The 64511-nt window shown below is 42.1% G+C and overlaps 1 protein-coding gene across 2 annotated transcripts; it reads right to left on the reverse strand.

The window, feature by feature from the left end:
• Positions 1–29418: 29418 nt before the first annotated feature.
• Positions 29419–46190, reverse strand: LOC106600517 (ran-binding protein 3). Of its 2 annotated transcripts, none has more exons than XM_014191938.3 (16): positions 45952–46190; positions 44096–44151; positions 43914–43947; positions 40613–40699; positions 40394–40471; positions 40099–40164; positions 39194–39393; positions 38772–38867; positions 38539–38627; positions 38227–38302; positions 36533–36632; positions 36334–36455; positions 36036–36156; positions 34317–34459; positions 33372–33552; positions 29419–33028 (listed from the first exon to the last, which is right to left on the reverse strand). In XM_014191938.3, the coding sequence occupies exons 1-16, from the start codon at positions 45971–45973 to the stop codon at positions 32985–32987; spliced, it is 1515 nt and encodes a 504-aa protein (XP_014047413.1). In that variant the 5' UTR covers positions 45974–46190; the 3' UTR covers positions 29419–32984. The 2 variants fall into 2 exon arrangements, with proteins under 2 accessions (XP_014047413.1, XP_014047414.1); XM_014191939.3 differs by having other exon boundaries at positions 39194–39381; positions 45952–46188.
• Positions 46191–64511: the final 18321 nt, after the last annotated feature.

Genomic DNA, 64511 nt, shown 5'->3' on the forward strand with positions numbered 1-64511 from the left:
GATTTCATTAAAGTTTAATATGTATAGTAATTTAATTTGAATTTGGCGCTCTGCAATTTCACCGGATGTTGTCGACGGGTTCCGCTAGTGGAACGTCTAGCCGTAACAGGTTTAAGGGCAACAAATTCAAGGTATTGTAGTGGCCATCACAAAGCCCTGACCTCAATCCCATAGAAATTTTGTGGGCAGAAAAACTGAAATAGCGTGTGCGAGCAAGGAGGCCTATACAAACCTGACTCAGTTACACCAGCTCTGTCTGGAGGAATGGGCCAAAATTCCCCCAACTTATTGTGGTAGGATTGTGGAAGGCTACCCGAAAAGTTTGATCCAAGTTTAACAATTTAAAGGCAATGCTACCAATTACTAATTGAGTGTATGTAAACTTCTGACCCACTGGGAATGTGATGAAAGAAATAAAAGCTGAAATAAATCATTCTCTCTCCTATTTTTCTGACATTTCACATTCTTAAAAGAAAGTGTTGATCCTAACTGACCTAAGACAGAGAATTTTTCTAGGATTAAATGTCAGGAATTGTGAAAAACTGAGTTTAAATGTATTTGGCTAAGGTGTATGTAAACTTCCGACTTCAACTGTAACTCCATCTTAAGTTTGTCTTTAGGGACTGATTGCATCACTGAGGACTCTGAAGACAGTGTGGTATTGTTTAACTCATTTGATAGTTAATAGAAGTCTACCTTTAATAATGATTTTTTTAAAAAGCTACAGCTTTAGTTGCCTACCTGGATGAAAAATGTTCGAAACACGTTCGCCGACACCCAGCAGGTGATTGCACCGTGTATTCTGTCCTTAGGGATGTGCTTACCAAGAGCAGATTGTTGCAGACGAGAAAGAGCTGTTTGGTCCATTGGCCCAGCCATTTCTTCCTCCACAGGTAGCCACAGATGCGTGACTCGGGAGTGGGCCGCAGACAGGGCTGGGAGGCACTTCTTTGGATGTAGGGGGCCCGGTCTTTCACAAACTCCTCATCTTCCTCCCCGTATGACTCGTAGTGACTGCTGTCTGAGTCACCTTTGTCTGGAGGACACGCAAGCATGAACACACACACACACACACGCACACACACACACACCCAGGGGATGCATTTCTGTATTATTTTTGTTGTTGTTGATACTACTGTAAAAAGTGAGACATGCAGGGTTTTTATTTAGAGTAAAATAGATAGTATACAACTGTGGAAGTTCAAAGGTTTGAATGAAATATAGCACAATTATACACTGGGTGGTTCGAGCCCTGAATGATGATTGGCTGACAACCGTGGTATACCAGGGGTATGACAAAACATTTGTTTTTACTGCTCTAATTACGTTGGTAACCAGTTTATAATAGCAATAAGGCACCTCGGGGGTTTGTGGTATATGGTCAATATACCACGACTAAGGGCTGTATCCAGGCACTCCGCCCTTAGCCGTGGTATATTGGCCATATAAATATAACACGACTGGAATTTTCAAGTAAATTATTTGACTGTAGAATCAGCACAAAGTCACATGTATCCCATTGTGAAAGTAACTCAAGTTGCTGGCAATGGCTCTTGACAGAGAGAGAAAGACAGAGGGAGAGAGAGAGGGAGAGACTGATGTATTTAATGACTTGTTGAGCATACCTGTGGGGTGATTGACTGAAACAAAGGGCTCAGCCTCTTCGTAGCAGTACTCATCTAAACCTTCTGGCGGATGAAGGGGTACAGCCGGCCCCTGGCTCTGAGGGGGAACACAGGAAGTGGTCATCAGAGGGGGCATTCAAGTTTCAAGTTTTATTATCACATGCAAAAGTACAGTTAAATATCTTTCTTGCAAGTTATTTCCCAACACTGCAGTAATCAATATAAGTAGTACTATAAAATACAGTTAGGTAGAACAAAAACACCTGAGAAAAATAAACTGGGCACTGTGTAAGCCCAGTGCCCAGTCCCCACTGACAATTAGAACAGGGACAACACAGAGATGCCCCCTCTTCACCGACTGTGGCTCAGTCAGTCTGCCCTACTGTGCGTGTATTTCACCAACAAAGTCGGCTTTTTACTCTCTCACCACGGCTGCATCTGAAATGGCATCCTATTCCCTATATAGTGCACTACTTCTGACTAGGAATGCCATTTTGGACTCAGACCATGTCTCCAGTTAGACACACAGAATTGCAATGGCCTTACAAACATCTGAGCTGACTTTACTTCCACAATGTCGATCTTTGGTAATGCCATCTTAATGAGACTAGACATACTTCCGTTCTTGTTACAACATGTACTACTTGAGTCAGCTGAAAAAAATCAGTCAATCCTGATCCGGTTTTGCGCATCAATCGTTGAGTCCATCCTCACCGCCTCCATCAACGTCTGGTTTGTATCTGCCCGCTGCAAGGGTAAACTGCAATGCATTGTACAGTCTGCAGAGAAGTCTTGTACGACTCCAGGGCAAGGAAGCGAGTAGGAAAGATTATCGCCGACCCCTCCCATCTCGGTCACCCCCTCCTCTAAAAATTCACCTCTGACAGGTGGTTCAGGTCACTCATGACCAAAACCTCCCTCCACCTGAAAAGTTTCTTCACCCAGGCTATGACCATCACCAACCGACCATCTGTCCCACAGAGACTAAAGGACTATGCACTCTATGACGCATCAAGCATCTCTGAACTGTACACAAAATAACTGCACTATACTGTATTGCACTCTGTCCATCTCTCTGCATTTAGATATATTCATACTGATAATGTAAATGTGTACATACACTGTATATCAACCGTATACCCACTGTAAAACAACCGTATACCCACTACATTGGTATAGCTGCTCATTCTCTTGTACTGTATCTTCATGCTCACTTTACTTAGTTGTATGTAAATGTAGTTTTAACTTCATTGTCTGTACGTCTCTAAATGTTGTCTATCACTAGCAGCACCATATCACAGAGTAAAATTCTGAGTATGTGTAAATGTTCTTGGCGGATAAAGGTAATTTAGATTCATAGTAGTACTACGGAACTGGATGAGAGTCTTGAGTGGGTTAGCTGGAGAATTATTGGCTGAGTTTCAGATGGTAAACAGAGCAGCCTCCTATGTGGTCTTCAAAAGTGCTCCTTCTCTTGGGGTTCTGTACATACTTATTGTGTGTGTCCATTGACTCTGGCCATTGGACTTCCTCCTCCCTTCCTCTGTGTGGGTGTTCTATCACTCTATCACACAGACAGATGTAATTGTGGCATTAACATCCACTTCCTCTGCCTTGGCTCCATCTCCACCAATGGCATCATTGATGAAGATGGAGATGGCCTTTCGCAAAAACAGAGCATTTCCTCTCTTGCTGAAACTGCCCCTCTTTCCCCTCAACCGTTCATTCCCACTTTGATCCTCAGCATAAACCTTGATTACGAATCCCCATGCTGGGATTCTCTCTGGCCCTGACAAAAGGCTGGAGGAGGATGGAAGAACAGAGTTCCACACAGCAGAGAAGAGGCTTAGTTTACAATGGTTGCAGTTGATCATCTCTGAAGTTGAATAGTTAGGCTACCCCCCTTTATGTTGTTTATTTTGGGTCTCTCCCCCTGGCCATTTGAAAAGGCCTCTATTCGAGGCAGGAGCTTGCCCTCTGACCTCTTGCACTCCTCAACACTCGGCGAGACATGTGGTTGGACCTCCCCAAACCTCAGCAGGGCCTCTCATTAGCGGCCCACATCACAGACCCCCTGCCCTCCTCCCCCTCGCTGCCCCAATGGCCCTCAGTTACTAGTGCTGCACGGCCCAGCGCTTTTCCTTGTCATTATGGTCACATGCTCTTGCGAAGGCCCTGAAAATAAATTCTGTCACTGAATCTTCACCTCCTTGCTGTAACTTTCTCTCCCAGTCATCTGAAGAAGAGCACAGGCCACTTACTCTGTAGCCCACCTGAATGTACTCCCAACCTTCCAAAATGTCTGCTGCATCACATAATTAAAACAGTTCAAAGTTGGTTGGGTAACAAGTGCTGCAGATATTTTTTGTGACACAATAACAAAGTCGGCTCTGAATTTAGAAAGCAAACCTATTCTTACATCACTCAGGTATGTTTCCCTTTTAGTTGGAACATTTTTTAATGCAGGCCAAAGTAGTCCTGTGTATGTTCGCCTCACATTATTGTGTGATAAAAGCACACTAACTTGGACTTGAGGCTGCTATTTTAAACATCAGGACTCCAACAACAAGACACCCCTTTCACAATTAAGTCCCAACACAGTTGAACATTTTGCTTACAGTACTACATGGTGTCTCCTGTCAATGGACACAACCCAAATGTAAGATATTCAATTGATTTCATAGGCACTGGGAACAAAGATCACGAAACCAAAGATACCCATCATCAGCTATAATGAATCACATATATGCAAAATATCCTGGCAAAAGCCTAGTTAGCCTATTAAGCCACCAACCTTTGTAATCCCAGACTCCCTGCGCATCTGTCCACAAGAGATTACAAACTCATGACAATTCTTATTGAATTTGATGCAGCTGAGAAGAAACTAAACACTAAATTGGTTAATTTAGTGGAAACTTGCCCATTTATGACAAGCATGGTAACAAGTATTTGTTTCTACAGCTCTATAATTACAGACTGCAATTACCACCAGTTAGTTACATGTTGTTATTACAGTGTAACTATGAGTTGCTACAATTAACTACAATACGTCTTAGTGTGTAATTACACATGTAATTACACTGTAATAAGAACCCCTAAAAATAAAGTGTTGCCCAAATTGGTTAAGAATTTAATCTATGGGGTTTAACATTGTTCAATACAGGGTGTAAGTGGAGGAATGCACACTAAATGACCTGAACTAAAGTTATCAACAACTATGGCAAGTGTTGTGATAAGCACTAACCCCTTTCCATAGCCATTCGGGAGATGCAGAGGATGAGGGTTCCTTGGCTGAGTCCGGGTCTGGTCCTGACTGGAAAAGGCCATCTGGCGGTAAAGGTCACAGCTAGGTTACAAGTTAAATGTCAGAGGTTACAGGAAAAAACACCTGTATAACCTCCACCTCAATACATCAGTTTCAAAATGCACATGATACTGATGCGAGAAAAGCAGTCATGTACCTGTGCCTGACAGCTGGGTTTCCCTGAGATCGTTGCTTGGGGCCCCTGATGGACAGCTCATGAACATGTACTCAGCATCCTCAACTGGAACACAAGAATACAGACAAACAAAATGTCTCAATTAATTATTCAAGATGTTTCCAAATTGTGTCAGGATCCTGAATTCCAGCTATTCAAGATTAGATTTTACAGTTTGGAAATTGTTTGGACCATATACTGAACAACAGTATGGTGCATAGATTCTTCCTTATTAACCTTGTGTAGCACCATGTGCTAAATCATCCACATATATTTGTTCTTCAGGCAAACATTGGCCTCAGTCTCTTAAAATGCTAAAAAATACATGTGCCTAAATGGCACCCCGTACCATTTATAGTGCTCTACTTTTGACCAGGGCCCATGGAGGTTGGATGATGCACTCAGGCAGATTCATCTCCTGGACAGAGATGAGAGGATCGGTCCCAGACACACTTCCCTTGAATCTGCATGAGAGCTGGAGAAGAATCCTCCTGGTCCAGCTCCAAGATGCGTGCTCCATCCATGGCCCAGATTTTCCTTCCACGCCAATACAGTGGCCAGCAGGATAACAGGGACACAGAAGGACTTTACAAGGACAGGGGACTCTTCTACAAAGTGCAGTAGAATGTTGATCCCGAATGTTGATTCCAAGTATGTCTCCCGACTATTCTGTCAGCATCAACTCAGTCATTCTGAAAGTTTTTCTTCTAATGACAGAAACGCAGACAGCGACGCGGCACTATGTTGTCATTACAGCCACTTCCAGATACAGCAGTGTGCAGTTATTCAATGGTCAGATGCATGATGACTGAATTTTCATTGGCATCAGAGGTGGTAAAGGTGGCAAGAGTGGTAACAACAGTAGAGTAAGTAGTTAGTAGATAAGTAAGTATACCTACACTACAGTAGCCATGGTAAACACATTGTTTTCAAAATATCCTTCAAGAGAGGCATAATAAGCACAAACTGCACAAACTGTGCAGAATTGCAAGAAATGCATTTTAAATTTGTCAAAATAATTCCAGAGGGAGGACCACCGGGCCCCCCGTCTACTGTTTGTCCCTCCCACCAATATCTACATCACAATTTTGCTCTTTTACCATAGTATGTAGATGGGGGGCCCGGGGGTCTTCCCTCTGGAATTGTTTTGATCCATTTAAATTGCATTTCCTGCAATTCTGCACAGTTTGACATTACTTATTATGCCTCTTTTGAAGGATATTTTGAAAACACAATATAAAGTAGAAGGATAGGTGGAAGGATAAGTTGTCACCATCATTAAGCCCCTATGGCCGATGTCCCTGCACCCGTGGAAATATAATGAGAATAATCAAAAAAAATATCCATAAAATTCGGTCACATCTGCGGTGAAAGGTGACAGAGCTAGAGCGGTGTTTTCACGCCCTGACCATAGAGAGCCCTTGGTTCTCTATGGTGTAGTAGGTCAGGGTGTGACTAGGGGGTGTTCCAGTTCAATATTTCTATGTTGGTGTTTTGTATGGTTCCCAATTAGAGGCAGCTGGTAATCGTTGCCTCTAATTGGGGATCATATTTAGATAGCCATTTTTCCCACCTATGTTTGTGGGATATTGTTGGTATTGGTGCTTGTGTCACCACGTAGTCACGGTGTGTTGCTTGTTTATTATTTTGCTTAAAGACTTTTCACATAAATATGTGGAACTCAACAAATGCTGCGCCTTGGTCCGTCTCTTACAACAACCGTGACAGGTGTTTGTCAGACCATGAGACATTCCGAAAATCGGTCTTCTCACAAAATCATCTGTAGCATCCGAACGGCTTGGCCTACAAACTATTAAGGGACATCGACCCTTTATGGAAAGATGAAACTCTCACGAACATGATTGTGTTCTTTCTCTAAGACCCCACAATCGTCTTGGGACTTGTCTTAAGTTGGTCTAGCCAATCTGCCAACTTCTGTCTGTAGCATCCTAACAGTTTGGGCTATACCCTATGCACAAAGGTGAGACTATCACAAACACTTAAATGTTGGTTGATTTTCTCAAGGACAGTCTCACAAGACTCGTGTCTGTTATTCAATGTGTTTGTATGGGCTAATAGCAGTCATTTTTTATATATTTTTGAGAAACTTCGATACTTACAATTCAAAATCAAGTAGCTAAATGATCCTTGGTATGACCTTCTTAAAACAATTCCATATAGCTTAGTAGTACCCACCCACAGCCCCGGTTTAGACGGGGCTTAGACTCATGGGTTAATGAAAGTGTTCCAAGTCAAATATTAAGTATACACAAACGATGAAGACTTATTGTAATGATGCAGACATGTGTATGTATTTATATTAACCTGTTGGGGATAGGGGGCAGTATTTTCACGGCCGGATAAAAAACGTACCCGATTTAATCTGGTTACTACTCCTGCCCAGAAACGAGAATATGCATATAATTAGTAGATTTGGATAGAAAACACTCTAAAGTTTCTAAAACTGTTTGAATGGTGTTTGTGAGTATAACAGAACTCATATGGCAGGCCAAAACCTGAGAAGATTCTATACAGGAAGTGCCCTGTCTGACAATTAATTCTCCTTCTAGGGCATCTCTATCAAAAATACTGCATCTCTGCTGTAACGTGACATTTTCTAAGGCTTCCATTGGCTCTAGGAAGGCGCCAGAAAGTGGAATGAGAGCTCTCCAGTCTCTGGGCGAAAAACAGCAGGGGTTTTTGTGAGTGGTCCTTCTGAGAACAATGACACTGAGGCGCGCTTGCACGAGACGACTCCATTTTTTTATTTCAGTGTTTGAATGAACACAACGTCGCCCGGTTGGAATATTATCGCTATTTTACAAGAAAAAAAGCATAAAAGTTTATTTTCAACAGCGTTTGACATGCTTCGAAGTACGGTAATGGAATATTTTGAATTTTTTTGTCACGAAATGCGCCGGCACTTCACCCTTCGGATAGTGACTTGAACGCACAGACAAAACGGAGCTATTTGGATATAACTATGGATTATTTCGAAACAAAACAACATTTGTTGTTGAAGTAGAAGTCCTGGGAGTGCATTCTGATGAAGAACAGCAAAGGTAATCCAGTTGGTTGGTGTCAAACTTGGTTGGTGTCAGCTAATTAGCTAGCCGTGATGGCCGGGCTATCTACTCAGAATATTGCAAAATGTGCTTTCACCGAAAAGCTATTTTAAAATCTGACACCGCGATTGCATAAAGGAGTTCTGTATCTATAATTCTTAAAATAATTGTTATGTTTTTTGTGAACGTTTATCATGAGTAATTTAGTAAATTCACCGGAGGTTTGCGGTGGGTATGCTAGTTCTGAACATCACATGCTAATGTAAAAAGCTATTTTTTGATATAAATATGAACTTGATTGAACAAAACATGCATGTGTTGTATAACATAATGTCTTGGAGTGTCATCTGACGAAGATCATCAAAGGTTAGTGCTGCATTTAGCTGTGGTTTTGGTTTTTGTGACATAGATGATTGCTTTGAAAATGGCTGTGTGATTATTTTTGGGAGGGTACTCTCATGACATAATCTAATGTTTTGCTTTCGTTGTAAAGCCTTTTTGAAATCGGACAATGTGGTTAGATAAAGGAGAGTCTTGTCTTTAAAATGTTGTAAAATAGTCATATGTTTGAGAAATTGAAGTTTTTGCATTTTTGAGGTATTTGTAATTCGCGCCACGCTATACCATTGGATATTGGTGAGGCGTTCCGCTAGCGGAACATCTGTCCCAAACAGGTTTAAGAAGACTATATATACACTACTGGTCTAAAGTTTTCAAACACCTACTCATTCAAGGGGTTTTCTTTATTTTTACTGTTTTCTACATTGTAAAATAGTAGTGACGACATCAAAACTATGAAATAACACATATGGAATCATGTAGTAACCAAAAAAGTGTAAAACAAATCAAAATATATTTTATATTTGAGATTCTTCAAATAGCCACCATTTGCCTTGATGAGAGCTTTGCACACTCTTGGCAATCTCTCAACCAGCTTCATGAGGTAGTCACCTGGAATGCATTTCAATTTTAACAGGTGTGCCTTAACCTGTTATGGCTAGGGGGCAGTATTTTCACGGACGGATAAAAAACGTACCCGATTTAATCTGATTAGTACTCCTGCCCAGAAACTAGAATATGCATATAATTATTAGCTTTGGATAGAAAACACTCCAAAGTTTCTAAAACTGTTTGAATGGTGTCTGTGAGTATAACAGAATTCATTTGGCAGGCCAAAACCTGAGAAGATTCTGTACAGGAAGTACCCTGTCTGACCATTACTTGGCCTTGTTGATTATCTCTATCTATTACAGGGGATCTCTGCTCTTACGTGACACTTTCTACGGCTCACATGGACTCTCAGAAGGCGGCAAAAAGTTGAATTGTGGCTTTGCAGGCTCTGGCTGAAACAAAGTAGCGCGTTTGGATAGTGGCTGGTTACAGTACTGTGAGACTCAGGCTCGTGCCCGCGTCGACCGAAAGCTTTGTTTTCTTTCCTCTGTTTAGCTAAACGGAGATTCCCGGTCGGAATATTATCGCTTTTTTACGAGAAAAATGGCATAAAAATGGATTTTAAACAGCGGTTGACATGCTTCGAAGTATGGTAATGGAATATTTAGAAATCCTTTGTCACGAATTGCGCCATGCTCGTAACCCTGATTTACCATTTCGGATAGTGTCTTGGAACGCATGAACAAAACGCCGCAATTTGGATATAACGATGGATTATTTTGGACCAAACCAACATTTGTTATTGAAGTAGCAGTCCTGGGAGTGCATTCTGACGAAGACAACAAAGGTAATGAAACTTTTGTAATAGTAAATCTGACTTTGATCAGGGCTAAACTTGGTCGGTGTCTAAATGGCTAGCCGTGATGGCTGGGCTATCTACTGAGAATATTGCAAAATGTGCTTTCACCGAAAAGCTATTTTAAAATCGGACATATCGAGTGCATAGAGGAGTTCTGTATCTATAATTCTTAAAATAATTGTTATGTTTTTTGTGAACGTTTATCGTGAGTAATTTAATAAATTCACCGGATGTTTGCGGGGGTATGCTAGTTCTGAACGTCACATGCTAATGTAAAAAGCTGGTTTTTGATATAAATATGAACTTGATTGAACAAAACATGCATGCATTGTATAACATAATGTCCTAGGGTTGTCATCTGATGAAGATCATCAAAGGTTAGTGCTGCATTTAGCTGTGGTTTAGTTTTTTGTGACATTATATGCTAGCTTGAAAAATGGGTGTCTGATTATTTCTGGCTGGGTACTCTGCTGACATAATCTAATGTTTTGCTTTCGTTGTAAAGCCTTTTTGAAATCGGACAGTGTGGTTAGATTAACCTGTTGGGTCTAGGGGGCAGCATTTGCACGTCTGGATAAAAAAAATGTACCCGATTTAATCTGGTTACTAATCCTACCCAGTAACTAGAATATGCATATACTTATTATATATGGATAGAAAACACTCTAAAGTTTCCAAAACTGTTTGAATGGTGTCTGTGAGTATAACAGAACTCATTTGGCAGGCAAAACCCTGAGACATTTTCTGACAGGAAGTGGATACCTGATGTGTTGTATTGACTTTAAACCTATCCCATTGAAAAACACAGGGGTTTAGGAATATTTTGGCACTTCCTATTGCTTCCACTAGATGTCACCAGCCTTTACAAAGTGTTTTGAGTCTTCTGGAGGGAGATCTGACCGAACAAGAGCCATGGAACGATGATGTCCCATTAGACACCTGGCGCGCGAGTTCATGTTGGGTACCCTCGTTCCAATACGTTATAAAAGAGTATGCATTCGTCCACCTTGAATATTATTCATGTTCTGGTTAAAAAAGGCCCTAATGATTTATGCTATACAACGTTTGACATGTTTGAACGAACGGAAATATATTTTTTCCCCTCGTTCATGACGAGAAGTCCGGCTGGCTTACATCATGTGCTAACGAGACGGAGATTTTTGGACATAAATGATGAGCTTTTTTGAACAAAACTACATTCGTTATGGACCTGTGATACCTGGAAGTGACATCTGATGAAGAGAATCAAAGGTAATGGATTATTTACATAGTATTTTCGATTTTAGATCTCCCCAACATGACGTCTAGTCTGTATCGCAACGCGTATTTTTCTGGGCGCAGTGCTCAGATTATTGCAAAGTGTGATTTCCCAGTAAGGTTATTTTTAAATCTGGCAAGTTGATTGCGTTCAAGAGATGTAAATCTATAATTCTTTAAATGACAATATAATATTTTACCAATGTTTTCTAATTTTAATTATTTAATTTGTTACGCTGACTTGACTGCCGGTTATTGGAGGGAAACGATTTCCTCAACATCAATGCCATAGTAAAACGCTGTTTTTGGATATAAATATGAACTTGATAGAACTAAAAATGCATGCATTGTCTAACATAATGTCCTAGGAGTGTCATCTGATGGAGATTGTAAAAGGTTAGTGCATCATTTTAGCTGGTTTTATGGTTTTGGTGACCCTGTCTTTGACTTGACAAAACATTACACACAACTCTTGTAAATGTACTGTCCTAACATACTCTAAATTTATGCTTTCGCCGTAAAACCTTTTTGAAATCGTAAAACGTGGTTAGATTAAGGAGATGTTTATCTTTCAAATGGTGTAAAATAGTTGTATTTTTGAAAAATTTGAATTTTGACATTTATTTGGATTCAAATTTGCCGCTCTTGAAATGCACCTGCTGTTGATGGAGTGCACCACGGGTGGCACGCTAGCGTCCCACCTAGCCCCAAGAGGTTAACGAGTGTCTTGTCTTTAAAATGCTGTAAAATAGTCATATGTTTGAAAAATGGAAGTTTTCGGATTTTAGAGGAATTTGTATTTCGCGCCACGCCCATCATTGGATATTGGAGCAGGTGTTCCGCTAGCGGAACGTCTAGATGTAAGAGGTTAAGTTAATTTGTGTAATTTCTTTCCTTAATGCGTTTGAGACAATCAGTTGTGTTGTGACAAGGTAGGGGTGGTATACAGAAGATAGCCCTATTTGGTAAAAGACCAAGTGCATATTATGTCAAGAACAGCTCAAATAAGCAAAGAGAAATGACAGTCAATAATTACTTTAAGACAGGAAGGTCAGTCAATATGAAACATTTCAAGAACTTTGAACGTTTCTTCAAGTGCAGTCGCATAAACCATCAAGCGCTATGATGAAACTGGCTCTCACGAGGACCGCCAGAGGAATGGAAGACCCAGAGTTACCTCTGCTGCAGAGGAAAGTTCATTATAGTTACCAGCCTCAGAAATTGCAGCCCAAATAAATGCTTCACAGAGTTCAAGTAACAGACATATCTCAACATCAACTGTTCAGAGGAGACTGAGTGAATCAGGCCTTCATGGTCAAATTTCTGCAAAGAAACATCTACTAAAGGACACCAATAATAAGAAGAGACTTGCTTGGCCCAAGAAACACGAGGAATGGACATTAAACCGGTGGAAATCTGTCCTTTGTTCTGATGAGTCCAAGTTTGAGATTTTTGGTTCCAACCACTGTGTCTTTGTGAGACCCAGAGTATGTGAACAGATGATATCTGCATGTGTGGTTCCCACAGTGAGGCATGGAGGAGGAGGTGTGATGGTGTGGGGTGCTTTGCAAGTCAAGGCACACTTAACCAGCATGGCTACCAATGCATTCTGCAGCAATACGCCATCCCATCTGGTTTGCGCTTAGTGGGACTATCATTTGTTTTTCAACAGGACAATGACCTAACACTCTTCCAGGCTGTGTAAGGGCTATTTGACCAAGAAGGAGAGTGCTGCATCATATGAGCTGGCCTCCACAATCACCCAACATAGTCCCAGTTGAGATAGTTTTGGATGAGTTGGACCGCAGAGTGAAGGAAAGCAGCCAACAAGTGCTCAGCATATGTAGGAACTCCTTCAAGACTGTTGGAAAAGCATTCCAGGTGAAGCTGGTTGAAAGAATGTCAAGAGTGTGCAAAGCTGTCATCATCATGGCTTCTTTGAAGAATCTAAGATCTAAAATATATTTTGATTTGTTTCACACTTTTTTAGTTACTGCATGATTCCAAATGTGTTCTCATAGTTTTTATATCTTCACTATTATTTTACAATATAGAAAATAGTAAAAATAAAGAAAAACCCTTGAATGAGTAGGTGTGTCCAAACCTTTGGTACTGTAAATGAGCTCTCCACAATGGATTTCAATAGAAAACTAGCAAAAATAGACAAGATATGAGAACTTTTTTCCCCGCTCTATCTGGGAGGCTAAACCACGATAAAGAATGCCTATCTATCAGGTCTGAAGGTAAGACCCAGATGCAGACTGTGTCGAAGTAACAATGTTTATTACAGCAACAAGGGCAGGCAAACGGCAGGTCAAGGCAGGCAGGGGTCGATAATCCAGAGTAGTGTGACAAAGGTACAGGACGGCAGGCAGGCTCAGGGACAGGCAGAGTGGTCAGGTAGGCGAGCTGAGAGACTGGACAGGCAAGGGTCAAAACCAGGAGGGCAAGAAAAGAGTGACTGGGGAAAAGCAGGAGCTGAGACAAAACCGCTGGTTGATTTGACAAACAAGACAAACTGCCAACAGACAACCAGAGAACACAGGTATAAATACACAGGGGATAATGGGAAAGATGGGTGACACCTGGAGGGGGGTGGAGACATTCACAAAGACAGGTGAAACAGATCAGGGTGTGACACCTATCTATATAATCAATATAATCTGGGTGGGTTGAGATTATTAAATTTAAAAGCACTGAACCTCTGTCTAAAAGCTTCACTTATTCGAAAGTTTTACTTGAACCTTAAATGGTTCTCAAGTAGAGTACTAAGAAAAGGTTATCCATTGTTAAAACTTGTACTTTTTATGCCTTTGTGCAGATTGCCATGTCTCATTTTCAGTTAACCTGTTAGGGCTAGGGGGCAGTATTGACACGGCCGGATAAAAAACGTACCCGATTTAATCTGGTTACTACTCCTGCCCAGTAACTAGAATATGCATATAATTATTGGCTTTGGATAGAAAACACCCTAAAGTTTCTAAAACTGTTTGAATGGTGTCTGTGAGTATAACAGAACTCATATGGCAGGCCAAAACCTGAGAAGATTCCATGCAGGAAGTGGCCTGTCTGACAAATTGTGTTTCATCTTGGCTCTTTTTATTGAAGACTGAGGATCTTTGCAATAACGTGACACTTCCTACGGCTCCCATAGGCTCTCAGAGCCCGGGAAAAAGCTGAACGATATCGAGGCAGCCTCTGGCTGAAACACATTATCGCTTTTGGCAAGTTGCCGATCAGAGTACTATGGGCTTATGCGCGTGCCCGAGTCGACCGAATGCTTTATTTTCTTTCGTCTGTTTACCTAAACGCAGATTCCCGGTCGGAATATTATCGCTTTTTTATGAGAAAAATGGCATAAAAATTGATTTTAAACAGCGGTTGACATGCTTCGAAGTACGGTAATGGAATATTTAGAATTTTTTGTCACGAATTGCGCCATGCTCGTCACCCTTATTTACCCTTTCGGATAGTGTCTTGAACGCACGAACAAAACGCCGCTGTTTGGATATAACTATGGATTATTTTGAACCAAACCAACATTTTTTATTGAAGTAGAAGTCCTGGGAGTGCATTCTGACGAAGACAGCAAAGGTAATAACATTTTTCTTATAGTAAATCTGACTTTGATGAGTGCTAAACTTGCTGGGTGTCTAAATAGCTAGCCTTGTGATGCCGGGCTATCTACTGAGAATATTGCAAAATGTGCTTTCACCGAAAAGCTATTTTAAAATCGGACATATCGAGTGCATAGAGGAGTTCTGTATCTATAATTCTTAAAATAATTGTTATGCTTTTTGTGAACGTTTATCGTGAGTAATTTAGTAAATTCACCGGCAGTGTTCGGTGGGAATGCTAGTCACATGCTAGTCACATGCTAATGTAAAAAGCTGGTTTTTGATATAAATATGAACTTGATTGAACAAAACATGCAAGTATTGTATAACCTCTCTGGGCTAGGCGGGACGAATTCGTCCCACCTACGTAACAGCCACTGGCAGCCTGTGGCGCGATTTTCAAAACCTTAAAAATCCTATTACTTCAATTTCTCAAACATATGACTATTTTACAGCTATTTAAAGACAAGACTCTCGTTAATCTAACCACACTGTCCGATTTCAAAAAGGCTTTACAACGAAAGCAAAACATTAGATTATGTCAGCAGAGTACCAAGCCAGAAATAATCAGACACCCATTTTTCAAGCCAGCATATAATGTCACCAAAACCCAGAAGACAGCTAAATGCAGCACTCACCTTTGATGATCTTCATCAGATGACAACCCTAGGACATTATGTTATACAATACATGCATGTTTTGTTCAATCAAGTTCATATTTATATCAAAAACCAGCTTTTTACATTAGCATGTCACGTTCAGAACTAGCATACCCCCGGCAAACTTCCGGGGAATTCGCTAACATTTTACTAAATTACTCACGATAAACGTTCACAAAAAGCATAACAATTATTTTAAGAATTATAGATACAGACCTCCTCTATGCACTCGATATGTCCGATTTTAAAATAGCTTTTTGGTGAAAGCACATTTTGCAATATTCTAAGTACATAGCCCAGGCATCACGGGCTCGCTATTTAGACACCCGGTAAGTTTAGCACTCACCATAATCATATTTACTATTATAAAAGTTTGATTACCTTTTGTTGTCTTCGTCAGAATGCACACCCAGGACTGCTACTTCAATAACAAATGTTGGTTTGGTCCAAAATAATCCATCGTTATATCCGAATAGCGGCGTTTTGTTCGTGCGTTCCAGACACTATCCGAAATAGTAAAGAAGTGTCGCGCGCATGGCGCAATTCGTGACAATAAAATTCTAAATATTCCATTACCGTACTTCGAAGCATGTCAACCGCTGTTTAAAATCAATTTTTACGCCATTTTTCTCGTAGAAAAGCGATAATATTCCGACAGGGAATCTCCTTTTCGGCAAACAGAGGAAAAAATCACAAAGGCGGGGGCGGTCGGGTCACGCGCATAAGCCCAGAGTCCCTTGATCGGCCACTTGAGAAAGGCGATAATGTGTTTCAGCCTGGGGCTGGAATGACGACATTCTGTTTTTTCCCGGGCTCTGAGCGCCTATGGACGACGTGGGAAGTGTCACGTTAGAGCAGAGATCCTTAGTAAAAGATAGAGATGGAAAAGAAGTTCAAGAAATGGTCAGACAGGCCACTTCCTGTAAAGGAATCTCTCAGGTTTTGACCTGCCATTTGAGTTCTGTTATACTCACAGACACCATTCAAACAGTTTTAGAAAATTTAGGGTGTTTTCTATCCATATGTAATAAGTATATGCATATTCTAGTTACTGGGTAGGAGTGGTAACCAGATTAAATCGGGTATGTTTTTTATCCAGCCGTGTCAATACTGCCCCCTATCCTAAACAGGATAACATAATGTCCTAGGGTTGTCATCTGATGAAGATCATCAAAGGTTAGTGCTACATTTAGCTGTGGTTTGGGTTTATGTGACATTATATGCTAGCTTGAAAAATGGGTGTCTGATTATTTGTGTCTATGTACTCTCCTAACATAATCTAATGTTTTGCTTTCGATGTAAAGCCTTTTTGAAATCAGACAATGTGGTTAGATTAACGAGAGTCTTATCTTTAAAATGGTGTAAAATAGTTGATTGTTTGAGAAAATTGACTTGTGATATTTTAGTTGGTGTTGTATTTCACGCCGTGCGATGCCATTGGCTGTTGGCTAGGGGTTCCGCAGGCGGAACAGGGTTCCACTAGCGGAACGTCTGTCCTCAACAGGTTAAACAGCCGTGACAATCCAAAAACCAAATTTTACATTGGCGCGTGATGTTCAGAAAATGTATTGCCTCCCAAAACTTCCGGTGAATGAGCACATCAATTTACAAAATTATTCATCATAAACGTTGATAAACTTTAAAACAGTTATTGAAAGAATTATAGATACACTTCTCCTTAATGCAACCGCTGTGTCAGATTTCAAAATAGCTTTACGGCGAAAGCACATTGTTCAATATTCTGAGTACAGATCTCAGCCATCAAAGCAAGCTAAGCAGCAAAGCAAAGCAAGCAAAGCAGTTACCCGCCAAGTTCTGGAGTCAGCTAAACTCAGTAATAGTATTAGAAATTTTCACTTACCTTTGCTGATCTTCGTCGGAATGCACTCCCAGGACTCCCACTTCCACAAGAAATGTTCTTTTTGTTTAAAAAAAACCTCCATATTTATGTCCAAATACCTCCTTTTGTTCACGCGTTCAGATCACTATCCAAAGGCAAAATGCGCGAGCGTAAAACCAGAGACAAAAAGTCAAAATGTTCCATTACCGTTCGTAGAAACATGTCAAACGATGTTTACAATCAATCCTTAGGGTCTTTTTAACATAAATCTTCGATAATATTCCAACCGGACAATAGCATATTCATTACAGAGGAAAAAGAAGGAGTGGCGCACCTGCGTGCTTGCGCAATAAACAACTCACTGGTCCCAGGCAGTCCACTGATTGACTGGGCTCTTATTCTCTGCCCAGTAACAGTAGAAGCATGAATCAAGGTTCTAAAGACTGTTGACATCTAGTGGAAGCCTTAGGAAGTGCAATATGACCCCACTTGGAAAGAGATTAGACAGAAAAACAACAAGCCTCAGATTTCCCACTTTCTGGTTGGATTTTTCTCAGGTTTTTGCCTGCCATACTAATAATAATAATATGCAAATATATTTGACTCTTGGCCCAAGTAGCAGGCAGTTTACTCTGGGCACGCTTTTCATCCGAATGTGAAAATACTGCCCCCTATCCCTAACAGGTTTTAACAAGAAGTTTATCTTTAAGCTGGTGAATAACATTTGTATCTTTTATGTGTGTTTATTATGAGAATTTCTGTTTTATTGAGTTTCACGCTCTGCAATTTCACCGGATGTTGTTTGAGACAGTGTTTTACTGAACAAAACGCGCTAACAAAACGGAGGTTTTTGGATATAAAGAGGGTCTTGATCGAACAAAACAAACATTTATTGGGTAACTGGGAGTTTTGTGAGTGTAACCATATGAAGATCATCAAAGGTCAGTGATTAATTTTATCGCTATTTCTGACGCGAAGGCCCCTCCTCCGGCCTCCCTAAGCGCAGCACCTCCCAGCTCCATAGATATCGAAGCGTTGGTGCTGGAGGATGGAACCAACAGAGCCTGATCTGGACGTCCACGGGTGGCCATCAGGTTATCCATCAGATAGACAGGTACACCAGCTGGTCAAATGTGAGGGTGGTGTCCCTGCAGGCCAACTCCTGATGGCCATCCTCGCGCAAGCTGCAGCGATAGTGGTCGATCAGGGCCCTGTTGTTCCATCCCGCTCCAGCGGCCAGGGTCCGAAAGTCCATGGTGAACTCCTGGGCGCTCCTCATCCCCTGCCGCAGGTGGAAGAGACGTTCACCCGCCGCTCTACCCTTAGGCGGGTGGTCGAAGACTGCCCGGAAACGACGGGTGAACTCCTCGAAGTGGTCCAGCACCGCATCTCCTTCCACCCACACGGCGTTGGCCCACTCCAGGGCTTTCCCCGAGAGGCACGAGACGAGTGCGGACACCCTTTCACGGCCCGAGGGAGCCGGGTGGACGCTCACCAGGTATAACTCCAACTGCAACAGGAAACCCTGGCAGCGGGCAGCCGTCCCATCGTACTCCCTGGGGAGGGCGAGACGAATCCCACTGGAACCGGGTGCAAGGGGAGCGAGTGGTGGAGTCCCCTGTTGTGCTGGTGGGGGTGCTGGAGGGACTCCATGTCTCTCCCAGCGGTCCATTGTTTGGACGACGCGGTCCATGGTGGCGCCGAGATGGTGGAGCATCGCTGCGTGCTCCTGGACACGCTCCTCTACCCCTATAACAGGGGCACCTGCTCCTGCTGACTCCATCGGAGGTGGGGTATTCTGTCAAGCGGTGGGTGTAGCTGGTGCATGGAAGTCAGGCGCAGGGGAGCAGAGATGAGTGAACAAAGAAGCACTTTACTGAGGTAATTGTAAGAACAGAATGCAACCAATACACAAAAACAAATGCCCAAAGAACAAGTGAGGCAGTACAAAGTACAACAACGAAATACAAAGTACCGGCTGCCACAAATCACGGGTACAAATAAAACCCGGCGCAAACCAGCCGGAAGCGTGCCAACCTAGACAATAAACAATACCCCACACAGACATGGAGGGAACAGAGGGCTAAATATACATAGTAATCATGAGGAGATGTAAACCAGGTGTGCGAAAAACAAGACAAAAAAAATGGAAAATGAAAGGTGGAGCGGCGATGGCTAGATGACCGGTGACGTCGACCGCTGAACGCCGCCTGAATAAGGAGAGGGACCAACTTCGGCAGAAGTCGTGACATTAGCGGAAAACAATAAAGGAACATATATTTTAAAAAGATATGTATATATGTGTATTTATATGTATGTATGTATGTACACGTGTCAAAAGTTTTTCTTTATTTTTACTACTTTCTACATTGTAGAATAATTGTGAAGACATCAGAACTATGAAATAACACATATGGAGTCATGTAGTTACCATAAAAGTGTTCTCTAGGGGAGGTGGGACGAAATCGTCCCACACTATTCAACAGCCAGTGACAAATCAGAGCGCCAAATTTAAAACCACAAAATGTCATAATTCAAAGTTCTCAAACATAGGACTATGATACACCATTTTATAGATACACTTCTCCTGAATCGAACCACGCTGTCTGATTTCCAAAAGGCTTTACAGCGAAAGCAAAACATTAGATTATGTTAGGAGAGTACATAGACAGAAAAAACCACACAGCCATTTCCAAGCAACTAGCATGCATCACAAATACCCAAAACACAGCTAAATGCAGCACTAACCTTTGATGATCTTCATCAGATGACACTCCTAGGACATTATGTTATACAATACATGCATGTTTTGTTCAATCAAGTTCATATTTATATCAAAAATCAGCTATTTACATTAGCATGTGATGTTCAGAACTAGCACACCCACCGAAAACTTCCGGTGAATTTACTAAATTACTCACGATAAACGTTGACAGAATACATAACAATTATTTTAAGAATTATAGATACAGAACTCCTTTATGCAATCGCTATGTCCGATTTTAAAATAGCTTTTCGGCGAAAGCACATTTTGCAATATTCTGAGTACATAGCTCGGCCATCACGGCTAGCTAATTTGACACCCACCAAGTTTGGGACAACCTAAACTCAGAATTACTATTAGAAAAATGGCATTACCTTTGCTGTTCTTCATCAGAATGCACTCCCAGGACTTCTACTTCAACAACAAATGTTGTTTTGGTTCCAAATAATCCATAGTTATATTCAAATACCTCGGTTTTGTTCGTGCGTTCAGGTCACTATCCGAAGGGTGACGCGCGAGCGCATTTCGTGACAAAAAATTCAAAATATTCCATTACCGTACTTAGAAGCATGTCAAACGCTGTTTAAAATCAATTTTTATGCTACTTTTCTCGTAAAATAGCGATAATATTCCAACCGGGCAACGTTGTATTCATTCAGAGAGAGAAAGAAAAACATGGAGAAGTCTCGTGACCGCGTATCTCCAGTCTCACTGTCCCCAGGCTGACCACTCACAAACAGAGCTGTTGTACTTTGCCCAGAGACAGCAGACACCCCATTCCACTTTCTGGCAGCTTTAGAGAGCCAATGGAAGCCTTAGAAAGTGTCACGTTACAGCAGAGATGCTGTATTTTTGATAGAGATGCAACAGAAGGACAACAAATTGTCAGACAGGGCACTTCCTGTATGGAATCTTCTCAGGTTTTGGCCTGCCATATGAGTTCTGTTATACTCACAGACACCATTCAAACAGTTTTAGAAACTTTAGGGTGTTTTCTATCCAAATCTACTAATTATATGCATATTCTAGTTTCTGGGCAGGAGTAGTAACCACAATAAATTGGGTACGCTTTTTATCCGGCCGTGAAAAAACTGCCCCCTATCCCAAAGAAGTTAAACAAATCAAAACATATTTTATATTTGAGATTCTTCAAAGTAGCCACCCTTTGCCTTGATGACAGCTTTGCACAGTCTTTGCATTCTCTCAACCAGCTTTATGAGGTGGTCACCAGGAATGCATTTCAATTAACAGGTCTGCCTTGGTAAAAGTTAATTTATGGAATTTTTTTCCTATTGTCTTTACCGGAGATAAACAAAAAGAATGCGCTTGGAAACACTACAGCCAAAATGGGAGCGACTTAGAAAAACGACCACTTCTCCCTCATTTTTCCAAAAACCAGCCTGAAACTCTTTCTAAAGACTGTTGACATCTAGTGGAAGCCCTAGGAACTGCAATCCGGGACGATTTTGCCCTATTATAAAAGTGCCAGCCATTGAAATCAGTGGCATGCTGAATGTTTTTTATTTTTAATGGTTTGTCCTCGGGGTTTCGCCTGCCATTTCAGTTATGTTATACTCACAGACATTAATGTAACAGTTTTAGGAACTTTAGACTGTTTTCTATCCAAATCAACCAAGTATATGCATATCCTAGCTTCTGGGCCTGAGTAGCAGGCAGTTTACTTTGGGCACGCTTTTCATCCGGATGTCAAAATACTGCCCTCTACCCCAGAGAGGTTTTAAAGTCCTACTCCAGTCTCCTTTTCAGCTCATTTATCAACTGATTTACTTGGTTATACGCTGTACCGGCAGGATAGAACAGCAGCATCTGGTAAGACAAGGGGCGGCAGACTGTGTATTTTGGTAAATAACAGCTGGTGCACGATATCTAAGGAAGTCTCGAGCTATTGCTCACCTGAGGTAGAGTTTCTCATGATAAGATGTAGACCACACTATCTACCTAGAGAGTTTTCATCTGTATTTTTTGTAGCTGTTTACATACCACCACAGTCAGAGACTGGCACTAAGACAGCATTTAATGAGCTGTATTCCGCCATATGCAAACAAGAAAACACTCACCCAGAGGCGACGCTCCTAGTAGCCGGGGACTTTAACGCAGGGAACCTAACTTACCAAATTTCTAGCAGCATGTTAAATGTACAACCAGAGGGAAAAAACTCTGGACCACCTTTACTCCACACACAGAGACACATACAAAGCTCTCCCTCGCCCTCCATTTGGCAAATCTGACCATAATTCTATCCTCCTGATTCCTGCTTACAAGCAAAAACTAAAGCAGGAAGCACCAGTGACTAGATCAACAAAAAAGTGGTTAGATGAAGCAGATGCTAAGCTACAGGTCTGTTTTGCTAGCACAGACTGGAATATGTTCCGGGATTCCTCCGATGGCACTGAGGAGTACACCACATCAGTCATTGGCTTCATCAATAAGTGCATCGATGACGTCATCCCCACAGTGACCATATGTACATACCCCAACCAGAAGCCATAGATTACAGGCAACATCCGCACTGAGCTAATGGCTTGAGCTGCCGCTTTCAAGGAGCGGGACTCTAACCCGGAAGCTTATAAGAAATCCCGCTATGCCCTCTGACGATCCATCAAACAGGCAAAAAGTCAATACAGGACTAAGATTGAATCGTACTACACCGGCTCTGATGCTCGTCGGATGTGGCAGGGCTTGCAAACCATTACAGAATACAAAGGGAAGCACAGCTGAGAGCTGCCCAGTGACACGAGCCTACCAGAAGAGCTAAACTAGTTCTATGCAAATAACACTGAAAAATGCATGAGAGCACCAGCTGTTCCCGGACGACTTCGCAGCCGATGTGAGTAAGACCTTTAAACAGGTCAACATTCAGACGGATTACCAGGACGTGTACTGCGAGCATGCGCTGACCAACTGGCAAGTGTCTTCACTGACATTTTCAACCTCTCCCTGTCCAAGTCTGTAATACCAACATGTTTCAAGCAGACCACCATAGTGCCTGTGCCCAAGAACACCAAGGTAACCTGCCTATAAATGACAACCGACCCGTAGCACTCACGTCTGTAGCCATGAAGTGCTTTGAAAGGGGGCGGCCCCAGGTGGAAAGAGTAGGTAACAACACATCCACCATCCTGATCCTCAACACACGGACCCCTCAGGGGTTCGTACTCAGTACTCTCCTGTACTCTCTGTTCACTCATGAGTGCACAGCCAGGCACAACTCCAACACCATCATTAAGTTTGCTGTTGACACAACAGTGGTAGGACTGATCACCGACAACGGCGAAACAGCCTATAGGGAGGAGGTCAGAGACCTGGCCGTGTGGTGCCAGGACAACAACCTCTCCCTCAATGTGATCAAGACAAAACAGATGATTGTGGACTACAGAAAAAGAGGACCGAGCACGCCCCCATTCTCATCGACGGGGCTGCAGTGGAGCAGGTTGAGAGCTTCAAGTTCCTTGGTGTCCAAATCACCAACAAACTAACATGGTGCAAGCACACCAAGACAGTCGCGAAGAGGACACGACAGATCCTGAAAAGGTTCTACAGCTGCACCATCGAGAGCATCTGGTTGAATCACTGCCTGGTATGGCAACTGCTCGGCCTCCGACCGCGAGGCACTATAGAGGGTAGTGCGAACGGCCCAGTACATCACTGGGGCCAAGCTTCCTGCCATCCAGGACCTCTATACCAGGTGGTGTCAGAGAAAGGCCCTAAAAATTGTCAAAGAATCCAGCCACCCTAGTCATAGATTGTTCTCTCTCAAAACTATGAAATAACACATATGGAATCATGTAGTAACAAAAAGAGTGTTAAACAAATCAAAATATATTTATATTTGACAATCTTCAAAGTAGCCACCCTTTGCCTTGATGACAGCTTTGCACACTCTTGGCCTTTGCTCAACCAGCTTCATGAGGTAGACACCTGAATGCATTTAAATTAACATGGGTGCCTTGTAAAAAGCTAATTTGTGGAATTACTTTCCTAATGCGTTTGAGCCTATCAGTATACTACAAGGTAGAATACAGAAGATAATCCGTATTATGGCAATAACAGCTCAAATAAGCAAAGAGAAATGACAGTCCATCATTACTTTAAGACATCAGTCAATCTGGTCAGTCAATCTGGAAAAGGTCAAGAACTTAGAAAGTTTCTTCAAGTGCAGTCGCAAAAACCATCAGCGCTATGATGAAACTGGCTCTCAAGACGACAGCCACAGGAAAGGAAGACCCAGAGTTTCTAAGAGTTACCAGCCCCAGAAATCGAATTGCTGCAAAGAAACCACTACTAAAGCACACCAATAATAAGAAGAGACTTGCTTGGGCCAAGAAACACAATCAATGGACATTAGACCAGTGGAATTGTGCCATTTGGTCTGATGAGTCCAAATTTGAGATTTTGGGTTCCAACTGCAGTGTCTCATAAAGACGCAGAGTAGGTGAACGGATGATCTCCGCATGTGTGGTTCACACCTTGAAGCATGGAGGAGGAGGTGTTATGTTGTGGGGGTGCTTTGCTGGTGACACTGTCAGTGATTTATTTAGAATTTAAGGCACACTTAACCAGCATGGCTACCACAGCATTCTGCAGCGATTCGCCATCCCATCTGGTTTGCGCTAAGTGGAACTGTCATTTGTTTTTCAACAGGACAATGACCCAAAACACACCTCCAGGCTGTGTAAGGGCTATTTGAAGTGATGGAGTGCTGCATCAGATCTGGCCTCCACAATCACCCGACCTCAACCCAATTGAGAGGGTTAGGGATGAGTTGGACCGCAGAGTGAAGGAAAGCAGCCAACAAGTGCTCAGCATATGTGGGAATTCCTGACTGTTGGAAAAGCATTCCAGGTGAAGCTGGTTGAGAGAATGCCAAGATTGTGCAAAGCTGTCATCAAGGCAAAGGGTGGCTACTTTGAAGAATCTAAAACCTAAAATATATTTTGGTTTGTTTAACACTTTTTTGGTTACTAAATGATTCCATATGTGTTATTTCATAGTTCTGATGTCTTCACTATTATTCTACAATGTAGAAAATAGTAAACATAAAGAAAAAGGTTGTTGATTTAAATTGAGAAGAGCATGGGGCCTAGGATCAAGCCTTAGGGTACTCCCTTGGTGACAGGCAGTGGCTGGGACAGCAGATGTTCTGACTTTATACCATGCACTCTTTGAGAGAGCTAGTTAGCAAACCAGGCCGACAGAGGTGATCAAGCTGATTCTAGACCAATTTAGAGGCCAGGTTATGCAGGAAGGCTTGCTCATTTAGCAAGAACAGGTCACTATTAAGGACAGGTCATTTAACTGAACAGCCATTATGAACACAGGCTGTAAAAAAGTGATCACTATGGCCATTACAGAAAACACCAGACTGATACTTATCAGGATTATTTGTGAGTATAACATCAAGGAGAGTGGCCTTTTCTGGGTGTTTGGAGTCATACTTTATGGCATTGGTAATAATCTGAGAAAGATTTAGGGAGTCCCATAACTTAAGAACTTGGTCAGAGGTTTAACCTCTACTGGATCAGTGTAATGAAATCGGGACAGTTGTTGCTCGATATGCGATATTTGACTAGAATGGCATTGTAAAACAACAGCCAACTTTCAGGGACATAATTATTGTTAATCGAACTGCATTGTCCAATTTACAGTAGCTATAACAGAGAAAAAAAGACCATGCTATTGTTTGAGGATAGTGCACAACAACAAAATACTTTTATCAAGGCAACTGGTTTTATACATTCACCTCTGACGGTAAATAATGTACTTACATTCAGTAATCTTGCTCTTTTGTCACCTTGAGGGTCCCAGAGATAAAATATAGCATAGTTTTGTTTGATAAAATACATTTTTATATCCTAACATGACCCATGTTGAATACAACGTTTTGCATGAATTCCGACACTTTCAACTTGCAACAGTTGAAATCCACAAAATGTTGCTTAACCCGGTCAAGTTCAGTTTCAGTGCAATCCTAGACACTCTAGAAGGCAACCATTCTACATTCTAGTTCAGCCATCATTACTCAAAATAGAAACGAGCGGTGTTCACTTGATTGACAGTGTCTTGGTCCAATGACCACCTATCATTTTGAAACATATCTAGCTAGATAGCCAATGACCTGGAGTTTACAGTAGTATGTGAACACCCTTTATATGACAAACAGCCATCAAGGTATAGCTGTGCGCAACAGAGTTCATTCTGAGGGGGAAAGCAAAAAGGACGCACCGTAGTTTATGTTACGCAGCGGTTCGTTCTCTTCTACAAACTTTCTCTAAACTGCAAAAGTAAAACATGTCTACAGAGTGGAAAAGCTAAATCGAAGTCCAAGTATTAAAATTTGGATGAGATTATTGCAGAAATCCACTGGGAGAGTGAAACAGAACAAATGAATGAGGACTCTGAGAGAGCACAGTTTTGATTCCAATGCGGAATAAATGTTTTTGGAAGGAAAATACTTTTAGATCAGTATGATCCCTTTTAGATCAGTAAGTAAAATATGTTTTTGCTTCTCATGATTATGCAGCTGTTTAAATGGTTGCATATTAATTTGAGATATTTTTCTTTGATTTAGACATATATAATATATATATATATATATATATATATTATTACATTTACATTACATTTAAGTCATTTAGCAGACGCTCTTATCCAGAGCGCACTTCACAAAATATATAGACCTGAGCCATACCATGTATTAGCATAGCTTATGTTGGCTATTGAATAATTAACATATTTCATTATAGTGAATTATTGTGTTCCCAATACTCTATATAATATATGTTTATAGATATGTGTTGTGTATTTGATGTATTGATGCAGGGCTCATCCGTAAAAATATTAATGCAGGGCTCACTCCCTGCTAAAATAAAGGTTAAATAAAATATGTAATAGTAAACTTTTTTAATTCTCAATAGAGGTAGAGACTTGGATGACCTCTGGGAGCCAACTCCAAATAGACCACAATCAAGTCCTCCATCCCTCACTCATTCAAACGTAGGAACTGGTTCCTCCAGTCTGACCCCTGCTGCTATCTCTGGCTCCACACCCACCCCCGCCTGACCAAAATGCATAACTGCAGACCTGAATGTGCCTCAGGGCCAAAAGAGGTAGGCGTCATTGTACTCTGTGCCTCAAGACATCTCCTATCCACTGTACTACTTGTGCTGTTACCCTAAAGCAGATTCACAGCAGAAAGAGACTGCTGTGGGACTTGGCATCAGCAGCATAATCTTGTGTAGAGGACTGTGGGTGTTCTAAATACTCTAATTGTCGATAGTGTGTAAATATTTTTTTCACTTTGTGTGTGGTTTGTGCACTTATGACATTAGATCACTGTTTGCTGCTAATTTGTCCCTTATCTTAAATAGTTCACATCTGTGTTGTTAGGCATTGGATCAGCGTTCTCGTCTCGTGTTAGTACCATTTATGTAGGGAAGCTACATTGTTTGTTTTATCTTTTACCAGATCTATTGTGTTATTATCCTACATTAATTTCACATCTCCACAAACTTAAAAGTGTTTCCTTTGAAAGTATCAAGAATAAGCATATCCTTGCTTCAGGTCCTGCACTACAGGCAGTTAGATTTGGGTATGTCATTTTAGGTGGAAATTGAGATGAAGGGTCATATCCAGAAGGGGTTTTTAAGCATGTCCTGGTTTAGGTCAACCAACAGGAAAAATTCAGACTTAGTGTAGGGTACAGACCGTTTCTGATGGTGGACGATAACAGCCAGCAACAGTCAACAAAGAGATATTTGAAAGCTTAATGTCTAAAACCAGCAAATCAAATTGTTTGGTGGCTGACTTGGTGGAAACAACAGAGCACTTTGAGACATTCACCCACACCCCCGCAGAAAGATCAACCACAAAATGTTGGCACCATTATAAAAGGTTGTAATCAAGCCCTTGTCTCCAACATGGGAACAGAAGAGGAATGCCTGGTGCAGTAGTCTCAGGTTGGACTACTCCAAATCATCTTGGTTCTGACAAACACACCCACACAAACGCAAGCTTTGGCGGTCCATCAATCCATTTAAATACATCTCACACCCTACAGTAAACTGTGGATCATGAAATAACCTTCACAAATCAGCAGAATGTTAATAACCTATTTATTGACACTTTATGTAGTGTCCTGTAATACTTCGTTTGAAATGAGACACCATCAGTCATTCATAACACGTCCATAGACTCTATATCGCATGGCGTTGTACTTCATTTAAAGTCTGATCCCTTTGGGGTGGCAGGTAGCCTAGTGGTTAGAGTGTTGAGCCAGTAACCGAAAGGTTGCTGGATTGAATCCCTGAGCTGACAAGGTAAAAATCTGTCGTTCTGCCCCTGAACAAGGCAGTTAACCCACTGTTCCCCGGTAGGCCGTCATTGTAAATAAGAATTTGTTCTTAACTGACTTGCCTAGTTAAATAAGGGTTAAATAAAATGTACTAAATGTTGTCATTTATAACATAAATGTCTTATCATATGACACTGTACTTACTATAAAGTCTGATGCCTTTAGTCATTCATAACACATAAAGCTTAATGATGTAAACACAAATGTGTTAACACTTGGGGAATTATCACCAACAGCTAAAACAAATCAACATGACACTAAATATACATTTTATTTTATTTGTATATTTTTAAAACAATACATTCAATTTTTTTTTAATTATTGCAATGAAATTACACTTTTAACAAGGCACACCTAATTGAAATGCATTCCAGGTGACTACCTCATGAAGGTTGAGAGAATGTCAATAGTGTCATCAAGACAAAGGGTGGCAACTTTGAGAACCTAAAATATATTTTGATTTGTTTAACACTTTTTTGGTTACTAAATGATTACATGTTTTTTCATAGTTTTGATGTATTCACTATTATTCTACAATGTAGAAAATAGTAAAAATAAAGAAAAACCCTGGAATGAGTAAGTGTGTCCATAATTTTGACAGGTAGTGTATATGCATAAAAAGGGAATTGCATTCTATTTACACAAGCTTAACTCGGGTCAGAATTCCCCCCTAAAATATATCAACATTACCTGGTGTAAACATCTCGACAGGACACAATGTGTGTGTATAGCAGTAGTAGTCCTTACAGATTACTTACTGTGTACTAAGAACCAATTATATCTCACCAAAAGGAAGAAAACAAAACACAAACTTCCGTCAAATTAGTGGAAACTTCTCAAGCTTCCTTTTCACTGCCCATTGGGAATGAATATCATTGCAAGTGTAGTAAATGTAATCTACAGTCTCTATTTCAGTTCTTTTAAATCTGGGAGAAATGATTGAAGAATATTTAATGAAGGATCAAAGGTTTCATAATGAAAAATACAAAAGTCAGTCCAAAATGTTTTATTTTGTAAAGAGGGTGAGGAGTTAACATTGTGTTCTACTAAAGGATAATATATTCAAATGTACATGCAGTACAAGGGTAGTATGGTTGTTTGAATGCACACAACAAAAATCACAACATTAATCTTTATTCCAACATTTTTTATCTCAAATGAAAATGGATAAAAAGTTCATATCAAAAACAAAAAAAAAGTAAATAACAATAAGATGTTAGAAATTAAAACAATGACATGCAGAATGTATACTGAACAAATATATAAAAGAAACATGTAAAGTGTTGGTCCCATATTTAATGAGCTGAAATAAATTATCCCAGAAATTGTCCACACACACACAAAAAGCTTATTCCTCTCAAATTTTGTGCACAAATTTGATTACATCCATGTTAGTGAGCATTTCTCATTTCTCCTAGATAATCTATCCACCTGACAGATGTGGCATATCAAGAAGCTGATTAAACAGTATGATCATTACACGGGTGCAACTTGTGCTGGTGACAATAAAAGGCCACCCTAAAATGTGCAGTTTTGTCCCACAATGCCACCAATGTCTCAAGCTGAAGGAGCGTGCAATTGGCATGTTGACTGCAGGAATGTCCTCCAGACCTGTTGCGAGAGAATTGCGGCAGAACGAACACAATTGCATTTTATCGATAGCAATTTGAATGCACAAAAATACCGTGACGAAGTCCTGACGGCCATTTTTTTTTTTTAAGTATCTGTGACCAACAGATGCATTTCTGTATTCCCAGTTATGTGAAATCCATAGAACAGGGCCTAATCTATTTATTTCATTTGACCGATTTCCTCATATGAACTGCATGAAACTCAGTAAAATCTTTGAAATTGCTGCATGTTGCATTTAAATATTTGTTCAGTAGATTCGTCAGGTTAATATATTGAGAAACATAAAAACAGTCAATGAGTAGACAACTCAGCCATATAAACTTGAGAAACTTTCCAGGTGTTCATCCTTAAGTGTGTAATTGTTCACTTCCTTTCACTGATTTGACTGGTGTAACAGACGTGGTGGAAACCCATGCCTCCAATTCATTGCTTTTAGATTTGTGGGTAGTCAATGAGTGCACACTTCAGGAGATATTGGGGGGTTAAGCCCCTTACTGCCCGCTCCGTTGGTTATGTTTGGAGCATTAACCCATAAGAGAGTTATGTATTTGTTTTCGTACTTTATGTACTAAGTCAATAGGAAAACTAAGAAACTGCTATCGAAGTCTGAGGGATGCTAACCAGCCCTAGCCATTAGAATTTTTTTTGTTGTTAGATGCCTCATGAAATTCATGACCAAAAATAAAAGACATGTCCGGAAACTTCAACATGGGGCCGATTCAGACTTGGGAAACGCATACGTTTCCTACACACTTCTCAGTATTTGGTATTCAGACTTACCTTAGTCGGGTAACACGCTCTGCAGATGTGCCTACGTTGCGCACTCTGAATAAATTTCATTCAACCACAAGAACCCTCCCATTTGCTAGCAAACAGATTTTCTCATGGAGTTTCCATCCAATAGGGTTCAATACATTTATCTTAAGCCATCCCTTCCAATACGGTGTACCTTTTAGTTAGAATTTTGTCGACAGACTCACTAGAATATATTGAGAACGAGTTCAGAATATTACGGATCAATGAAAGAAAGCCATCTAAATATATGCATATTTGTCTGTTTCAGCACCAGTCGGTAGATTGAAAAATACTCTGATCTTGTCGATTATTCGGGTTTAGGAAAGTATTTGTGAATCATACAAAACAGGTTTAGCGAGCCTTTATGCACGAAAGAAAGAAAACTGGTTTGATTCATTCTGAAAATTGCCACATTCAATTACCCATGGCAATGTTGGAAGATTAGCGTATATTGATTTATAATAGGGAGAATAGTGTACAATAGTAGGCTCTACCGTCTATCGCATGCACTAACCATGGAATTGTGTGATGACACGGCCAAGTATTGTGTCGCGTTCAAACTGTTACAGCTTGGTTTGCTCTCAACTCCATCATGATTTAATTAGCCTAGACGTTTTAAAAATATATTATCAACTGTTACTAATGATCCTCAGCAACAACCACATAGCCATGACTGCATTTACAGAGGAAGCAAATTAAGGTAAATAAATGAAATGATAAAGTAGACTATAACTGAAGGGAACTGTAAATTGGCAGAACGAATATGTAAGGGATAATCAACGAGGGGCTATGGGTTCTTGGGAAAATAATGAACGACGTGGAAGGTGTGTTCCACGACACAGTAGAGGAGTGGAACTGACCTTCCACGAGTTGCATTATTTTCCAGAGAAAGCATAGAGCCCCGAGTTGATTATCCATTTTATACCATGCCAATAATTTAACACATTTGCCTCTAGAAATGTGTTGAACATCCACTAAGGTAGCTAGGAACTTTACTAGATAGCAAAGGTAGTTAGTTACCTTGGTAACAAAACAAACAGACTTCCTAGTTTAGCTAACCAAACCATCAGACCTAGCTTGCGATTATGAAAATCGAATTCAACAATGCCAATGTTTTCAATTCGACTTTTGCTTTCAATGCAGCTCAAACACAGAACATGCAAGGATGAACTATAGCCATTGAATTCTACCATGCGTTATTTCCCTATAACGCACACTCTAGAATGCCCTTCACAAACTAGTACTTAACAATACCATGGTATAAGTGTGGTTATTAGGCCTACTGACAGTCAATACTGATAGTGGCTAATATTTAACATGATAGAAATAGGAAACAGAGAAAGTTGGGGTAGCCTAAAATTAAGACTTCTGAGTGCCCATCCCTGCAAGTTAAAAGGCTGTACAATTTAAATTCTGCATAACGACACAGCATTTCATAAACTTTACTGTGGGACATTTTTATATACTTCAGTTTTCTGCCATATTCGTGGTTTCCTCACACGTAAAGGTGGTGGTGGATTAAGTTCAAGGTCAGAGAGAAAAGTGCATAAAAAGGGAATTACGTTCCATTTACACCCGCTTAACTCAGGTCGGAATCAGCCCTCATGTGAAAGCTGAATGGATGGGGATGATGTAGAAACCAGTCAAATGACTGACCATAAGACGGGTCAGTATACGGTGACAGACAGGAGTTCCTCTGGAGCCTGGGGTGGCTGGTTGGGTCCCAGAGGTGTGGGGGTGGTCTGGTGAGTAAAAAAGTCCCAAGGTAGAAACTGCAGTCTTAAACATGTGCCATACCTTAAAATGTTGGAGAGGAAAACACCCCCACACTCATCAATATGATGAGCAGCCAAGTCCCAAACCAAAAATTTGTCTCAGCTGCAAAAATAAGTATTTATTTTTGCAACTGAGAAGACAAAATATAGACAAAACAAAAATACAACTCCATATGTTTTTATGTTGATTGAATGTAAAGAAAAATTTTACTGGAGCTAGACTTCTGAGTATCCAAAAGTACTGGTCTGAAGGACCCATGTTTGTCAGGGTAGGGTGTTCGTTGGGATGCCCTCAGTAAAATGCCCAAACAGCAGTAGCAGAATCCTGGCAGGCAATCCTTTAGGGGGACTAACGCTATGTGCTTCCAGCAGCCTGGGCCTCTCCTCCCTCTGAGTTAACTGCGGGACAGAGCAACAACAATGTTAATACCTGTATGATGGACAGGAAGACTAGTAGTAGTCTTAAATAGTGATTGGAAAGATACATGAAGACATGCTGCTAACTGCAGGGAGAAGACTACAACAACTAGAACAATGGGAAGAGTTGGGAATAATTATTCACAATATACCAGAGACAGTTGAAGAACCTTGAAGTCACACGAAGTGCTGGAATGCCACAGACACACACCAAAGCCACTCACACGTCAATCTCTGGTCTAAACCAGAGACTGATGCACGAACGCACGTGTACACAGACACACACAGTAAGCCCACTAGAGATGTATCTAGTTATTGATCAGACCTGCAGCATTGTTGACCTGATCTTCCTCATCGCTGTCCCCTTCAGAGTGGGGCAAGTCAGCCTCGGGGGCGCAGTCTGCAGCCGGGGCCTCCTGGGGCTCCTGGTCCGCCCGGCTCTTCAGGGCCAGGATACGATGGTGCAGCGCTGCTGCCAGCTGACCTGTGTCCTCCCTTGAACTAGGCTGGAGATCATGACATTAACAGCAAGGATGGACAGAGCGAAGTCATTAAAAACGCCCCAACAATAGGGATAAACAACACATCAGACAGACAACTGCTGCACTGTGTCCTAAAAACTAGCCTCAATTGAACCACAATGACACTGAAGTTATCAGAAACGCTGATGAGGCGTTGAATTCAAGCACCTGTCTACTTCCTTATCCCTGTCCTCCCTCTAGTGTCTCTACTGAGTACTACACCACATTTCAAACTAATTTATTTAAATAGGGACAGGTACAAACACAGGGGTATTTTAATTTAGACAAAGATTGCAGAAAGCAGTCGCAAACAGTTGCAAAACGTTTTGCAACAGAAACCGGTTACTCCAAATGGAAAATGTTCTGTAACGAAATCAAGAGTCTATTGGACAAATCCAGGTAGGTCCCTCCCCATTTCGTTCTGTTGGCTTCCGTTTGGTTCGTTAGGTTCCCCCCCCAAAGGTGTGACAGATGTATACAGCTCTACAGTTTTTTTCCAACACCCAACCCCAGATAAAAGGCAAAAACTATACACATAGCGTGTGATACTGTGGCTCAGTTGGTAGAGCATGGTGTTTGCAACGCCAGGGTTGTGGGTTCGATTCCCACGGGGGACAGAGTAAAAAAAAATTTTTTTAAATGCATGCACTCACTACTCTGGATAAGAGCGTCTGCTAAATGACTAAAATGTAAATGTAAATACGACTAACGTGAAGCAGGCTAAATGCTGGGCAATGGTGATGTCATACCGATATTAGGAAGACCTTGACCCCTTGGTCCTCTGTGTCCATGGCTGTGACACGGACACTCTTCTCGCTGGCCTTGTCCACCTGCATCTGAGGCCACAGTTTGGTGTTCAGGATCAATCTAAGGCTGCCCTGGGTCCGCATCACTTGGGGTACACACAGAGGTATATGGGTCAAGGATATTAGATAAAAAATGTAAACAGAAGAAAATAGGTACACTACCGTTAACAAGTTTGGGGTCACTTAGAGATGTCCTTGTTTTTGAAAGAAGCACAGGCCATAACATGAAATTGATCAGAAATGCAGTTGTTAATATTAATAGACATTGTTAATGTTGTAAATGACTATTGTAGCTGGAAACGGCAGATTTTTTATGGAATATCTACATTGGAGTACAGAGGCCCATTATCAGAAACCATCACTCCTGTGTTCCAATGGCACGTTGTGTTAGCTAATCTAAGTTGATCATTTTAAAAGGCTAATTGATCATTAGAAAACCATTTTGCAATTATGTTGGCACAGCAGAAAACTGTTCTGATTAAAGAAGCAATGAAACTGGCCTTCTTTAGGCAAGTTGAGTGTCTGGAGCATCAGCATTTGTGGGTTCGATTACAAGCTCAAAATGGCCAGAAACAAAGAACTTTCGTCAGTCTATTCTTGTTCTGAGAAATGAAGGCTATTCCATGCGAGAAATTGCCAAGAAACTGAAGATCTTGTACAACGCTGTGTAGTACTCTTCACAGAACAGCGCAAACTGGCTCTAACCAGAATAGAAAGAGTGGGAGGCCCCGGTACACAACTGAGCAATAGTACAAGTACATTAGTGTCTAGTTTGAGAAAGACGCCTCACAAGTCCGCAACTGGCAGCTTCATTAAATAGTACCTGCAAAACACCAGTCTCAACGTCAACAGTGAAGAGGCGACTCCGGGATGCTGGCCTTCTAGGCAGAGTTGCAAAGAAAAAGCCATATCTCAGACTGGCCAATAAAAAGAAAAGATTAAGATGGGCAAAAGGACACTGGACAGAGGAACTCTGATTAGAAGGCAAGCATCCCGGAGTCGCCTGAACAGTGTCCCATGGTGGCGTTGGGGTTATGGTATTGGCAGGCAGGCATAAGCCACGGACAACAAACACAAATTTATTGATGGCAATTTAAAGGCACAGAGATACCGTGACGAGATCCCGAGGCCCATTGTCGTGCCATTCATCTGCAGCCATCACCTCATGTTTCAACATGCTAATTTACAGCACCATGTTGCAAGGATCTGTACACAATTGCTGGAAGCTGAAAATGTCCCAGTTTGTCCATGACCTGCATACTCAGACATGTCACCCATTGAGCATGTTTTGGATGGCTCTGGACGACAGGTTGTTCCAGTTTCCGCCAATATCCAGTAACTTCGCACAGCCATTGAAGCAAAGTGGGACAACATTCCACAGGCCACAACTCTATGCGAAGGAAATTCTGCCTGGTTTTCTGATCCATGCCCCAATTTGTTTTTATTTTTTTTTCAAGGTACATATGACCAACAGATGCATATCTGTATTCCAAGTCATGTGAAATCCATAGATTAGAGCCTAATGAATTTTTTTGAAATTGTTGAATGTTGTATTTATATTTTTGTTCAGTATATAACTTACTGAGACAAACAATCAGTCAAAATGAAATGTGTACAGGTGAGTATACAGGCCAGTGTGTGTCCAGGTGAGTGTGTACCTACCAAGACGTGATTGTAGTGATCCGTCGTCTGTGGATGCCATGTCATTAAGCCTGAGCAGCCCTCGACCCCGCTCTATCCACGTCTGGGCTGTCTTGTCAAACACAAACAACTTGCACTGGACCTGGGGGGGGGGGGGGGGGGGAGAGAGACACACATTACTTATCGGGGGGGAATCACCTCCGTCATTGGAATCTAAATATTTAAAACTGATCCTACATCAGCAATCCTACTCTGAGACGCTATGTGAATATGGGCCCTGATGTATTCGTATATCGTCAGCCAGAGACTAGACACCGACCTGCAAAACGTTACTTTCTGATTCTTCTCCAGTTTTGACGTCTACCTTCTCCAAGATGCACTTCTTGGCTGTGGCTTTGGTGTACGCTGCTGCAGATTCCTCCAGTGACTCCGTCACATTACCTGTGATTACACACACACGTAACAAGTTAACTAGAAATATACACAGGGATCAGCACTGGGCTATGCGTGAGTCTTACCCTTCTCTGGTATGTTTTCCTTTGAAGAGGATTCAGACACAGGGGGAGCTGGTAAGACTTTACAGTCTTCCACTGATGCCTCCCCTCCCTTGGAAGGGCTCTGAAAGCACACAGTACACTGTCAGCCAACCATACATTGTCTCTACAGTGCAATAATAAAGTCCATTCTTACAGTTCACTCCTGATACAAAGTATTCTAAAAATTGATTAAAAAAATGAAAAACCTTTTCTCATCAATCTACACACATTTTAGACATGTATTAAAAAATAAATATTTCATTTATCTAAGTATTCAGAGCCTTTACTCAGTACTTTGCTGAAGCACCTTTGGCAGCGATTACAGAATCGTGTCTTCTTGGCACACCTGTATTTGGTGAGTTTCTCCCATTCTTATCTACAAATCATCTCATGCTCTGTCAGGTTGGATGGGGAGCGTCGCTGCACAGCTATTTTCAGGTCTCTCCAGAGATATTTGGTCGGGTTCAAGTCCGGATGTTTGATCAGGTTCAAGTCCAGGCTCTGGCTGGGCCACTCAAGGACATTCAGAGACTTGTCCCGAAGCAACTCCTGCGTTCACTTGGGTGTGTGCTTAGGGTTGTTGTCCTGTTGGAAGGGGAACCTTTGCCCCAGTCTGAGGTCCTGAGCAGGTTTCCATCAAGGATCTCTATGTACTTTGCTCTGTTCAACTTTGATGCGTTCATCTTTCCCTCGATCCTGATTAGTCTCCCAGTCACTGCCGCTGAAAAACATCCCCACAGCATGATGCTGCCACCACCATGCTTCACCGTAGGGATAGTATTGGCCAGGTGATGAGCGGTGCATGGTTTCCTCCAAACATCACACTTGGCATTCAGGCCAAAGAGTTCAATGTTGGTTTCATCAGACCAGAGAAGCTTGTTTCTCATGGTCTGAGTCTCCTTTAGGTGCCTTTTGGCAAACTCCAAGTGGGCTGTCATGTGCCACTCCTCAGTAAAAGGCTTCTGTCTGGCCACTCTACCATAATGGCCTGCTTTGTGGAGTGCTGTAGAGATGGTTGTCTATCTGGAAGGTTCTCCCATCTCCACAGAGTAACTCTGGAGCTCTGTTAGAGTGACCATCAGGTTCTGGTCACCTCCCTGACCAAGGCCATTCTCCCCAGATTGCTCAGTTTGGCCGGGCGGCCAGCTCTAGGATGAGTCTTGGTGGTTCCAAACTTCTTCCATTTAAGAATGATGGAGGCCACTGTGTTCTTGGACATTCAATGCTGCAGAAATGCTAGTACCCTTCCCCAGATCTGTGCCTCGACACAATCCTGTCTCGGAGATCTACGGACAATTCCTTCAACCTCATGGCTTGGTTTTTGCTCTGACAAACTGTCAACTGTGGGACCGTATATAGACATGTATATGCCTTTCCAAATCATGTCCAATCAATTGAATTTACCACAGGTGTACTCCAATCAAGTTGTAGAAACATCAAGCATGATCAATGGAAACAGGATGTATCCGAGTACAATTTCAAGTCTCATAGCAAAGGGTCTGAATAATTATGCATCTTGCAACGGCATGCTTGGATATACTGTATAACAGTCCCAGGCTGTTGCATTTCTCAGGAGCCATCTCTATTTGGGTTCAACTGGGTTTGCTCGATCACCATCTCTATGGTCTATGTCATGGCCTAAAGAGCAACTAATCAAACAGACAGTCTCTACTCACTAGGACTCTCTCTGACATGTTCTGCCCAAAGACAAATTTGGCCCCCTTGTCGGTATTGTGTATGGCGTTCTTTGAACTGAAAGGAATCAAGAAGAACAAGAAGAAGCTATTAGCACATTTTAGTAATTTAACAGAAAGTTATCCAGAGCAACGTACAATTAATGCATTCAATTAAGGTAGCTAAAACAATCATATTACGCTCATTCAACACCTTAAAAATTGTGGGAAAAAAACAAGTCTGATCTGAACTCATAAAGAAGCAGATTCTCTGCCAGAGCAAAGGTCTGAAAAGCCAGTGACATAAAATGTTACCTGGGGGTGGCGATGTACTGTAAGAAATAGTTGGTTCCCTCTTGAGAATCCAGGGGTAACAACTTGCCATCTTTACTATTCTCTTCCAACTAGAATGAGAGATAAAGAAAACCGTCAGCTAAAAGAAATATTTTGACGTTTCTTGCTAAGATTTTTTTAAACAAAAATAAATAGGATATTTAAACATCACCCTTGAACAATTTGAAGTGATTGTTTAAAAGGGAAATAACCACCTTTGCTCTGTCTTTGATATTTTGCCCAAACACGAAAGAAGACTCTGCAGAACAATCGTTCTTCTCTCTGCTCGCTCCATCCTCCCTTTCATGTTTCTACAGGAGACAAGAAACAGCAGTCAGTCATCATGATGGGTTTGGGGAATTCAGCTTTCATTTATTGTTGAATAATAATAATAATAATAATAATAATAATAATAATAATAATAATAATAATAATAATAATAATAATAATAATAGGGCAACCAGAAAATAAACATCAACTGCAGGATTCTGACAGTAAATGATTTCCAAAAAGTAGGTCTGGGCAGTTACTACTCTATTTATGCAATTACAAGCTAATCAAATCTCAAGTGATGCCATGTAGCGCTAGCACACTTCTGCCTCTGTATATTAGACAGGACCATGATCGTAGTCCTCACCGGTGACTTAGCGAGGACGTCTGAGTGCTCAGTGTTGTTCTGGAAGATGCTCGACCCTTCTGACGTTCCGTCGGACGACTTCGTCACCCCATTAGTGGACTCTGAGTTGGACTTGACTGGTGGGGCCTGGAGCAAGGCTGGCCGGAGCACACTGCGCTGCTGCTCCTTGGGTTTTTGACTGGGGACGCCTGGAACACAATCTGCTAATGGATTGGATCTGAATGCCTTACAGAACTACCCCATGCACAACCATGTACTATATCATGCACCACCATGCACTATATCACAACTACCATGCACTATATCACAATTACCATGCACCACCACATGTTACATCAGCACTATCACACAACACGCACCACCACGTACTATATCAGAACTACCATGCACCACCACGTACTACATCAGCACTATATCACAACTAACATGCACCACCATGTACTATATCAGAACTACCATGTACCACCACGTACTACATCAGCAATATTTCACAACTAACATGCACCACCATGTACTATATCAGAACTACCACCATGCACCGCCATCCATATTAACATGCTGTACTGCCATCTACGTTTATAAATTTACTTGGACCAGGAGTTTTTCCTGACTACTTGACCTGACCAGGGAAACTTATAGGGCCTAGTCATGGGCTATAACAAGGGCCCAGTTTTTCTCCTTCTAGTCAAGTCAGCACGCCACATACCAGACCACACCAGTTGAGGCTGGTGGGAGGAGCTATAGCAGGATGGGCTTATTGTAATGGTAAACATGGAGCGGTATCAAATATATGGAAACCACATGTTTGACTCAGTTCCATTTAAGCCATTACAATAAGGCTGTCCACCTATAGCTCCTCCCACCAGCCTCTACTGAACCACACATACACAGGCATCAATACCCACCTGAACTAGGCGCCTGGCCGTGGATGAGAGTAGGTGGTTTTAAACGAAACCCTACAGGCTTCTCATCTGGCGAGAGGAAGAAAAAACAGAACATGTAGAATTGTTTAAAAAAACTCAACTAAATGGCAGCTTTCATAGTATTATTATATCCTCAGTACATCTTATCATTAAATAAACAAAGCTGGACTACAGTTTATAAGTATACAATCCATATTACATAAAAGTCAACCACTGGAGACTTCATGAGTGAAGCCTTTATGATGAGGAGTTACTAGAAGAAGTAGAGAAGTCTCACCTGGTTCTGAGTCCTCTGAATTCCCAGTTGGAGACGGGCAGAAACTTGAGGGCATGAAGACATTGTTCTTACTAGACCCTGCAGAGAGCAGGAGAGAGGCAGAATTACACACAACACATACAAGACCAAATCTAGAAAATATATTATTTTCCAACAATTAAGTAAAAATCAAGGGAAATACATTCAGCAGGGAAAGACTTATCTAATGTGTTTCATTACCAGAATGTGAAGGTGGGAACTGTGTTAAAGATGAAGTCCTCTCTCTTTTTACTGGAGGACAGTAGCCACCATCCTCTTTGTCTGAACCTGAAAATAAGCAAATTGTCTTATTTTAGCCTTCCGTTGAAATGACCAATTAAAATGCTCTACCTGGGCACTAAGATATGCAGTAGGGCTGTCCTACTGGTCGATCAAGAGTTGTCTGTTCTTTTGACTAATCGATTGGTTGAAATCTGTGTGTTTTAATAAAATCAACTATAGGCTACTAGATGTATTGTAAAGGCTACTGAACATGTCTGATGCTTTAAGAACACCGTTTGATTAAATAATTAAGACACATATCACTCAAGAGGGAGCCAGAGATCCAGATTGCCTAACCAGGAGAAAAAAAACCTGTGCCTGACCCCCCTCCTGCCGCTACGCTCCTGAAGTTGCCGGTAATAGGCTACACCAGGGGTCAGCAAACTTTACCAGTTGGAGTGCCAATTTATCTTACTATTTCTACCGATCTGCGTGCCAGTTGTGATTTTCAAATGCACATTTTTGTGGAACACTTTTAATTTATAATAAAGTGTTCATATCTCAAAATCATTGTCATGTGATCAATCAACATTTTATCTGAATCTTAACGACAATGATACAAATCTAAAAGCAACTATTGCCAACTTTGTACAAATAGCCTACACAAAAAACACTGCAACTTGCAGGTAGAAAATATCCTGATAAAAATGTATATCCTAGAAATCACATTGGCTACGCAAGGCCTGTTCGCAATGAACTTGATAATCAACTGGGTCCGGCCCCGAAGCTCGCACTAGCAAATAGAGGTTGACCGATTATGATTTTTCAGCACCGATACTGATTGTTGGAGGATCAAAAAAAAAGCCGAAACCGATTAATCGGACTATTTTTTATTTATATATGTGTAATAAAGACAATTACAAAAATACTGAACGAACAATGAACACTTATTTTAACTTAATATAATACATCAATAAAATCTATTTAGTGTCAAATAAATAATGAAACACGTTCAATTTGGTTTAAATAATGCAAAGACAAAGTGTTGGAGAAGAAAGTAAAAGTGCAATATGCGCCATGTAAAAAAGCTAAGCTTTAAGTTCCTTGCTCAGAACATGAGAACATATAAAAGCTGGTGGTTCCTTTTAACATGAGTCTTCAATATTCCCAGTTAAGCTTTAGGTTGTAGTCCTATAATAACTATTTCTCTCTATACCATTTGTATTTCATATACCTTTGACTATTGGATGTTCTAATAGGCACTGCCAGCCTAATCTCGGGAGTTTATAGGCTTGAAGTCATAAACAGCGCAATGCTTGAAGCATTGCGAAGAGCTGCTGGCAAACGCAGTAAACTGCTGTTTGAATGAATGCTTACGAGCCTGCTGCTGCCTACCACCGCTCAGTCAGACTGCTCTTTCAAATCATAGACTTAATTATAATATAATAACACAGAAATACGAGCCTTAGGTCATTAATATGGTCAAATCCGGAAACTATCATTTCGAAAACAGAATGTTCATTCTTTCAGTGAAATATGGAACCGTTCCATATTTTATCTAAACGGATGGCATCCATAAGTCTAAATAATGCTGTTTCATTGCACAACCTTCAATTTTAGGTCATAATTACGTAAAATTCTGGCAAATTAGTTCGCAACGAGCCAGGCGGCCCAAACTGTCGCATATACCCTGACTCTGTGAGCAATGAATGCAAGAGAAGTGACAATTTCCCTAGTTTAATATTGCCTGCTAACAATTTCTTTTAAATAAATATGCAGGTTGAAAAAATATATACTTCTGTGTATTGATTTTAAGAAAGGCATTGATGTTTATGGTTAGGTACATTCATGCAACGATTGTGCTTTTTTCGCAAATGCGCTTTTGTTAAATCATCCCCCGTTTGGCGAAGTTGGCTGTCTTTGTTAGGAAGAAATGGTCTTCGCACAGTTTGCAAATGACCAGGCGGCCCAAACTGCTGCACAGAACGCAAGAGAAGTGACACAATTTCCCTAGTTAAAAGAAATTCATGTTAGCAGGCAATATTAACTAAATATGCAGGTTTAAAAATATTGATTTTGTGTATTGATTTTAAGAAAGGCGTTGATGTTTACAGTTAGGTACACATTGGTGCAACGACAGTGCTTTTTTTTGCGAATGCGCTTGTTAAATCACCCGTTTGGCGAAGTAGGCTATGATTCAACGATAAATTAACAGGCAACGCAGGACAAGCTAGATAAACTAGTAATATCATCACCCAGGTGTAGTGAACTAGTGATTATGTTAAGATTGATTGTTTTTTATAAGATACGTTTAATGCTAGCTAGCACCTTACCTTGGCTCCTTACTGCACTCGCTTAACAGGTAGTCAGCATGCAACGCAGTCTCCTCGTGGAGCGCTATGTAATCGGCCATGATCGGTATCCAAAAAAATGCCAATTAGCGATTGTTATGAAAACTTGAAATCGGCCCCAATTAATCGGACATTCCGATTAATCGGTCGACCTCTTTTAGCAAACTTGCAAAATGTTATAAAATATTCTGGGTCCTCAGAGTTTCCTGCTCCAGTGAGCTTGGGACAGACACAGCTGTAAGGCTATTTGTGCAAGGGATAAGAAGTAATCAAGTTTTGGTTTATTTTGAAATAAACTAAAACTTGTTTCTCACAAGTGTAGCATAGGTTTTGAGCTTTGCAAACAACGTGTCCACTCCAACAATGAGAACAGTAAACGACTTTAATAATAATATATTGAATGCATTATCAGAAATTACCATTACCAAACAAGCATGGAAGATTAGAAATTATGGGAATTAACGGTAAATATACTACTGGTGATATGTTATGGGGAATTGATAGACACTATCAATCAAAGGGCAAACAATTCACAATGAAGTTATGAAACAATGAATGCACACGAAATGGTGGGAGAGAGTGCATTCTGGAGAGAGACGTGCCTTGTGCATATTAGCCACACTCCCCTTCTTCTTGGACTACGGCATGCCCGTGGCCTCGTCAATGGATTAGTCCACTGAGACAGGCGCAAATCAGACAGGTGTCTTGCATGCCATGAAAAAAATGATCCATTTGCAACGGCTCGTCTAAATCAATCTCGGTCGATCAACAGCCTATCGACCAGTGGACTAAATGGGGTCAGCCCCACTACGCAGTATAATTTGATCCCTGGTAAATGAACTACAATAGTATTAAGGGCATTATAAGGTTAGATGGAAATCATATGATGAAATAGGCTAACAGTCAGATGAGATGTATGCATAACCTACCTTCATCTTCTGCACTCGATCCATCAGCTGATCTCTGTAATAGAGAGCAGCACGAGGTCAACTGTTTGTTTCTCAGACTAGAAACAATTGAGTCAAATTATGAAGCTTTACAGTGAATTTCCATGAAGGCCCATTGATTTCCATCAATGTGAGGGGAAAGAATAGAGTACTGTCTAGCTTACCTTCTGTGCTTTATCTTTTTGGAACAGGAACACTGGTGGCGCTATGGCAGGCTTCTCTGTTTAATGAAGAGGGAAATCATGCTTTACCATACAGAAGAGTACATTTGTGACTTGTGTGAAGTGTAGGCCTAATATCAAGACATCACAGCCTGTGAATCAGTTGTTTGTGTCAACAATGAAAAACACAGTGATTGTCAAAATCATTTGTCATGAGCAAACACCCTGCAGCAGTTTTGAGATGACACAGGTTCTGCCATAATGTTTTTTCAGAAAGCTAGAAGGCCTACATCTGTGCAATTCCATGTCTGGCACTCTGGATTCTCTGTTTAGCGTAGGCATGTGTTACTAATTCCACAAAGATGTTAAGAGTGCCACTTGAGGAAATGCAGGAATATTTAGCAAATGCTAAACCATAAACCTAGACAGACAAAATATTTCTGCCAAAAAGAATCCCAAACACATGGATTCAGACAGTTTTTTCTTCTTCTGCTAACTGGGTCTAACACACATACTTCCAACTCTCCCCATTCAGTTGAGGTACTTCTGAATAGATGCCAAATTACCATGATGCAAGGTTTGAGAATAAACAACTTGCATTATATAATCCTTTATTCCATTCAGAGAGGTTGAAGTAAACAACAATCAGTTCAGTCAACAAAAAAAACAACCATACTAGCCTAGAATAGATAAGGGACATTATATTTAATCAAACAAATGTATCTAAATCAAATTAGGTATTTCAAATAGGACAATGTGTGCATCAAACAAATGCTATTTTAAACATAGGCTACATGTATGGACAACACATTGACAAGAGCATTGGATTTAGACCATCAAAACTCATGGCCTAGCCAAATGAAACTGCCAGGACAACTAGCACCTCAGCAGGCCAGGGTCAGAGTAAGGACTGTCATACTTTGTAAATAAATACAAGCACATGATCCAACAATATGTGTAGCTTGATTGTCACTTATGACAACAGTTTAGCCTAGCTTCCAATCCACATATCCAACCTTACTAGCTAGCCAACTACAAAATTAGGATAGTCTGGTTAATATAAATGCGGTCACAATATAGCGCTGGCCAACTACAAGCTAGTTAGCTAACAGGATTTGGCGCACCAACCAGACTTGATAAATGAGTCACCCAGTTCAGAATGTGCAGCATTCATTAGCTAAGATTGCTAGCAACATTTGCTAAATTGGCTACCTCGCTGGCAAGTGGGGTGTGAACAAATAGCTTGCTACCTTTAAAGAGACGTCATGATTTTATTAGCTAAATAATTGTCCTTGACAAATAGCCAGTTACCACTAATGCCAATGCATGATATAGAAAGTTAGCATTAAGAGGAAGGTAGCTAGCTAGTTAAGCCCATGAAGTAGCTAGCTACCATAGCCCCATGAAGTGTCATTTCACCGGTTAACGTTAGCTGAGGAAATTGTTAGCAACCTAGCTGTGACTGTAACAAATTAACAACTCGTATAGCTAACAAGGTGGCAAACGTGCGTTAACTAGGTAACTGATTAGCTACAATATACCTTACTAAATGTAGTTAAAAGTAACGTTAACATACAGATCTGATTAGCTAGCGTTAGCCAGCTTCCCATCCCCGCCTAAATAGCCCAAGTTAGATGTGGCTGGCTTGCTATGGTAGCTAGCTACCTGTATTGTGACAATTAACATGTTCTTTCTTATGTAGCCGGTCTGCAATAACAACTAGTTGCACTATTTTATTTAAAAGCTGTAAACCACTACGTTAATTGCAATGTAATTTTTTTTTAAATAAATAAATACGTAAACTGCCATTCACATAATTCAACAGTTTTGCTTTGTTTCCTCACACGGACAGTGCTCACCTTCGTTTGCCAATTCCGCCATTTTACTTCTCTGCTCACACCCATAACCCACCGCGCAAAATACATAAACGCTGCTATTCTCTGGGCGCGTTCGTAAATTCACTCTGGCAATCTACTCCGATTTCAGAGCACCCCGTCTGAGTGTGCAAAAGCGCAGAATAACTGATGAATTTATGAAAGTTCAATACGCCTTGAATGTGACCGGTGTCAGTAAACGTCGGCAACGAAACGTAATTAAACTGTTGCCAGCAATACAGTTACAATCACCAACGCTATGGATGACATGAACAAAGCCTAGCCAGCTCTCGACCTAGCAGAGCTGTCTAGGCGTTGTTCATGTCATCCATAGCGTTGGTGATTGTAACTGTGTTGCCGGCCATATCTCAATGTTGTCTGGAAGTAGCTAACAAGCGAGTTAACTTTAGCCAGTAAACTTAGGCGCTTGTCTACCGTTGTGAGGCCTGAACGCTCGGATCAACCCTACTCCTCGGCCATAGCGTCCAGTGTGCGCTCTGAACGTTCCGAGAACGGATCTGACAACATTCTCAATTTACGAACGCGAAGAGTGCACTCTGAGGCAATCCAAAGTGAATTTACGAACGCACCCTCTGTTTATTTCTATGCATATGCATTTTACCCTCTACCTACATGTTGTAGATATTACCTCGACTAACCGCCGCACATTGACTCTGTACAGGTACACCCTGTATAGCCCATTTCTGTTATTGTATTGTTGCTCTTTAATTATTCGTTATTTTTCTAGTTAATTGTTTACTTCAGTTTATTTAGTAAATACTTTAACACTTATTTTTTTCTTAAAACTGCATTGTTGTTTAAGGGCTTGTTTTCGGCGCATGTGACAAATACAATTTGATTTTGATGTAACGTTTATACACTGCTCAAAAAAATAAAGGGAACACTTAAACAACACAATGTAACTCCAAGTCAATCACACTTCTGTGAAATCAAACTGTCCACTTAGGAAGCAACACTGATTGACAATAAATGTCACATGCTGTTGTGCAAATGGAATAGACAACAGGTGGAAATTATAGGCAATTAGCAAGACACCCACACAGAACACTTCTCAGTTCCTATGCTTCCTGGCTGATGTTTTGGTCACTTTTGAATGCAGGCGGTGCTTTCACTCTAATGGTAGCATGAGACAGAGTCTACAACCCACACAAGTGGCTCAGGTAGTGCAGCTCATCCAGGATGGCACATCAATGCGAGCTGTGGCAAGAAGGTTTGCTGTGTCTGTCAGCGTAGTGTCCAGAGCATGGAGGCGCTACCAGGAGACAGACCAGTACATCAGGAGATGTGGAGGAGGCCGTAGGAGGGCAACAACCCAGCAGCAGGACCGCTACCTCCGCTTTTGTGCAAGGAGGAGCAGGAGGAGCACTGCCAGAGCCCTGCAAAATGACCTCCAGCAGGCCACAAATGTGCATGTGTTTGCTCAAACGGTCAGAAACAGACTCCATGAGGGTGGTATGAGGGCCCGACGTCCACAGGTGGGGGTTGTGCTTACAGCCCAACACCGTGCAGGACGTTTGGCATTTGCCAGAGAACACCAAGATTGGCAAATTCGCCACTGGCGCCCTGTGCTCTTCACAGATGAAAGCAGGTTCACACTGAGCACGTGACCGACGTGACAGAGTCTGGAGACGCCATGGAGAACGTTCTGCTGCCTGCAACATCCTCCGGCATGACCGGTTTGGCGGTGGGTCAGTCATGGTGTTGGGTGGCATTTCTTTGGGGGGGCTGCACAGCCCTCCATGTGCTCGCCAGAGGTAGCCTGACTGCCATTAGGTACCGAGATGAGATCCTCAGACCCCTTGTGAAACCATATGCTGGTGCGGTTGGCCCTGGGTTCCTCCTAATGCAAAACAATGCTAGACCTCATGTGGCTGGAGTGTGTCAGCAGTTCCTGCAAGAGGAAGGCATTGATGCTATGGACTGGCCCGCCCGTTCCCCAGACCTGAATCCAATTGAGCACATCTGGGACATCATGTCTCGCTCCATCCACCAACGCCACGTTGCACCACAGACTGTCCAGGAGTTGGCGGATGCTTTAGTCCAGGTCTGGGAGGAGATCCCTCAGGAGACCATCCGCCACCTCATCAGGAGCATGCCCAGGCGTTGTAGGGAGGTCATACAGGCACGTGGAGGCCACACACACTACTGAGCCTCATTTTGACTTGTTTTAAGGACATTACATCAAAGTTGGATCAGCCTGTAGTGTGGTTTTCCACTTTAATTTTGAGTGTGACTCCAAATCCAGACCTCCATGGGTTGATAAATTGGATTTCCATTGATTCTTTTTGTGTGATTTTGTTGTCAGCACATTCAACTATGTAAAGAAAAAAGTATTTAATAAGATTATTTCATTCATTCAGATCTAGGATGTGTTGTTTAAGTGTTCCCTTTATTTTTTTGAGCAGTATATTTTTGTTCAGTATAAATTTGCCTGTCTCAATTACCAGTAGGACTGCTACTGGTAACGTAGAACATTGTTCAATATGTTCAATATTAACTTATGATTTTTAGTTTATTAGCAGCAGTTCAAAGTGTTAATTTCACCGCTATGGGAGATAGGCCCTAGCCTAGCCCGATGTGAAAATACTCAAACAGTAGGACTACCTACATACTTTATTATTTTTTACAAGAATTGTTGACTGTGTGATGTATGACTACTGTTGTATGGCAGGCACTGTTTTTCTGCATGTGTCATTATCCATCATGCCTGTCCTAACATTTTCAGTTGGAGAATCCAAACAGCTCATCAAGAACAGTGAAAAAATGTAATATTTACTTTTTCATATTTCAGGCTCTTTTGCAATGTTTTGGAGTGTCAATCAAGACATACTTGTAAATTCAAGGCCAAACGTGATGCTTCATTGATATCATGAAGAGTAACAGACCATTCTTTCTTTAATACAAGGGTCAGTATGTGAACCAATACTGAGGCTTCTCTCTGTGACAAAATAAAGGTTTAAGTGTGAAACACTGATTAATGGCCACAGTAGTATTAGTAACCTGACTTGCATGCAGGAGCAAAACACCAAAACCAGTGACAAGAACTATGTCCCTGAGGGCAACCACAACAGAAAGGGCAGGCTGTTGACATGGCTCACTGGGTTGTGATGGGATGGGTTACGTGCCAAATGACACCCTATTTCCTATGTAGCGCACTACTTTTGACCAGGGCCCATAGAGCTCTGGTCAGAATTAGTGCACTATATAGGGAAGATGGTGACATTTGGGACACAGCCATGGTTGTGAAAATGACAGAGCATCAACACTGAACAATGCTATCAGGTGTCCTTTCTGCTCAGGGCTGATACTTTCCCATTAATATACAGTAGTTTTTTTTAAGCTTTGAATAACCAATGGCAATCAGATTGAAAGAGGAGCTGAGAGGCCAAACACTGAATAAGACATGATTTAGACTTAAGTGTGCATCACAAAAGTCTCTCGATTCCCTATACAGTGCACTACTGGTCAAAAGTAGTGCACGCTAAAGGGAATAGGGTACAATTTGGGATGCAATCATAGCTCTGCTTTAGGCATAACTCTGCTTAATGTATAAGAGTATTGTGCAACTGTCAGAACATGTTATGGCCAGAGGGAAAATGGTTTGTGAGTACAAAACACTTTTTCTGTCGATGTACCATTTTGGGGCTAATGTAGTCATTCTCACTAAATCACTATAAAAGTTGATTAGGTTGAGTTTATAGAGAGAAAAGATAATTAAATATGTCTACATGCTGGCATGTCTGTGCATTCCTGTTTCTATGGGGGGAATAATCGATCTTTGTGTATCATCTTATAGCAACCTGTGGATACTTGATTTATTTTCTTATGGATAGTTCTGCATGGATGGTTTGAGATCAGGTTGTATGGTGAGATTGTATGGTCTGAATCTGATAATTCCAATCATAGAGTGCCTGGATCTTGTAGTCTTCCCACCGTCAGAAAGGAGCCACATGATTTTACAATGGAGAGGTCAGGTCAGGCTCACTATTTTGACAACACTGAGACAAGAAATGTATTTTATTGATTGATAAAGGGAAGATTATTGCTCTGTATGATGTGCTTTATATCCTATCTATTGGAGTGGAGACTAACAAATTAAAGGAGAATCAAAAACAATGACCGTCCACACTGTTGCTACGATTTTAGCAGTAGTAAGAGAGTCATAGAGAAGAGCCTCAAATATGAATTTTACTGAAATAAATAAACTGTGGTTACAACAGACAAATATGATACAAAAATACTCATCATAAACGTTGACAAAATACATAACAATTATTTTAAGAATTATAGATAGACTACTTTTAAAATAGCTTTACGGAGAAAGAACATTTTTCAATATTCTGAGTACATAGCTCAGCCATCACGGTGAGCTATTCAGACACCCGCCAAATTCGGGGCAACCTAAACTCAGAATTAGTATTAGAAATGTTGTATTACCTTTGCTGATCTTCGTCAGAATGCACTCCCCAGGACTGCTACTTCCACAAGAAATGTTGTTTTTGTTCCAAATAATCCATATTTATGTCCAAATACCTCCGTTTTGTTCGTGCGTACAGATCACTATCCAAAGGGTAACTCGCGACCGCGGAACGAGAGACGAAAAGTCAAAATGTTCCATTATTGTACTTAGAAGCATGTCAAACGCTGTTTAAAATCAATCTTTATGGTATTTTTAGCGTAAAATTTCAATAATATTCCAACCGGACAATAGCATATTCATTCAAGAAGAAAAAGAAGGAGGGGCGCGCTCGCGGGACCGAGCATATCCAATCCCTTTGTTGCCAGGCAGACCACTCAGTAACTGAGCTCCTATACTCTGCCCAGTGACAGGAAAATGCTCAAACCACTTTCTGAAGGCTTTAGACAGCCAATGGAAGCCTTAGGAAGTGCAACGTCACCCCACAGACACTGGAGCTTTGATAGAGAATCAAAAGAAGAACTACAATTCTCAGACTTTTCACTTCCTGCTTGGATTTTTCTCAGGTTTTTGCCTGCCATATGATTTCTGTTATACTCACAGACACCATTCAAACAGTTTTAGAAACGTCAGAGTGTTTTCTATCCAAATCTACTAATAATATGCATATTCTAGTTTCTGGGCCAGAGTAGTAACCTGTTTAAATTGGGTACGTTTTTCATCCGGCCGGGAAAATACTGCCCCCTAGCCCAGACAGGTTTTTAAGCTAGTGAGGGAGATATGAGTCTCCAGCTTCAGAGATTTTTGCAGTTCGTTCCAATCATTGGCAGCAGAGAACTGGAAGGAAAGACGACCAAAGGAGGAATTGGCTTTGGGGGTGACCAGTGAGATAGATATACCTACTGGAGCGCGTGCTACGAGTGGGTGCTGCTATGGTGACCAGTGAGCTGAGATAAGGCGGGGCTTTACCTAGCAGAGACTTGTAGATAACCTGTAGATAACCTGTAGCCAGTGGGTTTGGCGACGAGTATGACGCGAGGGCGAACCAACGAGTAGTGTATGGGGCTTTGGTGACAAAACGGATGGCACTGTGATAGACTGCATCCACTTTGTTGAGTAGAGTGTTGGAGGTTATTTTATAGATGACATCACCGATGTCGAGGATTGGTAGGATGGTCAGTTTTACGAGGGTATGTTTGGCAGCATGAGTGAAGGATGCTTTGTGTGATATAGGGAGCCGATTCTAGATTTAATTTTGGATTGGAGATGCTTAACGTGAGTCTGGAAGGAGAGTTTACAGTCTAACCAGACACCTAGGTATTTGTAGTTGTCCACGTATTCTAAGTCAGAGCCGTCCAGAGCCATCCAGAGATGCTGGACTGGCGAGCAGGTGCGGGCAGTGATCGATTGAATAGCATGCATTTAGTTGCGTTTGAGAGCAGTTGGAGGCCACGGAAGGAGAGTAGTATGGCATTGAAGCTCGTCTGGAGGTTAGTTAACACAGTGTCCAAAGAGGGGCCAGAAGTATACAGAATGGTGTCGTCTGCGTAGAGGTGGATCAGAGAATCACCAGCAGCAAGAGCGACATCATTAATGTATACAGAGAAGAGAGTCAGCCCGAGAATTGAACCCTGTGGCACCCCCATAGAGACTGCCAGAGGTCCGGACGACAGGCCCTCCGATTTGACACACTGAACTCTATCAGAGAAGTAGTTGGTAAACCAGGCGAGGCAATCATTTGAGAAACCAAGGCTGTCGAGTCTGCCAATAAGAATGTGGTGATTGACAGAGTTGAAAGCCTTCGCCAGGTCAATGAATACGGCTGCACAGTAATGTCTCTTATCGATGGCGGTTATGATGTTTTTTAGTACCTTGAGCGTGGCTGAGGTGCACCCATGACCAGCTCTGAAACCAGATTGCATAGCGGAGAAGGTACGGTGGGATTCGAACTGGTCGATAATCTGTTTGTTAACTTGACTTTCGAAGACCTTAGAAAGACAGGGTAGGATAGATATAGGTCTGTAGCAGTTTGGGTCTAGAGTGTCACCCCCTTTGAAGAGGGGGATGACCGCGGCAGCTTTCCAATCTTTGGGAATCTCAGACAATATGAAAGAGAGGTTGAACAGGCTAGTAATAGGGGTTGCAACAATTTCGGCAGATCATTTTAGAAAGAGAGGGTCCAGATTGTCTAGCCCGGCTGATTTGTAGGCGTACAGATTTTGCAGCTCTTTCAGAACATCAGCTATCTGGATTTGGGTGAAGGAGAAATGTTGGAGGCTTTGGCGGGTTTCTGTGGAGGGTGCCGGGCAGTTGACCGGGGTAGGGGTAGCCAGGTGGAAAGCATGGCCAGCCGTAGAGAAATGCTTATTGAAATTCTCAATTATAGTGGATTTATCAGTGGTAACAGTGTTTTCTAGCCTCAGAGCAGTGGGCAGCTGGGAGGAGGTGCTCTTATTCTCCATGGACTTTACAGTGTCCCAGAACCTTTTTGAGTTAGTACTACAGGATGCAAATTTCTGTTTGAAAAAGCTAGCCTTAGCTTTCCTAACTGCCTATGTATATTTGTTCCTAACTTCCCTGAAAAGTTGCATATCCCGGGGGCTATTCGATGCTAATGCAGAACGCCACAGGATGTTTTTGTGCTGGTCAAGGGCAGACAAGTCTGGAGTGAACCAAGGACTATATCTATTCCTAGTTCAATTTTTTTTGAATGGGACATGCTTATTTAAGATGGTGAGGAAGGCACTTTTAAAGAATAGCCAGGCATCATCTACTGGCAGGATGAGGTCAATATCATTCCAGGATACCCCGGCTAGGTCGATTAGAAAGGCCTGCTCGCAGAAATGTTTTAGGGAGCGTTTGACAGTCATGAGGGTTGGTCGTTTGGTCGCAGACCCATTACGGATGCAGGCAATGAGGCAGTGATCGCTGAGATCTTGATTGAAAACAGCAGAGGTGTATTTGGAGGACGAGTTAGTTAGGATGAGATCTATGACGGTGCCCGTGTTTACGGATTTGGGGTTGTACCTGGTAGGTTCATTGATAATTTGTGTGAGATTGAGGGCATCAAGCTTAGATTGTAGGATGGCCGGGGTGTTAAGCATGTCCCAGTTTAGGTCACCTAGTAGCACGAGCTCAGAAGATAGATGGGGGGCAATCAATTCACATATGGCATCGAGGGCACAGCTGGGGGCAGAGGGAGGTCTATAGCAAGCGGCAACAGTGAGAGGCTTGTGTCTGGAAAGGTGAATTTTTAGAAGTAGAAGCTCGAATTGTTTGGGTACAGACTTGGATAGTAATACGGAACTCTGCAGGCTATCTTTGCAGTAGATTGCAACACTGCCCCCTTTTGGCAGTTCTATCTTGGCAGAAAATGTTATAGTTAGCGATGGAGATTTCAGGGTTTTTGGTAGTTTTCCTAAGCCAGGATTCAGACACGGCTAAGACATCCGGGTTGGCAGAGTGTGCTAAAGCAGTGAGTAAAACAAACCTAGGGAGTAGGCATCTAATGTTAACATGCATGAAACCAAGGCTTTTACGGTTACATAAGTCAACAAATGAGAGCACCTGGGGAGTGGGAGTGGAGGTAGGCACTGCAGGACCTGGATTAACCTCTACATCACCAGAGGAACAGAGGAGAAGTAAGATAAGGGTACGGCTAAAGGCTATACGAACTGGCCGTCTAGCACGTTCGGAACAGAGAGTAAAAGGAGCAGGTTTCTGGGCACGATAGCATAGATTCAAGGCATAGTGTACAGACAAAGGTAAGGTAGGATGTGAGTACATTGGAGGTAAACCTAGGCATTGAGTAATGATGAGAGAGATATAGTCTCTCGTTTAAACCAGGTGATGTCATCGCATATGTAGGAGGTTTAACAACATGGTTGGTTAAGGCATATTGAGCAGGGCTAGAAGCTCTACAGTGAAATAAGACAGTAATCACTAACCAGGACAGTAATGGATGAGGCATATTGATATTAGAGAGAGGCATGCGTAGCCAAGTGAACAGATGGGTCCAGTGAGTGGTTGGGCTGACTGGGGACACGGCGATTCAGACAGTTAGCAGGCCAATGCTAAACAAGCTAACACTTAGTTATCCGGGGCTAATCAAGCAAGCGGTTAGCAGACTGGGGCTGGCAAGCTAGCAGCTAGCAGACCGGGTTAGCAAGCAAGCAGTTAGCAGACCGGGGCAAGCAAGCTAGCAGTTAGCAGACCGGGGCAAGCAAACTAGCAGTTAGCAGACCGGGGCAAGCAAGCTAGCAGTTACCAGAGCGGGGCAAGCAAGCTAGCAGTTAGCAGACTGGGGCAAGCAAGGTAGCAGTTAGCAGACCGGGGCTAGCAAGTTAGCAGAAGGGCCTTTGGGGGACATCGCGATGGAGGTAAGTCTGTTTTTGCCTCTTCGTGCGGTGACGTCAATAGACCAGTCGTGGATTAGTAGGGTTCCAAGTAGCTCCATTAATGCTGATCTTGAATACACAAAACATACATGTCAACATCAAAGGGAGTGTTTAGCAAGACGTTCTGAAGTTTCAAGGTTCGAGTCATGAAAGCTGATAGCGTGGGAGTAAGATGTGGGAAGTTGTTGGTAGCAGAGACAATTGATAAGGTTTATGGTTATTCCTGCAGGGTTTGATTCCACTCTGCAACACCAGAACCTCTTCACAGACACAACCACACATCCAGCCATCCAGTTCAGTGTTCTGTTCTTTCTCCTCCTCGCATGTCTATATGTCACCCTGGCACAAAGTACATGGTTTTGAATATGATGAACATGGTGTCGTGACTTTGGGCATCATTAAAGTTCAGTAGAGGGATGCATGGTCAAACCTATTGGCCAGCTCGTAATGGAGTGGAGGCCTGGTCTATAGAAATTAATTCTGGGGGGGCTTATATACTGAAAGTAGAAAAGACTATCACATGACGCCTTTTCCTGTCTGTGTCCCTGGGGGCGTGCCGATGACTGAGCTAAGCTTTGTACAGAAATACAATTCTCTCACATTAACCTGTTATGGCTAGGGGGCAGTATTTTCAGGGCTGGATAAAAAACGTACCCGATTTAATCTGATTATTAGTCCTGCCCAGAAGCTAGAATATGCATATAATTATTAGCTTTGGATAGAAAACACTCCAAAGTTTCTAAATGGTGTCTGTGAGTATAACAGAACTCATTTGGCAGGCCAAAACATGAGAAGATTCTGTACAGGAAGTACCCTGTCTGACCATTTCTTGAACTTCTTTGCCATCTCTATCCATTACAAAGGATCTCTGCTCTAACGTGACACTTCCTACGTCTTCCATAGGCTACCAGAGCCCGGGAAAAACCTGAATGTCGTCATTCCAGCCCCAGGCTGAAACACATTATCGCCTTTCTCAAGTGGCAGATCAAGGGACTGTGGGCTTAGGCGCGTGCACTGGCGCCCCCGTCTTTGTGTTTTTTCCTCTGTTTGCCGAAAAGGAGATTCCCGGTAGGAATATTATCGCTTTTTTACGAGATAAATTGCATAAAAATTGATTTTAAACAGCGGTTGACATGCTTCGAAGTACGGTAATGGAATATTTAGATGTTTTTTGTCACGAAATGCGCCATGCGCGCGACCTTGATTTACCATTTCGGATAGTTTCTGGAACGCACGAACAAAACGCCGCTATTCGGATATAACGATGGATTATTTTGGACCAAACCAACATTTGTTATTGAAGTAGCAGTCCTGGGAGTGCATTCTGACGAAGACAACAAAAGGTAATCAAACTTTTGTAATAGTAAATCTGATTTTGGTGAAGGCTAAACTTGCCGGGTGTCTAAATAGCTAACCCGTGATGGCTGGGCTATGTACTTAGAATATTGCAAAATGTGCTTTCACCAAAAAGCTATTTTAAAATCAGACATATCGAGTGCATAGAGGAGTTCTGTATCTATAATTCTTAAAATAATTGTTATGCTTTTTGTGAACGTTTATCGTGAGTAATTTAGTAAATTGTTAGTAAATTCCCCGTAAGTTTGCGGGGGTTATGCTAGTTCTGAACGTCACATGCTAATGTAAAAAGCTGTTTTTTGATATAAATATGAACTTGATTGAACAAAACATGCATGTATTGTATAACATAATGTCCTAGGTGTGTCATCTGATGAAGATCATCAAAGGTTAGTGCTGCATTTAGCTGTCTTCTGGGTTTTTGTGACATTATATGCTAGCTTGAAAAATGGGTGTCTGATTATTTCTGGCTGGGTACTCTGCTGACATAATCTAATGTTTTGCTTTCGTTGTAAAGCCTTTTTGAAATCGGACAGTGTGGTTAGATTAACGAGAGTCTTGTCTTTAAAATGGTGTAAAATAGTCATATGTTTGAGAAATTGAAGTAATAGCATTTCTAAGGTATTTGAATAACGCGCCACAGGATTCCACTGGCTGTTACGTAGGTGGGACGATTTCGTCCCACTGGCCCTAGAGAAGTTAACATCAGTACATAGCATCTCAACATATTTCAAATAGGTTTATCCTTATTCATTAATTGTATACAGCCATTTAGATGTAAATCTCATAGCTGAGGCTATTATATAAACATTATTATGGTAATATGGCAATATTGTCTCTATGAGTTTCATAAAATTGTACCAAGCGGACCAGTTCGTAGCTGGATTCTTCACCGATCTTTTATACCTTCTCCAGAACATAAATGTCGTTCGGTTCTCCAATTCTGTGAGGTGGAAGAATCCTTTGTTCTCTCCATGAAAACACTCTGTCTCTTTATACTGTGGCCATGAGGCAGGACATTCTCCTTTGGAATTTTATGACCCCTCTCACCACAGCAGCCTGGGTAGGGGGAGGTAGGTAGGGGAATGGTGCATAGAAAAGGCCTGGTGCAGAGGGAGATGGTGCAGAAGTAGGGGGATGGTAGAGGGGGAGGGGGTCAACTGTGCTCGCTGTACTCAAAGAGGGCAACGTCATGACAATGGCATGGGTTGATCATGGCATTTTACATGAAATATAAATACAAAGAAATGTCTAATACTGCCATCTGGCACCTGTTCCCAGAAAGATATGATTTAACATGAGTTGATCAAATATATGCAGTATTTTACAGAAAAATTACAGGGAAATACAAGGACATCTTTGATACTGTCAACTGATACCTTTTCCCAGAAAAATAAGCCCCACTCTATATTATATTCTGTTTTTATTTGGTCACTGATTGTTGGATAGCCTTTCAATAAATGGTGCCGTGCTAGCTTTGCTTTACCTGACAGTAACATAAGGGTCAAAGGCTTTCAGCCATGTCTATACGCAGCCCAAGATTCAGTAACTTATGAAATTAAAACTACAGTATTATCAGGATAAGGTAAGACCCAGATGCAGACCGTGTCAAAGTAACAATGTTTATTACAGCAACAGAGGCAAAGGTACAGGACAGCAGGCAGGCTCAGGGTCAGGACAGGCAAGGGTCAATAACCAGGAGGGCGAGAAAAAGAGAGGCTGGGAAAAGACATGAGCTGACAGGACAAACGCTGGTAAGCTTGACAAAACAAGACGAACTGGCAACAGACAAACAGAAAACACAGGTATAAGTATACAGGGGATAATGGGGAAGATGGGCGACAAGCACAAAGACAGGTGAAACAGATCAGGGTGTGACAAGTATATTAGCAGTCGGCTTGTCAGGTGCGTCGTAGAAAGTGGACCAAGGCGCAGCGGGTATCGTGCTCATCTTCTTTTATTTATATAAGTGAACACTTAAACAAAATAAATCGACGTCAACCAACAGTTCCGTAAGGACACAAGGACTATACAAAAAACAACTACCCACAAAAACCATGAAGAAAAAACCCCTACTTAAATATGATCTCTAATCAGAGGCAACGAGATTCAGCTGTCTCCAATTAGAGATCAACTCAAAATACACAACATAGAAATATAAGAACTAGAATAAACACATAGAAACAGATAACATAGAACATAAACCAAAACCCCCGAAACACACAAATCAAACACCCCCTGCACCCAAAGGTGCAGACCCCAAATGCACCTCACAAACAAAACCCCACAAAAATAACCCCAAACTTAAAGGGAGGGAAGGGAGGGTGGCCACCGTCACCGACGGTTCTTGAGCTACACCCCCCCTTCCCAATACTCCCCCCTATGGAGGTGGCTCAGGAGCGGGACGCAGACCCCGCTCCACAACTGGCTCACCCCACTTTGGTGGCGCTTCTAGGTCCCTCGCTGCCGACCCCGGACTGTCCGACTCTGGCAGCGCCGGACAGGCGGGCGACTCTGGCAGCGCCGGGCTGGAGGGCGACTCTGGCAGCGCCGGGCTGGAGGGCGACTCTGGCAGCGCCGGGCTGGAGGGCGACTCTGGCAGCGCCGGGCTGGAGGGCGACTCTGGCAGCGCCGGGCTGGAGGGCGTCGCTGGAGGCCAAGTGCTCACAGCAGGCACTGGCTGTACCGGGTTATGGAGGCGCACTGGAGGGTGAGTGCGGGGAGCAGGAACAGGACGTACTGGACTGGGCTGGCGCACTGGAGGCCTGATGCGTGGGGCTGGCTTAAGAGGCGTCAGACTAGTGACATGCACCTCAGGGCTAGTGCGAGGAGCAGGAACAGGACGTACTGGACTAGGCAGGCGCACTAGAGCCCTGATGCGTGGGGCTGGCTTTGGAGGCGCCAGACTAGTGACACTCACCTCAGGGCTAGTGCGAGGAGCAGGAACAGGACATTCTGGACTGGGCAGGTGCACTAGAGGCCTGATGCGTGGGGATGGCTTTGGAGGCACCAGACTAGTGACACGGACCTCAGGGCTAGTGCGACGAGCAGGAACAGCACGTACTGGACTGGGCAGGCGCACTAGAGGCCTGATGCGTGGGGCATGTTTTGGAGGCGCCAGCCTAGTAACACGCACCTCAGGGCTAGTGCGAGGAGCAGGAACAGGGTAAACTGGACCCTGGAGACGCACTGGAGGTCTGGAGCGTACGGCCTGCACAACCCTTCCTGGCTGAGTGCTCAACATAGCCTGGCCATGCTGAGGAGCTTTCACCGATCGCACCGGCCTTTGAATGCATCTGGGCAATACAGTGCGCATTTCCGCATAGCTCGGTGCTTTCTTGATCCGTCGCTCCCCATAATAAGCACGGGGAGTTGGCTCAGGTCTCCATCCTGACTCTGCCCAACTCCCCGAGGGCCCCCCAAAATGTTTTGGGGGGATGCCTCTCGGTCTCCTCTAGCTCCCTTAGTTTGTTCTCCCAGAATCGTCGTTCATCCTCCCACGTCCATCCTTCTTTTCGGTGCTCCAATTCCCGCTGCTTGGTCCTGGTTTGGTGGGTAGTTCTGTCAGGTGCGTCGTAGAAAGTGGACCAAGGCGCAGCGGGTATCGTGCTCATCTTCTTTTATTTATATAAGTGAACACTTAAACAAAATAAATCGACGTCAACCAACAGTTCCGTAAGGACACAAGGACTATACGAAAAACAACAACCCACAAAACCCATGAAGAAAAAAAAAACTACTTAAATATGATCTCTAATCAGAGGCAACGAGATTCAGCTGCCTCCAATTAGAGATCAACCCAAAATACACAACATAGAAATATAAGAACTAGAATAAACACATAGAAACAGATAACATAGAACATAAACCAAAACCCCGGAAATACACAAAACAAACACCCTCTGCCACGCCCTGACCAAACTACAATAACAAATAACCCCTTTTACTGGTCAGGACGTGACATGGCTACACTAGTGTTCGTCCTTGTATTTTGGGGTTAGTCAGTCCAACCTTTCCTTTCCAAATCCTTTCCCCCTCAGGTTCACCATGAAGAGAGGCAGGTTGTTCTGTGCCGACCCCAGAGAGAAGTGGGTGAATGAACTGATGCTGAAGGTTGAATCCAAAAAAAGTAAAAAGGTAAGAATTTCTACTAGTACTGGATCGATCTTATTGAAACCAATATCTTTGTTTTACAGCACATGCGGGGGCCAAAGAGGCCGAGAGGCTAGAAGTGCTGCCTTCAAGACCTTGTCTTCTATAACCATTTACTTAACCACCCTGCAGTGACAAGTCCTGTTTTTAAATCAACAAGATTTTTTATGATGTTTGGTCATTTGAGGGGACATTTTTGATTTTCTACTGCAAAAAGCATCTGCTGCTTTAACAGAGACCTGCCTACTATGATGCATATTTTCTGGTACAGTATAGTTCTGAAATACCTGTTGAAGCCAGCCCAGCCATTCAGTATACCTCTATTTTACTGTATAGCAACTACCCTGTCGGAATCAGTGCCTGTATGAAGGAGTATGTGTGCGTGTGCATATGTGTGTGTGTGTGTGTGTGCGTGTGCACGTGTGTATGTGTGCGCGTGTGTGTATTTTTGGGGTGTGTGGTTTGTGTGCATGCATGCATGTGTAATTGTGTTTAGCATAAAACCTGTATTGAACATAGCGTCAACAACCTACAAATTATAAGTGTCTACAACTTTAGAATTTTTGTATATAAGTTTTCTTTGAATGTTTTGATGTTGTAGATTTTTTTCTTCAAGTTGTCAATTTTCTGTGCTTTTTATACTTTTTACACTTTCACTAACAAAGTTGAATAAAGTTGTTTCCTGTGTTTCACTCAGAAGATGAATAGCACACATTAGATTAACGGAATCTATTGTATTCAAACCAACCAATGTACTTACATAGCAGCTTTTGTATAACATACGATAATGTCAATGTCTCCATAATATTCAAATTAAGACATGTTTGTGACAGAAGTTAAATAGTTCTCCGTCTCTTTTATGGTTCTGGCACAATACAATACAACGTAGTGCATTCGGAGAGTTTTCAGACCCCTTGACTTTTTCCACATATTGTTATGTTACAACCTTATTCTAAAATTGATTAAATAAACGTTTTTCCTCATCAATCTACATACAGTACCCCATAAGAACAAAGCGAAAATAGGTTTTTAGAACGTTTTGCAAATTTAGTAAAAATAAGAAACAGAAATACCATATTTACATAAGTATTCAGACCTTTAGCTGAGACTCGAAATTGAACTGAGGTGCATCCTGGTTCCATTGATTATCCTTGAGATGTTTCTACAATAAGAAGTCCACCTGTGGTAAATTCAATTGATTGGACATGATCTGGAAAGGTCTATATAAGGTCCCACAGAGCTAAAACCAAACCTTGAGGCTAAACTAATTGTCCGTACGGCTCCGAGACAGGATTGTGTCGAGGCACAGATCTGGGGAAGGGTACCAAAACATTTCCGCAGCATTGAAGGTCCCAAAGAACACAGTGGCCTCCATCATTCTTAAGGAATACGTTTGGAACCACCAAGACTCTTCCTAGAGCTGGCCCTCCGGCCAAACTGAGCAACGGGCCTTGGTCAGGGAGGTGACAAAGAAGTCAGAGCCAGAGTTCCTCTGTGGAGATGGGAGAACCTTCCAGAAGTACAACCATCTCTGCAGCACTGCACCAATCAGGCCTTTATGGTAGAGTGGCTAGATGGAAGCCACTCCTCAGTCAAAGGCACATGATAGCCCGCTTGGAGTTTGCCAAAAGGCACCAAAAGGACTCTCAGACCATGAGAAACAAGATTCTCTGTGAAACCAAGATTGAACTTTGTCCTGAACATCAAGTGTTACATCTGGAGGAAACCTGACACCATCCCAACAGTGAAGCATGGTGGTGGCAGCATCATGCTGTGCGGATGTTTTCAGTGGCAGGGACCGGGAGACTAGTCAGAATAGAGTGAAAGATGAACAGAGAAAAGTACAGAGAGATCATTGATGAAAACCTGCTCCACCGCGCTCAGGACCTCTGAAGGTTCCAACAGGACAACGACCCTAAGAACACAGCCAAGACAATGCAGGAGTAGCTTTGGGACAAATCTCTGAATGTCCTTGAGTGGCCCAGCCAGAGCCCGGACTTGAACCCGATCAAACATCTCTGGAGAAACCTGAAAATAGCTGTGTAGCGACGCTCCCCATTCAGCCTGACAGAGCTTGAGAGGATCTGCAGAGAAGAATGGGAGAAACACCCCAAATACAGGTGTGCCAAGCTTGTAGCGTCATACCCAACAAGACTCAAGGCTGTAATCACAGCCAAAGGTGCTTCAACAAAGTACTGAGTAAAAGGTCATTTTTTTGTTAAATTATAAATTCTAAAAGCCTGTTTTTGCTTTGTCATTTTGGGGTATTGTGTGTAGATTGATGAGGGGGAAAAAACTATTTAATCAATTTTAGAATAAGGCTGTAACGTAACAAAATGTGGAAAAAGTTAAGGTAGGGTGACCATACGTTCTCTTTTTCCCGGACATGTCCTCTTTTTGGACCTAAAAAAATGCGTCCGGCCGGGATTTCTAAATCGCCCAAACTGTCCGGGATTCGGCTTTTGCTTTCTACAGTCGCCATTCATTGCGTGCGTTTTTGGGGTTTTGCATTGCTTTGACCTTTCTCTTTAGGTCCCGCCTTCTCACGCGCCACCATTGGTGGGTCATGTAGGCTTACGCAAACATTGGTCAAACTGCATCTCAATCATTACCCTCACCATGGCAACAGCCAAGAGACAGAGCAGCAGCTTGCTTGTCAACAGTGGCACATGGCTCCAGAACAGCGTAAAAATGCCCAAACGCAAATGTAAATTCACAGACAATTTACAGAGAAAATTCCTGTGTTTTCGTCTTGGTCGGGATCCGTGTGAAGCAGAATGCATGACCTGCAAAGCTGGCACGTACGTGTCAGTGTCAAATAAAGGTGCTAGCGACCTAGAAGCCCACATAAGCTCCGCAAAACACAAAATTGCAGCTAAGGAGAGAGTTCGTCAGGTATATTAACTGACTATTTTGTGAGAGCAGGTAAAACAGAAGATGCTGCGGAGGGAGTTTTTGCATTCCACAACACGCAGCATCACAATAGCTACAGATCAATGGACTGCACGTCTGCCTTGTTAAAAAAGGCTTTCCCTGATTCCGAGACTGCGCGAAAATTTTCAAGCGCTCATACTAAGACCGAAGCAATTGTTAATGCTGTGATAGCACCACATTCTGTCGACATAGCTCAGAAAGCACTAGAAGACATACCTTACTATGGTGTTTCTACTGATGGGAGCAATCACGGTGCTGTGAAAATATTCCCTATGCTTATTCAGTATTTTGATTGGAAGAATGGTGGCGTGCAAAGTAAAATAGTCGAAGTTAAAAACACTCCAAATGAGACAGTTGATATGATCGCGCAATACATCAAAGAAACACTGGAAAATAATGGGATTTTTTTCCAAATGTATTGCATTTACAGGTGACAACTGCAATACAATGTTCGGGGGAATCCGACGTGATGAAGAAGGAAAGAATGTTTTCGCAAACTTAAAGAAGTCATTGCAGAACAAGTCTTTAATCGGTGTGGGCTGCCCAGCACACGTCTTGAACAATTGTGTTCATTACGGGGCAGACACACTAGATGTCGATATTGAGAACATCATCTTCAAAATATGTCAATACTTTCACATCTACACTGTGCGCACAGAGAATCTGAAGGAGTACTGTGAATTTGTTGATGTTGAATACAGAAGTCTACTTTCTCACAGTAAGACGCGATGGCTGTCATTATTCCCAGGTATTGAGAGGCTGCTACAGATGTTTCCAGCCTTGAAAGCATTCTTTTTGTCACAGGAAAAAACACCCTCCTCGATCAAGAAGTTTTTTGAAGATGAGTTCAGTGAAATTTACCTCTGGCACATGCACTCACTCATGTGTGTGTTTCATTCACACATTCAGGAAAGGGAGAGTAATTCAATTGTGGAAGTGAAAAACCTTTTGAACAAAGTCCACACCATGCTTCTTGAACGCAAGACAAATAACTTCATGTCCCTTAAAGTTAAGGGACTATTGGCACAAAAGCACAAGGATGGACTTGGTAAGAATTTCAGTGCTCAAGTACAGGGTCTGTACAGTTCATGCCTGGAGTATCTGGAGAAATGGATGGCACCCATGGAGGAGTTCTCCTCTTTCATGTGAGACACCTGACTGGAATGACATAGAAGCCTGTAAAAAAAACACCTGGGAGAAAAGGGGGTGCCAATTGATGATGCAAAGTGGTTTGATCTGGTCACCAACCTGAAGAAATTCACAGAAAG

This window comes from Salmo salar, chromosome 03 (genome assembly GCF_965601325.2).
Source record: "Salmo salar chromosome 03, fSalSal1, whole genome shotgun sequence".
Lineage (NCBI taxonomy): Eukaryota > Metazoa > Chordata > Actinopteri > Salmoniformes > Salmonidae > Salmo > Salmo salar.

What these genes read in the sequence shown, in the direction of transcription:
- LOC106600517 (XM_014191938.3), bottom strand. Translation starts at nt 45,973, where the DNA reads ATGGCGGAATTGGCAAACGAAG. An exon ending in ACGTCCTCGCTAAGTCACCG is followed by an intron (nt 38,868 to 39,193) that starts GTGAGGACTACG and finishes TGTCTCCTGTAG; the next exon opens with AAACATGAAAGGGAGGATGG. An exon ending in TCAAGGTCTTCCTAATATCG is followed by an intron (nt 33,553 to 34,316) that starts GTATGACATCAC and finishes CATGATCTCCAG; the next exon opens with CCTAGTTCAAGGGAGGACAC.